This window comes from Marmota marmota, unplaced genomic scaffold, assembly GCF_001458135.2.
Source record: "Marmota marmota marmota unplaced genomic scaffold, marMar, whole genome shotgun sequence".
Classification (NCBI taxonomy): Eukaryota; Metazoa; Chordata; class Mammalia; order Rodentia; family Sciuridae; genus Marmota; species Marmota marmota.
Window position 1 is genome coordinate 26234738 of NW_026000101.1, and position 72089 is coordinate 26306826.

The window sequence follows — 72089 nt, forward strand, 5'->3', positions numbered from 1 at the left end:
GCCCTTTTTATTTTTCATTTTGAGACAATGTTTCTCTAAGTTGCTTAGGGCCTCACTAAGTTGCTGAGACTGGCTTTGAACTTGTGATCCTCTTGTCTTAGCCTCCTGAGTCAGTCACTGGGATTACAGGCATGCACCACCACAACTGGCTTGAATGTTGTATTTTAGAGTCTGTGTTCAATATATCCAATCAGAAGCAATGTTTTCTCTGTTGCTTCTACTCATTACTATTCAAGCTGTTCTTTCTAAGTGCTTTTGTTTTTCTTAGTATATTCTAGAAATTATGCTTGAAAATTATGTTTTGAAATAGTTTGAGCACTAGGAGGATATCTTCCTTTAGAGAGGACTTACATTTACAATTCTAGGCTCCTGGGGACAATGATAATCTGAGATCACCTTAGCTGAATATTCATCGTGGAATCTTTTGGCTCTGTAAGGGCTCACTTTCCTGTTGCTTAACCTCCTTCTGTGGTGTAGTTCATTGAAATTCCACCTCAAAAGACAGGGATATTGGTGTGAATACATTAGGCCCTGAATTTCATCTTTGTGTCTACATACCCATGAGTCTGTCAAAACTGTGGTTCAGAAGAAAGAATTACTGAACTATTTTGGGAGAATCTTGTATACCAAACTGAAGAAATGAAAGTTAGTCCTCTAGGGAGTTAGGAGGAGTCACTGCCATTATACTAATGTCTGTAATATAGGGGGCAATTTGAATGGAGAAGATATGTAGGAAAAAATGGTCTCAGTCAAGGACCAATGGTAGGAACTGTGTGTTGTAATCAATAACCATATGGGTAGTGGCTTTAACAGAGAGACTTGGGACCAATACTTTATAAGATACTAAAATGATACAAATTTTGAGTTGTTTGGAACCAGGAGAATGCAAAATCAAGGTACAGAACTAATAAAGAGGTGGAACATTGACAAAATTTGTAATTTTTAATAATATTGCCATAAAAAGCTCTAATGATGTTGACAACAATTAGAAAAGATAATGTTTGTAAGAGATTTTAGAACTGGATTCTCTTATCTTAGGAAAAAAAGGTAAATCCATGGAAGTGAATAAGAACCTAGTTTTAGCCACAGCTCTGCCACTTAACAGAACAAGTTATCCATAGTAATAGGAATCCAGCCATACTGAATCCATAAGAAAGTGTATTTCTAATTCCTATTGACTCACAAACAAGGCAGAAGTGCTGCAAGTTTAATCTGTAAATAACATGCTTTCCTTGGCACACTTAAGGAAATAAAACTAGTGTTGTTGTTACACAAGTCTAGAGATCTCCCACTTGGAGACTTTATTACTCATTAACCACCATGTTGTGTGATTGGGCATACTTGGCATCATGGATTCTGTGATGCCTTGTGTTGTCTTTTTCATCTATATCTGGCATTACAGAAACAGCATGCATCAAGCAAGACACTTCCCACCTCCAAGGAGATCCTACTTCTCATAAAATGGCAGCTAATTCTCAAAAACATCACTCAAGTTTAATTGAAATATCTGAGCATCACAAGGGTTAGGATACTCATTTTTAATGCTATTACTTGATGGAAATTTCAATGCTTTGGCCTATATATTAGTGTGCCTTTCATAATATCAAGTATATTATGAGAAGATAGTAAATCTTAATAAAAAACAATGAAATTTTGTTGGAAATTTTGTGAATCTCTTCTTTCTTACTTTTAAAATAACAAATTGAGGTAGGAATTATTATATCTTTAAACAAAGAAAATGAAACTCTGAAAACTTTACCAAAAGAGATGAAGCAATATACTTAAACTTATACATTAAAAAACAGGAAAATCAGCATTCAAATCATGATCTGAGTGATCAAAAACACTGACACATTTCAAATAATTTGTTATTAAAAAGCTAAACTCATAAACATGAAGAGAATTTAAAAGCCTATAAATTTTAAAAATGGTATCATTTTAAGCTTTTAAGAATTGAATATATTTATATGTATTAATGTTTTTCACATACATACAGAGTATATATCACATATATTTTATATATGGTGGCACAATGTACACTTCATAGAAGGCATACATATCCTTACATTAGTTGAGTGCTGTAGTAAAAAGAGCAAATACACAAAATCTCACCATTTATTGGCTGTAAAACTCAATATTCACTGTAAAAATTTTAGTCTGACTAGCAACTATTGAAAGATTTTCTTCATGCCTCATATTCTCCTAAGCAATGTTGAAATTACATATAGGCAACAGGGTATTAGCCTGGTGATCAGTACAATTTAAAGTGCTCTAGAATCACAGATACCCTGGGAAGAGCCATCTTCAGAGAGGACATGAAATTTGAGTTACATTTTAAAGCTGACAAGGGGTTTACAATATGGCATGTATGGAATGTTCTTCTCACCAGAAGAGAACACGTGAGCAAAGGAGGGAATACCTGCATGTGTACAGCATGTTCTTGTGGGTGCTCAAGAGTCTAGACCCTTCAAATAGGCAGGAAGGGAACTTAAAGGACTTCTTTACTGCCTGGCTCAATCCATGTGCTGCAGTCGAATAAACAAATAAGCTTAAGACAGCAGGAGAAAAATATGAAATGAAATCTACTCATATGTCTCATTTTATCAACTCCCTTAAGCTTAAATTCCATATTTGCCTCTATACTCAGTAAAAAAAGCAAGAACTGGACAAATCAATTACTCTAAAATCATCAGTTTTCATGTTATAAAATTAGCAGATTGGTATTCACAATTCCTATATTGTCTTCTTTTCCTGACATTTGAGAACCACTTATTGCAGTTTCTCAGAAGCCAATGACCTGTTAGAGTGGCCATCTGTTTACCTTAGACCTCCAGCTCTCACCTAAGTTGCACAATGACATCAGACAAAAACATTTTCCTTGGCCTTCATGCTCAGTTTCATGCTCAGGCCCCCCTCCCTACTGTTTTAGATGGATCTGAAATGACTTTGAGGCTGGTACCATTCTCTTTCCTTTATCCTCTTTCAGTTTACTTTGGAGGATAAATCACAGTTTCTCATGCCTTATGGCAGTGTGTCATTATAAAATATTTCATACCTGATGACCTTTGAGCATTTCTTATTCAAAGATTCATGAAAGCTTAGCATGAGGTACGTCTAATGATCCCTGTGTAAACACACTGAAAGCTCCCTCCTACAAAGGCACAGGCAGGTGGAAGACATATTTTCGACACTATGTCTTCAATCTAAGCGTCACTGGCAGTGCCTGACAGGTCTCATTTGCTAAATAAAGTACAATGTGTCAATTTGAAATAAATGTAAATTATCACCTTTCTTCCTTGTTAATTAAGGTCTGATTAATGCAATACAAAGCAGTTGTTGAGAGTAAAGTAAGAGAATGGCTTTTGTTGCAAAAACAAAACAAAAAAAATCTCAGATATAAATCATGTTTGGCCTCATCCATTGAACTTTGGGTTAGAAAGGTTATTTGGAATGATTTGTTCCACTGGAACATGGACAGATGTTCACATCCCTGCCTCTTAATAAATGAATCCCAAGGAATGGATAGTAAAGGTAGTGATGCTATAGAGTTAAGAGCAATGCTATGACCTAGACTCTCAATAAATCACAAATTCTAGGCTCAGGTTTATAAATAAATATACAAGAGTCTAACCACAAAAATATGCATCTTATTTACAGGTAGGATAAATATAAGGAATATCTTGGTAGGTTATAGAAGAATTTTTACTTGGGTACCTTTTTTCTAAAGGTTTACAAAATAAAATCTAGGTGGATTTGGAAGATTACCAAATAGAAATTAATAGAGGCTAATTTTAGGAATATTACTAAATGAGAAAACTTACTTCATTACATGCTTGAACTCCATTTGGTTAATTATATAATTCCAAAGTAGCTCTCAACATGGAAGACTGTGTGCTTTGAGTCATTGAATTTTTAAAACTAAAGAAGAATGTAGAAATCATCTAGTTGCATTATCTAAGGTTACTAAGGATAACATTTTCATAAAAAATATATCTAGTTCATGTCACAGGCATGTACAGGATACAAGTTTCCAGACTCAAGTAAAGTGTCCTTTTTAATTTTTTCTAACTTCACTATCTTCTGTGCAAGTTTTCTCCATATCTATTAATTTTTTAAGTTACAGTATTAGTCTCCCTTTCACCAAAATGTGTTCACATAAGAATATTTCAGACCATTTCTTTAATGATTTTAAATACAATAGTTAACAGTTTTTTTATTTGTTAATTTTTAAAAATAAAAATAGTTTCACACAAAAATATTATTACCTATAATTGATCAGGTTTGCTTGCTTATGTTTCTTTATATATTTTGTATAATTCCTGAGAGTTATGCTTATATAATTTTGATCACATAAGTAGTAAAAGCAGATTTATATCAATCAAATCTGGTAGAAAAAGTTTTAGTCATACTTTAATGACAAAATGATCATGCTTTTCTACAATGAGAAACTAAGAAATTCATTCATTCATTTATTTAACAAATAGGGCTCTAATATCAGATTGAAGTAAAACTTCTGACGCTCTAGAAAGTAACCAGTTGTAATGCTAAATTTCCTTAAACAACAAATGCTATTACCCTTCATATAAATATCAAACTGATTCTTACTACATTCCTTGTGTGCTTTTTCCTAAAGAAGTTACAGTTAGTGTACATAAGAAAAAGTTATCCTATATTATATGGAAAGGTATGTATACAATGATGATGACCCTATAATGAGTCTTCCATTTGATTTGGGTGCTTCTTTAAAAGTGGTCACCAATTTGAAATTTTGTAAACTTAAATGTTGGCTGTTATTCCATAATGGTACCAATGCAATAACTAAAAATGCTGATAGTGCTTTTCAAATTTTCATTAATAATAATTTTTAGAGGTAGCAGAGATTTCACCCAATGAACCCAAATGGAGTGACTACCAAAAAATATTAAATGACTCAGACACTAAGAGTTAAGAGAAATTGGCGTACGCCCAGTTCTCAAGAATCATCTGGTAACATAGCATGGTGCTTTGTGAGTGTAGGCTATGAAGTAAGAGGCATTTTTGAGGTATTGATTTAAAAACCATATTCAAACCATATGTGAACTGGGTCCTCAAAATTTTCCCTCCATATTGGCCAAATTATATTGTTATGTTGTATTCATGTAATAGTATGTAGCAACAAATCCCACCATTATGTACAACTATAATGCCCCAATAGAAAAGTATAGAGAAAAAAATTCCCTAAAAGGAGGAAACTAAAGTAATACATGCTTGTAAATTTTCAGTTATTGCAATGTTTAATTCTCTGATACAACCGGGAAGGCCGAAAGGGATATTCACATTTTAACAACAATACCACTACATTGAAATGAAACTTAAAATATCTATAGTTGAGGGGGTTGGGAAGGAAGGTTCTAACAGTTCAGGCCCAACATTTCCTAGAAAAACGATTCATTGTGATTGTCTTAGTGCATTCCAGGAATCACTTGACTTGGCAAGTGAAGAGTTGGTCTGTTCCTGAGGACAGATGTATAGACTGAAAAGTTATCTATGAGTCTTCCATTTAATTTGGGTGCGTCTTGTTAGGGGCATAGACATAAGATGTAAAAGTGGTCACCAATTTGAAATTTTGTAAACTTAAATGTTGGATGTTATTCCATAATGGTACCAACTCAATAGCAAAAAATACTGTTGTGCTTTTCAAATGGGGATAGTGGCACATGCCTGTAATCCCAACAGCTTAGGAGGCTGAGGCAGGATGCTCACAAGTCCAAAGCCAGCCAGCAACTTAGTTAGGCCCTGGACAACTTAACCAGACCCAGACCTGGCACAAAAGAACAACAACAACAAAAAAAAAACTAAACTAACAAACAAAAATAAAAAACAGGCTAGGGATGTGGCTCAATGGTTAATCATCCATGTACCCTCCCCCAAATAAAAAATGTAAGAAGAAATATATATTATGCCAGAAATTATCAAGATGTGAAGGCCAGAGGGAGAAATTATAAAATGACTTATGATTTATCTTGGATTTTTGTTTTGTTTTGTTGGCTGGGTATCAAACCCAGTGCTTTGTACATGTTAGACAAGTGTTCTACCACTGACCAACACCTCCAGTCTAAATAATTTATATTGTATTTTCATACTTGCCAATGTAAAAATATATAAAACACAAAATATACAAAACAACACTCTTCAGACATTTTACATCAGATTCAGTAAAAGAGTAGTCCTCGATAGACAATTAAAAAAAAAACACGAAAATAAAAGCAAACACTCATCATTTTTTTTTGTAACTCAGAATGTTCTATTACAAAGGAAGGTAGGATTCAAGAAGAATCATCTTTCTTGCACTAAAGAAGGCAATGTGGAACCTGCTGCAATTTGTGAACAAGATATTAGAGAAGGAAAGCTGACAAGGGTGAGGATCACAGAATACTTCACAGGGGCTAACAACACGTCTTTTCCCGCTGTTTGGGCTGCAAGTGCATAAGTCTAAATTCTAAAACTAGCAGAATAAAACTCTTAGAGATGGAAGCTTAAAAATGATAGCAATGGCCCTAGTGTTGGGAATTATTAGAGTTTCAACTTTGCAAGAGTAAAGAGAACCCCAAGAGCAGGACAATGTAAGAATTTCTGTTCTTGAGAGTTCTAATAACATCATCTTGGAAGGAAAGAAAGCATGATAAAGAAATGAGTAACAAGGAAATTTGAAAGAATGAACTAGAATAGTCTCTATGAACAAATAACATAGAATCTCTTTTGAGTCCACTAAACAACTACCAAACTCATGTTAATTTATTAGATTTTAGTGCATTGATTCAAAAATGTAAAAACATATATTTACTACCAGTAAGCAATTATATAACAAAATATATGACTTTTTTATTAAAGGATAACCAAATAGGGCCTTTACCTAAAACTTGCCAAGTAACTCAGACAAGAATTTTTTAAAAAATTAGAAGACATATCCTACTCAATGACTAGAAGATGGAACATCATTAAAATGTCAATTCTCTGACATTCTCCATATTATATGCTTTTCAATTTAAATGAATGTTTTACAGAAATGAACAGATTCTACAAATATGAATATGTAAAGAAACAAAAATGGCCAAATCACTCTTGAAAAGTCACAAAGTTGTAGGACATTATTATATTTTAGAACTCAATGTAAAACCTAATCTATCATATTGATTTCAAAACAGACAAATAGATCATTGGAGCATGACAGCAAATCCAGAAATTCACTCATATACTGTCAAATGACTTTCCTCATTTACAAAGGTAAAATACTAGAAATACAAATAATGTTGGAACACTGGGATAGATACACGAAAAGAAATTAATTTTGATCCCTACTTCACACCAAATCCAAGAGTTTATTAGATATTAGTCAGAAAACCAATCATAAAGCTAAGTCTATAACTTTTAGGAGAAAACCCAGAATAATAATTTACAACCTTGAAGGTAGAAAATATTTTTAAATAGGTTTAAAAATCATCTGGGTAATGATATGATATATTGGGTATCATAAACATTAGCAACTTATTAAGAGAATTAATTACTAATAATATATTAACATTAAGAAAATAGACATTATAAGGCACAGAATTGGAGAAAGTATTTTCCATAAATATATCTAACAAAGGCTTTTATCTAAAGAATCCTCAGAATTCAATAAAAATGAGACAATTCAATAAGAAAACAAATGAAGATTAACAGAAGACTACAGAGACACATGAAGGGCCAATGGATAATGGAAAAGATGATCATCATTGTGGCTTTTGAGAAATGCAAAAAATACAAAACTTAAAACACAGTGAAATGCTACTTCACTAAAAAGGTGAAAATTCAAACAGCATGCACTTCTATTGAGAGTGAAAAATTATACAAAAGTTTTGGAAAACACTTTGTGACAGTTTCACATACCTACCTTAAGAAATGACAATTTTCTCATCTTAATATTTATCCAAAAGGAATGAAAATAAAATGTCCACAAAAAGAGATATCCAATATTATATCAGCTTCTTAATAGTCACAAAGTAAAAAGCCATCCAAATGTTTAATGATAACACAAATGCTCAACTTCTGGTATATTTGCACAATTAAATACTTGTCAGACAAACTGGGTGCAGTGGCACATTCCTGTAATCTCAGTGGCTCAGGAGGGTGAGGCAGGAGGATTGTGAGTTCAAAGCCATCCTCAGCAACAGCGAGGCCCTAAGCAGCTCAGTGAGAGCATGTCTCTAAATACAAAAAATGGCTGGGGATGTAGCTCAGTGGTTGAGTGCCCCTGAGCTCAAATCCCAATACCAAAAAACAAAGCAAACAAAAAACCAAAAACTTGGGGCTGGGGATGTGGCTCAAGCGGTAGCGCACTTGCCTGGCATGTGTGCGGCCAGGGTTCGATCCTCAGCACCACATACAAACAAAGATGTTGTATCCGCCGAAAACTAAAAAATAAATATTAAAAAAATTCTCTCTCTCTCTCTCTTAAAAAAAAAAAACCAAAAAACTAAAAACTAAATAATTGTCAGACAAATAAAAAGAGAACTGACATATACAATAACAAGTATCAATCTCAAAAACATTATGCTCAGCAAAATAAACTAGATATAAAAGAACATGCAGTCCATGATTTAATTTAAATAAAATTCAGTAGCAGACAAAACTAACCTATGGTGACAGAAACCAGACAAGTGAATGCCTTGGTGTGGGAATGAGGCCTGGAAGGTGCACAGAGGAAATTCCTGAGAAAATAAAAATGTTCTATAGTCTACATGTTTCTTTACATTGAAGTATTATTACAAGTCTCCAAATATTTGTCAGAGATCATGAAATTGTACACTTAAGTCTGTTCTTTTCTATGTAAATTTTTTTCTAAATTTTTATAAAACATTAGCATACTAAAATAAGAAATGAGCATTTTAAGTTAAATAGAAATTCAATAGTAAGTGCTAATATATTTAGAAAGATTTAACAAGAGAGAAAGCAATTGTATTTTTTGAGGCATATTCATACAACCCTGAAACTTTGAAGAGCCACATTGAGGGAAGGATGAGAAGACCACAGAAAACAAACATTGGTATGCAACCCTCAATTTAATGGCAGGAGTATGCATTTAACTTTTTTTCCCTAAAAATACACTTCCCCAAAGAAGATGATGATGTAGAAACTCTAATGGATTAAAAATTATTTGAACCAAGCTAACTGAACCTCTGTTTTTTGCGGTACCTTTATTTTGCAACATTAAGGGCGCACACCTTTAGCCACATCTTCAACCTACTGCTGAGCTGCCTCTTCAGAAAATGTTTTACATCTGGACCCTGAACCAGACTATCCTAGTGGAGGGTCTTCAATAAGCTTTATCAATATTTTCCTGCTCATCTGTTACATATGGACTGATATAATATGGGCTATATCTGTATAGTTGAACTTTTATCTACATGTCGCCAACTTGCAGTCTTGTCAGCCTCTGGGAAATTTACTCAACTCAATCTCTGTTAGCTACTTAAGTTCCCACCAGCTTCATGAGTGAGATGCCAGAACATTTCATTCCGGCGTACACCTCCAATACGACAATCTGATTTTGGAATAGACAAACCCATTCATTTTATTTTGCTTTGCAACAAACTATATCAAATATAGTGAAATAAATTGATAGCCATTTAATTAAACTCACATATTTTATGAATTAGAAATTCACATAGGGCATAGGAGGAATTTCTTTTGGGGTTCCACAAAGTCTATGACCATAGCTAGGAAAATTCAAATGACTAAAAATAACACATAAAGAACTCATAGTGACAGCCATTTGGCATCTTCTTCACTCACATGCCTAGAATTTGGGCTGTGGGTAGAGGCTTGTAGTCAGGAACTCAGCTGGATTATTAACCAGAGTTGTAACTGACCTCTCTACATGCCTAGGAATTCCTCATCACATAGAAGTCTTGGGGTACCCAGTCTTCTTTATGTGATGCTTCAGGTTCAAGAATGAGTGTTTCGGCAGCACAAGGCAAAGGATGCATATAATTTATGATCTGTGCTCTAAGTTACACAGTGTCATTTCCACTAGATTCTATTGTTCTGATCAGGCACAGGCACATCTTAATTTCAAGACAGAATCTACTTTTTGGTGACAGCAGTTCAGTGAATTTCATGCCATGTTTGCAAAACCCCACAGATACTCTGGGAATAGAAAAAAGAGGAAGGAAATCTCAGATGACAAACGTATAATGGACAAATCACAAGACCTGGGAGGTAATCATTGTTTTGTATGTCCACCTAGAGTCCCTTCCAAGTCAGTCCTCAACCAACCCTGCCCAAGTCCAGGAATTAGCATGTTAACTTTTCTAAGAAGGTTAGCTTCTTTTTTGTATAAAAAAAGTTTACTCTTCAAACACATTTGGTCTAGGAGGGAAACAACCCTGAAACTTGGTGGGTTTATCTTTTACTAAAAATTCAATGGTGCACTGAAGCTAGCTCAGGGTGGCTCTGAAGAGAAGATTGCATGACTTATTTCCAGCTTCATGCTCAGAGATGCCATTTGGGGAATTTGAAATTGGCTACATTAGAAGTATTTCACATGGAAATGTGTAAAGGCCACTCACTAGTCAGGGCCTTTTTTCATCACTGACTCGGTCCACCTCTCTAGAGGTGTTAAAATTATAACAAATCTAAAGCTATTGCAATCTAGCAACCATAGAAACAAGGCAGGAGAAAAACTATCTACAGCATGTGAGAGAACAGGTACTGAAAGACAACTAGAGAGTGGAGAATGAACTAGATATCCAACAACAATGGGAGGACAGTAGCATTAATAGAAAGGGGTAGATCAGGGGATGGTTTATGATGTTGGCTGCCTCCTGCCTCTCTCTACTCAAGAAGTCTTTGAAACCCAATAAAAGATTAATGTCATAAGACTAAAAATTTCCTGGCAGAATCTTTTAAAAGTTATGAAATGCCATCAACTTTAAGACCAACAAACCTCATTTTATTTTGGTCATTTCTTTTCATAGCATCTTCTTATTATATACCTATGCAAAATATTATGTATTTTTTTCAGTGTATTGGTTGCCCCATTAGAATGAGGGCAAGAATTTTTGTCAGACTTATTCACTAACATAATCCCAGCATCTCAGCCATATCTAACACACTGTAGACCCATGATAAATATTAGTGAAACCCATGAATAAGTGAGAGAAAAATACATAATTGGCATGAGAGATGGGGTAATTGTTCTGCTATCCTAAAGCTCAGTTATTATATGAGAGAGAAGTTTTGTCATTGATAAAGGATTCAGTTTTGATTCTGTTGATTTCATGTCCTGAGGGTGATACACAGAAGACAGAATTTCCAGGAAATACCGAGAGATAAACATACAGATTTGAAGCATAAGTCTTAGCTGTTGGCTAAAAAAGGGATTGCGGCCAAAGTTTTTTGTTCATTATTACTTTATTTGTCCTTTTATCCCTAAAGAAAATTTGGGGAGCGCCATAGTCACACAAGCCAAGTTTTAACTTAATTAAGAGAGAAAAAAAATTTAAGCGTACAATGATATGAGAAAATAGTTATTGATGGATTGATCTAGTGAAGAAAACTTAAAAGAGCAAGCACACAAATTCATGAAATCACTTGCATTGGAGGAATTATGGAGAAAACAGACTACACTAGAATCTCCAGTGCTACAAATTTGACCTTATGCCAAAAGTCTTAAGATCCAGTTTTAAGGTAGCTTGGCATTTTCTTTGACCTCAAGTGAGATTGTTAACATTCACGGAAAGTATGCTTTAACTTCCTGACAAAGTAATCAAAATCTGAGAAAAAGTGATATCCTCAAATTTCCCATCAATGTCAAATAAGCCATTATTCAGTCTCTCCAGTCTCTTACTTTCTTATATAATCACTTCTATTGTATATTCCTCAGGAAAAATACTCTTCTATGAAAAAATGAAAAGATTAATTTCATGGACCCTGAGCTATGTTTCTGTTGTTTGATTTCAATAAAGATATTATCAATCTCTACCCGAATAAAAGCTATGTACAAAAAGCTTAGCATAGGATATTTTTAACTTGAATAAATAAATTATTTTCTTATATTGAAAATACCAGAACTTTACTGAGAAATATGTGTCCATTACTTTATTTATTGGTAGGCTTGTGTATGCATAAAAGCCCAACAGAGACAGGAAACAAAGTAAATCTGAGGGCTTATTTTCTCCCCAATATTCACAATAATGAAAAGGGAAAGGAAAGTTTACTATGTAGGACGTGAGGGACTCTGTATTCTTGCCCTTTATCTTGCTTTGTAGGCTAGGTCAGATGAATGGCTTTTACCAACCATGGCCAGGGCAGCTTCCTAACAGTTTCACATATGCTGGCTCATCCAGCCTTCACAGTAAGCCTGTGGAGGTTGTCAATCAGAGACCATGTCAAAATAGTAGTATCCATTAACATATTTTGTTGGGTGGGGAATGGCAGAGACCCAGGAGCTATGAAATAGAGTTTTTCACACATTCAGCTACTCCTGCTGCTGCCCCTGAGGAACCATAAGCATATAGTAGAGCAGACAATAAAAGAACATGTTGTTCCTATGTGGACTTTGGCTCTACACTCCAGGATATTCCCTGGAGTGAGCTAAACTAAACCCACAGAGGAATTTGCCTAGAGTAAATGCAAAGAAAGAATAGCGTGAAGGAAAGCACTCTATGGACCTGGATCATAGCTGGCTTTATACTCCTCAGGTTAATTAGAGCTGTATCAACCCCCCTGACCTACATATCTGGAAATGCATGAAAAAACACAAATAGGGGTACACTTCTACCCAGGAAGAATCTGTGACTCACTTTTCTACCCTTACAGAAGTGAGAAGAGCTTCTACAGAGAGGATAATATCTGTGCCATTTCTTACCTTTAGCTTCATTTAAAAAAAATAAAAATAAAAATAAAAAAGTAACTATTCCATATCAGCTGAACTTTAACTCATCCATTTAGCACAATGGAATGCAAAATGATTTCATACTTATTTGAGCTAAATATTTCGGATTGCTTTCATTTTAATTACAAAGAAACACTCACTGAATTGTTCAAATTAAAAAAAAAAGAATCTACATTAATTCATTGGAAGGTTACTGGCTTTACGCTTAGCTGTGACCCATGAAAAGAAGAAGGCTGGCTGGTTTCTCAGTACCCATACTGTCCCACACTTTAGTATTTTTAACCAAATACACAGTATTTCTTATAGCAATCCAAATGTTCTTAATGTACTTCCAGCCACTGCACTAACACTTGGTTTTTCCTCTCCTACTTTTTCTGCCTTTCCAAGTCTCCAGCCTTCTTTCAAGCATGAAGATGCAGACTGTGTCACTCTTTCACAAAGTGATTTGTCACTCTTTCACACAGTGATTATCAACATGCTATATTCTTTATCTATCCAGCATCACTATATTTATTAATCATAAACACCAACATTAAAAAAATGCAGGCTCACCTATGAAATTCCAAACACTTCTTTAAACAGTTAAATCATCTAAACTTTGCATCAGCTTTGCATCTCAGTTACTATTGGTATTCCCAGAGATGTTGAATGATTGCCCAAGGGTATAAAACTAAGTGTGAAGGAACTTAAATTCCTAACTCATTTGTGTTAGACCCTAGAATTTATACTAATATTTATGCTATATTCTCTTTTGTAACAATGTATTGTAATTTTCTGTTTCTGTATCCACAAAATTGCAATAAACTTTAATGCATGAGCTATGTCTTTGATATTTGAATCCAACATCTTAATAATTACCTTGCCCAATAGGTGATCACTAAAATGTGTGATGTTAAAGAGGAGATGAATTATTCATACTCTATTTCTTGAGATACTTATTGCTTCAACTATTCCATTATGAAGTGCCAAAGGGAAGTGGTAAGGACAAATGAGAAATAACTTGGGTAAAGGCAGTATATTAGTCAGAAGAACAGAGCCAACAGGATATGTATATGTTACTACAGAAGGGGATTTTTTTAGATTGATTTATATAATCAGAATCAATAGTCCCACAATGGTCATTGGCAAACCAGAAAGCTAGAAGAACCAATAGTTGCTTACCCCAAGAAACTGGAGCCTCAGAAGAAGAAGGGCAAATAATATAGCCCCAGTCCAAGTCAGAAAGCCTGGGAAATGCTTGGATAATCATTGATCAGAGTTCACATTAGAAAAATGAAAGAGCTGGAATCTGATGTCCTTGGGTGATAGCCATAGCAATGGGCAATGATACGCCTGTGCTCAAGAAGAATTGAGCTTGAAACTACCTCAGCTTTCTCTAAGCCTGAAATCCTTATCACTCTCTGGAGAAATGCTGGTCAGAGTCCACATTAGAAGAATAAAGAAGCTGGAGATGGATGTCTTTGGGCATGCCTAGAGCAAAGGACAGGCATGCTCAAGAAGAATTGAACTTCCTCCTTCTGCATTTTGTTTCATCCAGGGCCCCCCAGCCTATTGGACTGTGCATCCTGCATTCAGAACAGGTCTCTTGCCTCAGTTTTTTTGTTCCACATGTCAATCATCTCCGGGAACACCCTCATCAACACACCCAGAAATTTCTCAATCCTCAGTATCTCTTAATCCAATCGAGCTGACAGTCCAGATTAATCATTACAAATCCACCCCTGATCAGCCTGACACCCAACCATCTCTTTGAATCATACCTAATCATACTTAATGTCATATTTAATATTGTTATTATATTAATAGCAAGGTCATAATTTTACTTAACATGCAGGTATAACTACCCTGCATATAGCTGAAAACAGACTATTTCCTTTCCCAGAATAGGAGGCAAAGTTTTTGAGTGATCTTACTCATCTGACATTCCACAATTTAAATAATATAATGTAGATTTAACAATTATGTACTTACATTAAGAATATTATATGGAAAAGGAATAAAAGAGGACAGAAAACAAAATATATTTACTTAATACATATAGATGTATACACAAACATATTCTTAACAAAATGGGAAAGAAATACTTATGAAAATCATAATTCTCATTTTTGTAACTGGTCACATGACCATAGTTGCTACATATAACTGCTGCCTTCTACTACCCATTATATATTCCCTCTGCCTTTAGCAAGCATCTCAGCAGGTGTTAATTCTTTACTGAATGGGTTACTCACCTATTCCTTTTCAAAGTGCCTAAGACACTTGTCATTCTGCCTAGATTGGGTTGTTGTAATTTCCCAAATACCTTAATAATAGGTTATGGTAATACGAAGGATGACCTAAGGGATCTCCTGCACTCCCTGCATACTCTTCCTTACCTCTATTGTGAAGTAATAGTCCAATTTCCCCTTGGTAATCAGGATCAATCAGCTCAACCAACATCATAACTCATTCTTAGCCAGTTGACTTAAAGGCATAAGGAGCCCCAAATAGCCTTTGGGAAGTCTTAATTTCAAGTTCAATGGAATTATTGGTGTGCCCCCTGGTACCACTTCCCTCTTTGGATCTAATAATTTTATGCCAGCAGAGCATAAGTTTGCAGAGACAGAAAGCAAATATATAATCAGGTACACTGCCTGAATTTCTATCCACTAAAAAGATCTTCTTTCACCACTATTCTCAGGAATGTCCCAGAAAGGGGCTACAGTAGGTCAGCTGTCCACTTTTGGTTGGTAACCACATATCGTGTCTGTAAACCAGGCTCAGTCTTTCTTCCTCTGTCAACTGATCATAGGGCGTACCCTGTGAGGCCAGAGGTTCATGCTGGGATACAGAGGCATTATAGCAGGAGGAGGAACCATGGTCATTTGGGTCACTTCTTCATGCAATTTACTTGTACCTTCAGGACCTACTCAGCCCAATCATGTATATACCACTTCCATTTGATGGATGGCTTCTGGCACATTCAACTGGCTTGGTGGGTCAGATAATACCAAGTCCATGATGGGAAGATTAGGTCACATGGTAACTTCTTGGCCCATAGCCAAGCATTCATATTCTGCTAAAACCAGCAGCAGACCAAGAGCTCTTTCTCAAAAGGAAAGTATTTGTTTGCAGATGACAGCATGGCCAAGCTCTAAAATCCCAAGGGCCTCCTCTGTGATTCACTTTTAGGGTCTGCCAAAGGCTGCAAAAAGCATCCCTATCCGCCACTGATATCTCAAGAACAATTAGGTTTGCTGGATCAGGGGGCCCAAATGGCTGAACAGCTTGTCTAGCAGACTGAACCTGTTGCAGAGGTTTCTCTTGTTCAAAAATTAGCAGATTTTTTTTTTAGTTACTCAGTAGATTGTCTGGAGAACACAATCAAGTGAGGAATGTGCTATTTCCAAAATCCAACAGACCCACCAGGCACTATGCTTCTCTCTTGTTTGTAAGAGGAGCCAGATGGAACAGTATATCCTTTGTCTTACAAGGAATATCTTGGCATATCCCACTACACAAGACTTCTAGAAATATTACTGAGATAGATATTCCTTGATTTTTAGTTGAATTTATTTACCACCACCTGATGCAAATGCTTCACAAAGTCCAGAGTGATTGCTATCTCTCACTCACTGGGTCCAATCAACATAATGTCATCAATGTAATGAACCAGAATAATACCATTTGGAAGAGAAAGGTGATCAAGTTCTCTGTAAATCAAGTTATGACAGAGGACTGGAAAGTTGATACACCTCTAAGGAAGAACAATAAAGATATCACTGGCTTTGTGAGCTGAAAGCAAATTGGTTCTGTTCAGTCCTATGAATAGGTATGGAGAAAATGTACTTGCCAGATCAATAGACTTATACCAGGTACAAAGAGATATGTTAATCTGCTCAAGCAAAAAAACCACATCTGGTATAGCAGATGCAAATAGAGCACCTGATTAAGCTTATGATAATAAACCAGCATTCTCCAAGATCTGTCCTTCTCCACAGGCCAAGTAGTAGAGTTAAATGGGGTTTCAGTGGGAACCACCAACACAGCATCTTTCAAGTCCTTGATGGTGTCAATAATCTCTGCAGTTCCTACATGAATATTATATAGTTTTAATTAAATATTTTACCTAGTAGATGCAACTCTAAAGGCTTCTATTTGGCCTTTTCCACAATCCCCCTCACTCCACAGATTTGAGAACCAATGTGGGGGTTCTTAAAGGTTCTGAGTATATCTATCAGAATTATGCATTCTGAGACTGGGGAAATAACCACAGGATGAGTGTGGACCCACTCTGAGTTGAAGCTTAGCTGAAACTCCATTGATCACCTGACCTCTCTAATTCCCTACTTTAACTGAGGGATGACAATGATATTTTGGCTCTCCTGAAATTGATGTCAATTAAGATACAGTGTCCAGTAGTCCTCAAAATTTCTGATAATTGCCTTTTCCCCATTGTAGTTACCCTGGTAAAAGTTGTGTGTGTGTGTGTGTGTGTGTGTGTGTGTGTAGGGGGGGATCTCCTTCAGGAAGAATGGAAGAAAGATTAATAATAAAACTTTCTGGGTCCTTCCTCAAGGAGATCTGTCCTCCTCCTCTTCATTTGAGTGGGTATTTAAACTGGTTCAAATCTAGGAATTGGTTGAGGGGCCATGATCCTCTGTTGTTATGATTTAAGGCAGACTTTTATACCTTTGCCCTATAATTCTCCTGCTTATATAAATCCAATAAAAAAAATGTAGTCAGTTTCCAGTCTATTTCACTTCTGGGAACACCATGATTGATTAGCCAGTGTCATAGAGCTACACAAGTCAGAACTTCCTGTTCATTGCTTCTCCTTTGTTACCTATTATGTAAGTATGACCACCCTGCCTTTGATGGTTGAATGCCACAACTTGGCCCTTGCCACTTTCAAATATAATTAAACCCATCACATTTAAGTTCCCCAACTGAATGACTGTGGCTCCCAAAGTAAGTTTTGGCATACAGAAAATAACAATGACAGAGCTATTCAAGTATGCTGGTTCAATTTAGGCCATGCTTTGATCCATATTACAGGGACTCACTGGACCCATTTTTGAGTCAGAAGCAAAATCTCTCTAGTAAAAGGTCTCTTTCCAGAACTTACCATTATTTTATGGTCATAGGAAAATTGGTAAACACATACTGGTGAGGAAGTCAAACTACCTTAATGGAACTTATAGTATATAGCTTTGGAAGTAAAGTACATGATATAAGACAATCATAAATATGGTGCAACCACCATGCAAGACATTCTAATCCTACCATAAAAAAATAGATGTGAATTAGAAAAATCTGATGATTTTTCTATATAATTTTGAAAATTTCATGCATTCATGTTCAAAATAGAGGTATAATTGCTGCTAGGAAAATTATAGGTGAAATTCTTCTAAAGTTCCTAAAGGAATTGAAGTACAACCATTCTCAAGAGTACAAAAATTTGATCTACCTTGTCACCTTAAATAAATTACATGATTCATTCCATTATGTAAATAGGTGCACATATTTAGGTTTTTCTTCACAAGAAAGCAAGCTCCATGAATGTCTGACAATAGACTCCCTGCCTTTTGAGAAATGCTGAGGTATGAAACAGAAATAAATTGTCAGCTAAAGGACAGAAAATACTGAATGCCAAAAGAATAAAGGACAGTCAGTGAACAGTGGGGTGGAATGTTAAGACCCATCAATAGAGGAAGGATTAGAAGAAAGTGAAAACTTGGGGAGAAGGCAAGAAGTTAGTGTTGTTGTGAATATTTCTGTTCAGGAAATCAGAGTAATCTAATATATTTCTGGTGAATGACATATTGGCATATGTGAATGTTTGAACATGACAGACATATATGTGTGACTGGTTCTCCTGCTGAATATCTGGAAGGTCCAACATTCAAGCTGATCATATAAGACCAATATTAAGATTCTAATTTTTTTATATGGCTACTTCCTTTAACTATTAGTTGGTTTGATTAAAATTACAAAATGTGGTCCATTTTCTAACATAATCAATTTATTTTCCCATTGCCTTTAAAAAATCCTTGTTTTCTTCATTAATAATGTTCTTCTTCAGTCCCAATTAAATAATAATTTTTCTTCACTCTCCTTTTATTTAAACATTTTAAAGAATTACCTCTTTTTGTTTTCATTTATTTATCTCCAAATTTTAACATTGTCTTTATAATATTTCGCATTTTATAGATAGGTAAATTGAGATGCAAAAGCATATAAGTAAATTGTGCAAATCCATACAGTTCACAATTCTTAGACTCAAGAGTTGGACCTGGGCAGCCTGAGTCCAAAGATCAGTTTCTTAACAACTTTATTAGGCTACTTCGGAATCTTCCTGCCTGAATATATTCCAGTGTTACCCATCTCTGTGAAAGTCCCTTTTCTGGTACCTATCATAGCATACAATGAGAAACAATGTTATTCTTTCTCTGTCTTATTTGACTTCCAGTTAAATACACTCTGCAGAGACTTTTCTCCTTAGTGTTACAAAAATCTTCAGTATAATTCATATCTTAACTGCTCACTTAAGACACAAAAACAAGCTAATTCCACTAGTTAAAATACTAAGGACTTAGTAATAATTGAAAATCTAAAAATCCATCAATCCACTTCCATGGCTGCCATGTCCGCATCTCAGGTCCAGTATAATAGTCTCTTTCATCTTGACTATTAACCAAAGAGTTTACTGCTACCCCTACATACATTCTGGCACTTTTAAATGCTTTCCAAACTGAAGCTTGAGTACTCTTTTCATACATAAATCCGTTTCATATCAGCTGCTGCTTAAATTATTTCAATGGACTCTCCCTCTTCTTAAGCCAAAGATTAGAATCTGTAACCTGTCCTGTGTAGGCCAGCTCATGCCTCTTTCTACAGGTTCATAACACTGTTCTCCGCCATGATTCAATCAAACTTCTTTCAGGTCCTAAATTAATTATTCTCCTTTTTATTTCAAGGACTTTTCCTTCTCTTTCTGGAAAGTTCTATCAAAATTCTTTTCCTTTATAAACTCCTAGTCATTTTTTGTATCTCAACTGAAATTTGTTTCTATTATAGGAAGGAAGGAAGGAAGGAAGGAAGGAACCTTGCTTTCATACTCATGTGGAAGCCAGAATCCTGTGCTCTTCTAAAACCAGACTTTATCCTTTAGGGTCTTCTGTCTTTCTTTGAATCACTCATTTCCCTGTATAATTAGACTGTAAGCTCTATAAGAGTATGCTATGATAGGTTCCAGAAAAGGGACGTTCACAGAGATGGGTAACACTGGTATCACTATCTATTGTAATAAATATATCAATCATTGATTGATATATCCTTAGTACCTAGTTCAATGTCTACCATGTTATAAAAATTAAACAAATACATTACTACAGTTATTTCACTTACTGGACTAGTCTGATTTTTTCTATAAAGCCTATTAGTATGCTAATATTTATGAATAAAGTCTGTCCTTAAAATTATCATATTATTAAATATCTCAACATGGTACTAATTAGATAAGAAAAATATATTAAGTACGCATTTCAATTTTATCATGCTCATAAACATTGCTAAGGATGGACTGACAGATTCTTCTTTTAGGTCATAATATCTTCATAATGCCCACAAGGATCAATCAGCATTATTCTTCCATGACCTATGTTCATACCAACAGTCGCACAGACACGTGGCCTGGGCCATAGGGAAGACAGAGTGAGTCACTTTAAGTGGATTAGCATAAAACTAATTTTCATAACTCGAAAAAATCACTGGTTAGTGTTAAATCACGTCATATTATATAGAACGTTATAATAAGGTTGCTCTACTCTATGGAGAGTTAATAGGATGACAGTTTCTCAGAGTAGAAAGAACACAGGTTGGAGCTCAGATAGAGCTGCACTTGAACCATAGGTCTGCTAGAGACCAACTTTATGACATGGGCAAATGTCCTAATATTCACAAGCCTCATATTTTATCTATGAATATGAGAATTATAAATACCTTTTTCACAAAATTGTAAAGATTAAAAAATATAGAAGACATAATGCTATAACTATGGTTTCTAGCAGCAAAGAAATTATATGATTTATTAATCCTGAATCATCCAAAGATTAACTTTGATTTTGTTTTTATCGCAAAACCTCAGTTTTCCTCCACAATGATAATTTCAGTTATTTCTTCATCAATAAACTCATACTTTCTATCTCAAGTATTCCAAAGATTTTTTGATAATGTTTTGCCAGTAGATTATTTTTTTAAACAATCTTCCATTTTTCTCTCATTGCAATATACTGTGCATTGATAACACAAATTACAAGAAGTCTCTGTATAAAATTAAACCAAAAGCATATAGGAATACCGCCTATTTGTATTTGTTCAAGTGTTAGTGGGCATTCTCACTCATTTGCAATTCAAAATTTGAATAAATCAGGTGATTTGGTTTGTGTTCTTTTCTGTTTAAGGAGTTTTATTGCCTGAAGTGAGAGAAAACTGTAAACTACATTTCAATTCCTTAAATATATAAAGTGAACTACTGCCTAGTCATACAACAAAGATTGGTCAGTTATTAGTATTAAGTCTAAATTTATTTCTTTATATCATCTTACATAAAATCAGCAGCTTTTGAGTGATATTCATCTTCCAAAGAAGAAAACGGACAATTTAAAAGAAAATGTCTTTTTCAATGTTAGACTTACATACCATTTTTTACCTGATGTAGTTAATTTTTTAAAATTTTTCTTTCAGGTTGAGTTATAATTAGTTTAAGACTACTAACTGGAATATTAACAAAGGGATTCTTATTTCTCCAGTGTAATTCACACTAACCCAAAATCTAAAGCTAGTACAAGGAGTAGGCATTAATTTACAATGTGTGAAGCTAAAACTAGAAATAATCTTTCCATGCCCTATGATCTCCTCTCCTTATCCCTTCAAAAAACTTAGCATCTGCACACAATTAGTGTTGAATAAATATTTCATGAAGAAACAAGTGGATGAGGAGGAGGATGGCTTAAATTAAATGCCATAAGGTTCTTTACCATAACTGAACTAGGCTGACTTTGCTTAATTTCTCCTCTGATGCTACTTATTTCTTCCCAAAAGACTATAACCAAGAATTATGATAAATATCTCATTTTAATGATATCTGGTAGTACATACATTTCAGTTACTTCTATATCACTATTGATTGTAATAATGAGTTTGGATAAGGTTTTATAAAAAAAAATTCAATATATTTTGAGGAACACTAATCCTTTAGTCATTGTCAAGCTTCATTTGGTAAATTTCATTTTATGATGAGGATAGGTGCAGTACTAGGGCTATACTGTATAAATAGGGAATGAGAATTCAACATTATATGGCGGGGGGTAGCTGAAATTAAGCAGAATGAGATAAGACAAGGATTAAGAGGAGCCCTGGAGAAGGCCTGCGATTATGGGGTCAAAAAATAAACAGCATTCTGCAAAGAAAATGAAAAGAGTAGTAAGAAAAAAAAACTGTACATGAAGAAAATTGAGAAAAAAGAAAATTATATTATTTTGCAAATGATAGTGACCCTACCCTACACAATTAAGATTATAGCATTTTAGAACAATCTTTATAAATGAAGAAACTAAGGCTTACAGACACCCAAAAAATTATGCAACATCTGACAATTGTCAAATCAGAGTGGAAGAGAAATTATTTTGTACTACCAGTAAAATCAAGAACAACTGACATTTAATGAATTCTTACATTTCATAAATATCAGGTACAGTTGTTAATATATTATCATTGAATTTAACTCTCAGAGATATATTTTATTATTATCTCCAAATCACAGATATAAAACCTTAGGACCCTAAGGGATAATTAAATTCCCCAGGATGATAGAGCCTATACTTTCAAGCACTAGTTATATATATAAATATATATAGTTAGACACAATATCTTTATTTTATTTGTTTATTTTTTATGACCAGGGTGCTGGGGATCGAATCCAGTGCCTCATGCATACTAGGCAAGCACTCTACCACTGAGCCACAAACCCGGCCCCAGCACTAGTTATTTCAATGGGACAAATGATGTTCGAAATTCCTCTAAGTCACTTGTCTGGAAAATAGAGATATTAGTTATTTCAAGCTATTTTTTGTTAAATCTGTATTTTTACTATAGAATAAAGATCACAGGCATCTGAATTCAGGTTTGGGCTTTCCCTCTAGCCTACAAATATTTTCCAAGTACTAATTCAGATCAGTATAAAAAACTTCCAGATTCATGTTAGCAATCATCATCAAATGTTGCTTTATAATTCAAATTCATTATGCATGAGAATTGGTTCAACTATTCTAGTCATTTGCTTAAATTTTTGTCACTTTCTGTGTTATCTAAGCAAAACTAAAGGTATGGTGTCCCTCTTAATAGGACTAGGATGAAATATGCACTAAGTAATTGAAATGATGAGATTCAGCTAGTATGGACATTGGAGTGGCATCCAAAATCTTGCCCTCACAGACCACATAAGCTTTGACAAGTAATTTTGCCTTTTGGAAGTTTTGTTTTTTTAACCTATTAAATGGAGCAGATCTGACCTTTGTTTATGGGATTTGGATAAGAATAAAATGGCATAGTTTCTTGGAAAAGGCCTAATATATATTAGGAGTACATTAGATACTGAAGTTCTAACACCTTCATTAATTTTGTCAGTAAATTCAACAAGAAAGGTTTTGAATAAATATCAACTTTAAAAAGTGGACCAATGTTTCTCTATAAACAATTCATCTGTTGTATCATAATTTAAGTATAATTTTTCTATTTTTACATGGAATACATTAGTAAAAATGATGAATTTATTTTTCATTAAGAGTCACTAAAAATTTTATTTTAGCATTGGTAGAATTATGTGCATCCACTGCTTCCAACTCATATTAAAATAAAATTTTAATTTGACATATTGTTATTTGGAATTTCCTCTCTATTTATTCTCAACTCACTGACTGATTAGCTAGCCATCGATCAGGAATGATAGACGTGTCTTTACAAATTTTACCAGGGCAATACCTAAGCTCCTTTTACTGGAGTATACCTTACAGATTTTTCCAGAGTAAACTTATAATTGGAATCAGTGCATAGGTCAATACCACATTTTATTTAACCACTTAACCTTTACCTCTGCAGGCACCACATGCCTTCAACAATTAAATTGCCTTTTCCAAATTATCAACCCCCTGAGCACCTGCCACCAGATGTACCTTGAGAAGCAGTTACATGCTCAAATCTGTCAATCCCTCTCTTTAGAATCCCGAGACACATATTCCCTTTTTCTGTAACCCCAATTAGCACTTAAGAATGCACTTGGAGTCATGCTCATTTAGAATATTCTACCTTCAATGAATAATGTACATTGACCATGAAACTTTGTGATTTTGTGAGGAAGTTATACACGCACATTAAGTGAAAACTCCAGAGAGGGAGCAGGTTTCTACTAGAGCTGGATCTAGTAATTCAAAGCAGAGCATCAAACCTAGTCAGGTGTGGTGGCCCACATCTGTAATCCCAGCAACTTGGGAGGCTGAGGCAAAAGGATTGCAAGCCTCAGCAACCTACTGAGACACTGTCTCAAAATTAGAAAAAAAAAAAAAAAAAAGGCCCAGGGATGTAGCTCAGTGGTAAAGCAACCCTAGTTCCAATCCACAGTCCAGAAACAAACAAGCAAACAAACAAAAACTCTCGTTTCTTATGACTCTCCACTGGCTTCCTACTAAGTTTTCACATTGGGAACTCTTAACAGCTACTTGATGGTAATGAACAATACTGGTAAACTGTCAAAGAAAAAAAAAAGAAAGAAAAAAGATTTTATGAAGTCATCATTTATAGTACTCGTCTCTTCCGTGGTATAAACACCAGCCATGCCAATTTTAGGCTACTAGCATAATGTCACAAAGTGAAGTACTGAATCCCCTCTCATGATCCACAGTTAAGGGCTGGCTCCATATACTTCAGGCATCTGCAATCCTATGTTCACACTTCCACATCACCATATTCTAAGGAATAGTCAGAGTTTCCTCTGATAGTTCTTCAGGAAGAAGGAAAAAAATATCTTTTCCCAAATGTCTACTATTAATATCAACTGGCATCTCATAGAGTTAGCTACTTTAAATACCCACTCTAGATTCCTCAAGAGGAATGGGATGTGCTAATTGACTTATGCAATTCAGGGCTCACCCTTGTGTCCCTAGACTATACCAGCCAAAAGCCTCCTCCCTTGTTTAGAGCAAAACAAAATGCCCATTCAGGAACAAGATGATTGTTACTTTGTTTAAAAATAAATAAATAAAATAAACATACATATGTAAATGTCTGTCTATATCCATATCTATCTATGTAAGTTTGTGCATGCATGGGTAAGGGAAATAAATTCTGGGGAAGAAGCAAACACACAAAAAAAGCCACTAAATCACATAAGATAAAAAAAAAAAAGTTAGATTTAGAATATCATTTCTCCCTGAGATTGTATTCTCCGTCAGAGGCATTTTGTTCTATTGATACTGGTTAGCACGATTATGCAAATGATAAGTGCTCAATAAATAGTTCTTACTTATAAGTTAAATAGAAGGCATTTAAATATTTTGAGTGGATATCTGAATAAAGTCAAAAAGTTTAAGCAAATAACTAAATCATTGCTTCTTATCATTAAATTCTCCTTGGATTTTGACAACAATTTTGCAAACAGTCCTACTATTTATAGTAATTCATTCCCAAAAGTAACCCATCGCCATCATATTAAATTCTAGCCTCTGTTACATTATGCTGAAAGAGTAGTATATTTTTCTGGTTCATACTATTTGAATCAGCCTGTTATCATTGCACTCTGTAATGCTTCTGTTGTTAAAAAAAAAAAAAAACAAAACTGTTCTAACATTTTAATACATTTCTCACTGTACCATTCAATTAATATTTCATGAGATTGACTTGTGCAGTGGTCTGCCATATATGACACTGGGGAAAATAGAGACCAGCAAGGTAAAGCCCAATCTCTGTGTTCATGCACAGGCTTCAGCATCAGCAGGTTATTATTGACTAACTTGTAGGTTTTTTCCATCTTTGGGCAATTGGAAATAATATAGGAGTATCGCAATCAGACAAGCATCTTCTTTTTATTTCCTCTTTATAAAGCATTTTGTGAATGTTAAAATACTATCTCAATTGTTTTCTCCCTAGTGTCCTGTGGGTTTTTTTTTTTGTTTTGTTTTGTTTTGTTTTGTTTTTTTGTGGACTATGTGGAGATTAATAGCAGTCTGCAATAATCTGTTGTCCTTTGTGGGAAAAACTATGCTGCTGTTTCTGGAAAGAAATAATTGGTACGTATCTTATGGAGTCAACGTCTGAATTTAATGGAGCATAAAGGGGTGGTATTTCTCATGAAGGAGGCATATTATCCGTTTAAACAGCTTTCAGTCTTGTACATAAATTAGACCTTCGACAAGCTTTGGAAAAAGAGAAACCACACTGTACTGAATTAACATGCTTGCATATTCCTAACAAAGGAACTGTCTCTTTTGGAAAAAAAAAAAAAAGAGAAAGCACCAGTGTCTCTGTTACACTTGGAAATCTGAAATTAATTATTGACTTTTTCATATTCTTTGCAGCCACTTTGTTTGCTCATTTATTGTAAAATGTATATATGGTAATTGTTTTACGGGAGCTCATAAAACTCAGACTGCAAATGAGATAATGGATGACCAATTTATTACACATGCCCTTCAGACATAGAACTAAACTTGGCATAAATGAAACATGGTCAATGCACACTTTGTCAAGGTCTTTTCTTAAGGCATTAAGAGAAAGAACTTTATAGAGTATTTATGTTGAAATTCTAAAAAACTGCAATTGAAAGCTATTTTATATTTATATTTTTTTACTAAATTATTCCCCTTACCACTAAAAACAAAAAATGCTGATTTGGAATAGTTTCTATAATCCATCTTGTTGAATATGTTTATCCTAAGATGGACAATAATTTGTAGAATATGGAACTTGACAAAGTTCTTTCCCAGAAATTAATATAATGATTAATTAACATGATATCAGGATTCCTATTCTTCAAAAAATAAATTATATGTATGTTATTATACTTGCAATAAATTTTAGGATGAGTTAATATAGAGAAGACCCTTTTCCAGTTATCATTCTCTGAGCATTATAGCAGCTCTGTCAGCTAGAAGGGTCCCTAATTCAATTAAACCCAAACCCGAAGGTGGGACTGATGCACAGTGATGGAGCAATGGAGATTCCACATCTTCTTTTGTATCTCGTTCCAACAATTAAATTTAATGATCCATCCCACCAAGGTCATCTTTTCTCTACTGCATTGAAACCTGAAACCTTTCTGCCTCACTATTGGCCCATTCAGTTTCCTGATGTCATTTTATGGTGATAAATAGGTAAATAGCAAATTTGATTAAGGCTCTTTTTTCAGAAGACACTCCAAGACAAGCAGAATTTGATTAAATTTCCCATAACCTGATGGTTAACCCAATGCTTATAGTTGTATTGCTAAAAAAAAAAAATTAAAAGTTTGTATTTACACAGAAATTTTTACTTTGCATGTTAAAAAATCAAGAGGATACTATCTGACCAATATTTTAAGACAAGAAATGGAAATCTGCAAATAGAGAAAATTCCAAATATAAAATGTTGTACTGATAAAAGGTAATAAACTGCAAAAGAATTGTTGACAATAAAATTAGTTTTAAAGGGTGGTATTCATGAAGTTTAAATTAAACTGACTTTTTCCTCTGTACTTTGAAATCTGTCACTACAAGGACCAAAATTAGAATTGAATCTGGTACCATATAATAGGCCATAATGCTTCATCCACTAAGTGGTTTTTCAGAACTCTGTCATTTCATTAGGCATAGTGGCTGGGTGTTTTTTTTCCCCCACTTTTTCTTTATAATGTGGCCAATAATGAATGAAAATTTAGAGGTTAAAGTAACATAGTAGGGGATCTATCAAAACAGGGTAAGAATACAAGTTCTACCAATGGGTAGCTCTGCTCTGGTGCCAAATACTTAACTACACATTCTCAGTCCTCTCACCTCTAAGTGGGAATGACACTACCAGCTTAGCCTGGCAACTTTGTAAGATCATGCATGTAAAAAGACAAAACACCCACCCATACTGTGAGCTGCATGGTGCTGCATCTTGCTGGCTAGTTTTCTAAAGGCAGGAAAGCAGAAATACTATATTTACCTGGTGTTTATTTAAGGAAAATTAGATTAACATCTGTCTTTTTATACAAAATATTAAAGCAAAGAAAGAAGTTACAGTTGAATATAAATATTCTTGAAATCATTGCTATCAATAATTGTGAGGCAGGAAGAGAAAGAAGTGGGTATGGGAAAATATTAAAAAGATGGTTGGAATTATAGACTCCATTTATTTTTTTTTAATAGTGGGAAATTAGAACAAAGTATCTTTCTTCTCTCACCAAAAAAAAAAAAAAAAAAAAAAAAAAATCCTTGAGGGCCCCTCTTCTTACTAATTTGAGGCAGTCATCAGAATACATTCAGGAAACATTCTGGTACTCAGGAAAGAACATGGAACTGAGGGTAGACATGTCTGCATTACAACCCTAAATTTTGCCCTCACTAGGTGTGTGACCTTCCATAAGTCAATTAGTCTCTCTAAACATCATGTTCACATTTTACAAAATGGGAACAGCAGGCTTGACTTGAGCATGAAATATTCTGGGGTTAGATTTGCAAAGTCATACATTTATTTACACAATTCACAGATAAACAAAGGAGTCGTAGACTCTTCATATACTATAATTTGAGTTTTTTCTGAACACCTCACTGGGAAGAAAGTAAAAGCAATATTAGCACAATCTCACCAAATAATTTAATTGTTTAGGTAGCTACATTTCTTTTGAAAGAATCATTTTTCCCATAATTCCTTACCCTTCTTTGCTTCTTTACAAAATAATATCTACTTGATCTACTCTATAGCACTCATACAGGGTTCCTTTACCTAGATGATAAATAATGGCAAGTTCCCAGTTGACTGTGGAGTTGTTGTGCATCTTTCCAGTAGTCAATATAAGCATCTTAATTCTTCCACACCACATGGAATTGACATTATTTTAGAAGCACCTACTATTAATCAATCCTGTCATGCTAACACTTTCTCTCCTGTGTGGGTACTTAGTATAGCCTTCAAAGCCCTAAAGGAAGCAAGAAAATGGTTCATATTCATTCAGCATTTCCCTTAGCCTATCTAATATATTTTCCCCTCTGGGATCCTAGCCTAGAGAGAAATTGTAAGACATACTTCTACCTATGTTGTCTCTTTCCACACTGTCTCCTAAAGGAATTGACTTTCCTTTGAGTCAATTTCCCATCAGAAAAATGAGCCTTCTGAGTCTTACAGGCTACCTAATAGTTTGCTAAATCTTACAACTTTTCCTAATGGATGAATAGAAGAGAAAGAGAGAAGGCTTAATGATAATAGTATATAATTAGGAGGTGCACAGAAGATATTAAACCTACTTGACATGTGATATGCCTGGTATGTAGGAACTATTTCAGCACTTATAATATTGCCTAGAAAGACATCTTGTAACATAATCAAATACGAACCAATGGCTTCCTAATCTCAGATTACAGTTCGAAATGTGATACAAAAGGAATTTTCTCACCTGACAACAAAAGAAACTTTGGTTATTTGGTAGTCTTTTAAGGAATCTTGTGAAGTGGTACTGATAAAAAACAATATAGCAGGTCTCAATGAGGGCAAATAATTCATAATTCCTCAAAGAGGCAATAAGAAGCTTGTGCTATGTTTTACTAAGCTTTTTCACCACTGTGCCCTAAAAGATCTGACCAGAACAATTGTAGAGGAGGAAAAGTTTATGTGATGACTCACAGAGTTCTCAGTCCATAGAAACCAGGATCCATTCTTCAGGGCCCACGGTAAGGCAGAACATCATGGAGGACGAATGTGGTACAGCAAGGTGGCTCACATGATGATCAGAAAGCAGAGAGAGACTCCACTTGCCAGATACAAATATATACCCCAAATCCATGCCCCAACTCCTCCAGGAACATTCTACCTGCCTTCAATTACAATTCAATCAATTAATTAATGGATTAAGATCCTGGTAACCCAATCATTTCTTCTCTGAACCTTTTTGCATTGCCTTTCACATGTGAGCTTTTGGGGAACACCTCACATCCAAACTACAACATTCCACCCCTGGTCCCCAAAAGCTTACACTCATCTAACAATGCAAAATACATTAAGTTCATAACCAAGAGTCCCCATAGCCTCAATAGATAAAATCACAGGTTGCTGGCCTTTCTTAATCTCTAGGATCTCCACTGCAGCTTTGGCTTCTTCTTCACATCTTTACACTTTACACAGTCAAAGGGTGCCTGCAGGGACTCTGACCCTGCTGCATTTTGCCTGGCCTCCCATGCCTTCCTCTGAAATCTTGGTGGAAGCCTAAATGAGCCCTTAACTCCAGAGTCCTGCATTCTTGAAGAACCAGCACCATGTGGTTGACATCAAGGTCTGCCTCCATCTCCAGCAGTAGCCAGGCCTCTAGGGACCCTGGCTGCAACCTCTGAGTGCCCGGATAGCTGAGCATGTCAAAAAAACTTCCTAGGCCCGCTTGTGCAAGAAGGGTACCCCACTAGTCTCTTCTAATGAGATAGATATGATCTTGCTAATTCTTTAGATGCCCTCAGGCCATCTTACTGTCTCTGTGCAAAGTCTTTAGTATTTCTTTAGTAGTAATAATGTCCTTAACAAATACAACTTCCTGAGCCCCAGTTTTACTCTCACCTTTCAAGCCCAAGTTTTTCAACTCTTTAGGCTCTGCCTTCTGCTCCTGAATATCACAATAAACTTGGCAAAAAGCCACCAGCAATACCCATGCCACTTCCTAAATGATATGCTGCCTAAAAATTTCTTCCTCCAGCTTAAGAGATCCTTCACTTTAAAAATTGGCCACAGAGTCTCTTTTTTAAAATTTTTTGTACCAGGGATTGAACTCAGGGGAGCTTAACTATTGAACAACATCCCTATCCTTTATTTAATTTTTAAAAGTTTTTTAAATTTTGAGACAGGGTCTTGCTAAATTGTTAGGGCCTCCATAAGATTCTGAGGATGGTCTTGAATTTACAATCTTCCTGCCTCCTGAGACACTGAGATTACAGGCATGCACCACCACACCTGGCAAGAGTCTTATTTTTATTTATGGATCTGTATGGAAATCAGTATGCCAGGGGATGAAAGCAAATTTAAGAAGCTGCTTGCTCTTTTTTAGGAAACTGGTACTTCAAATTTTGAACCTCAGTGCATTATATGATTCGTAATAAAGTCAAAATGCTGCAAACAAATTTATGAATTAGGTACACTGGTACCCCACTATTATATCAGTGTTAGTATTATAAAAAGAACTCCCCAGTAATATTTTATAAGTGCCACACATAAATAAATACATATTTGGTATAATATAGATAAAATATCACTTTGTACTTGATATACTATTTTAAGCAAATAGAGTTCAGCTACCAATTGTAAGATTTGTTCAGACTCTAAATCATACCCTTTCATGCAACACTAGCATAATCAATCCATGATTTGGGTTTTAGTATTTTTGTCTTCTAGACACAACTATTGTTATTTAAACAAAGTGATCATTTACAGACACTCCTTCTTTCTTGTAGTTCAAATATTCTATACTTATGAAACTAAAGACTATCCTGATAATTGTGAATATTTTCTGATATGTTATGCATTCTATCATCAGTACTTTCAGAGTGTTCCCCCTAAGGATTCTTGAGTATTGCTGGATTCTCACTCATCAGCACATATTTTACCACTAGTAACTGTTCATTCCATGTGCAAGAATCACCCCCCATTGTTATCCCTTTTACATGTTCCCTTTATTTATAAGCCCTCCTTGTCTTATTAGGAAGTGACTTGCCTTTTCAAACCATGGAAAAGCTAAATGACTTTTTTTTCTCACATCGCAAAATCTTAGACTGAAAATTTAACTAGAAAAATGAGGCAGAGATAAAAATAGTAGATGGGCCACTGGGTCTGGTTTCAGATAATGTGCCATTGGAATAAGTTTTAATTATTCAGTAATGTTGCAGAGAACTACCTGTAATCTGTCCAAAAGTTTCTCTGTTGACTGAAAAACACCTGTAACATAAATTTGTCTTGAGGATCAGTTAATTCTCATATGTGGCCAACTGCCTGCCAGGCTTCTTAGCCTGCTTAGTCTCCAACTTTGGTTCTAGAGATCATTTTATCCAATTGGCTAACTTGCCTTCAGACCTGGGCATGTGAAACCCCTTAAAAGGATACTTTAAAGATGAGACAACATACTTAAAAGAATATAAAATCAGAGAAGAGACATGCTAATTTTAAGCAATGATTCATAGATTGGCAACAGGAAGCTGGCCCCTATCTCCTGATTTTTCAAATTGTAAGAGATCATTTTCTGTATTATTCTGGAAAATGGTTGTTGAGAGATATATTGGAGTCAGATGGACTCGAGTTTGAATCCTGGGTCCATAACTATTAATTTTATTGCCATAAGGATTTCTTCACATTTCTGAGCCTCCGTTTCTTATTGGATAAACTGAAGATGACAATCTCTCAAAGCATTGACATGCCATGAGATTTGTGATAGATGATTGATTTGAAACACAGGCACAAAATCTGTTCACATGATAGGCATACAGGTAATGATAGCTCTTTTCACTTCTCTCACTATTTTCCACTCCATGACTAATCCCATATCTAGATTTAAATTCTGCTACTATATAACCACTATGGATATCAGTACAGAAGTTCCTGAAAAGGCATGGAACTACCATATTACCAGCTACATCACTCCTTGATGTGTCTCCTAAAGAAATAAAGTCTTCATACTAATAGTTATATATGCATATGCAGGTTTACAGCAGCAAAATTCACAATAGACAAATTATGGAACCAGCCTAGGTGTCCGTCAATAGATGAATAGATAAAGAAAATTTGGTATATATACACAATGGAGTTTTACTCAGCCATAAAGAAAAGTAGATACACTTATAACATTTGCAGGAAAACGGATGCAACTTGAGATGATCATGTCAAGTGAAATAAGCCAATCACCAAAGGATGAGGGTCATGTTTTCTCATAGATGGAAGTTAAAGAGGAAAAGGGAAAAGGAAGGCAGAGGTCAGGAGTTTCGTGAAAATCAAAAGGAGATAAGAAGAGGAAAAGAACCAGGGACCGGATGGTAGGAAACAGAGGAGAGAAGTGCTGGGAGTGATATTGGCCAAATTACATTATTATATTGGGTATATGTACACATCTCATCATATGTACAACTTTAGTGCACCAATAAAAATAATGTAGAAAGAAAAAAATCTACTACTAACACTTTAGAGTGCCAGGGATTCCTGGCTTCAAGGAGATATAACCACACATGGAATATTTTAGCAAATAGGTAACTGCTACTCTTACAAGTCTGCAAAGCAGCCTTTATTCCTTAAACAACAAATAAGATTCTTATTCGAAGAGCCACAAACTGAAGGAAAAAGATGCTTATTTGGCCACCTTTCATGAAAGTGGCTTGAGAGGGCAGCACATAATAACTATAATTATGTTATAAACTTCATCAGTATTTCAGGATGTATCTGTTAAGGCACCCTGAACATTACTGAATTCCCATTGACCAATGTCTATCACTCAACTGTTGTTTCCAGTCTTTGGCTACAAATTCTCTTTTAGAATGCTATAAAAATGTTACAAAGATTGGCTGAAGGAATCATACCACAGACCAATGTAGACTGAAATTTCTGATAAATTATCAGTTATATTTATATCATCAATTATTGTCTATATAAATGTCCACTCCTTAATTCTCAACAATTACCACTACCACTAGGGACTGGGCACCCAGCAACTCAGTATTCTTGGCTTTTCTTACCTCCTCTGTAGATGTAGAGCTTGGGTTAAACCATCCATCTTTGCTGACACATCATTCAAACAGGCAGAAGCAGTACGGGAATCTACCAGCACACAAGATGAAGAGAGAGGGAGCTAAAGAAACTTATTTCTGAGAATCTCCCTGCACAGAATTCCACTTGTATGAGCTCAAGGCTTCTCTCTCGTGGTGTTCTACACTCAGAACTCAGGTAACTCTCCCCAGCTGGCAGTTCCCTCTCTCTGGAATGAAAGATAAAAGTCAGAAAACAACAGAAGATCCTTAGGGGAATGAGATTTAAGTGAGATGGAAAAGGAAGGAGAGGTGGACTCGGAATATCCTGGACAAGGCTCTCATTCCTGGGATTTTGAAGGAAAAGGAACTAAGTGAACTAGTTTCCAGGACAACCTGCTGTTGGGGAGAGGGGGGGTTGGGGCAAGGAAATGGGTGACCTGTGGTTACTCCTGCTCCTGCCACTGTCCCTGGAAGCCCTCCATGGGGTCAAAGGCTGTTTGGAGTGTGACCCCAAATTCATAGAGGATATTAGGACCGTGCTGACAAATCTGGTACCCTCAGAAGTCCCTGGCCGAAATCAACTGCTTGAACGGCAGTTTAAGGAGACGATCCATTTAAGCTCCAAGGTCTCCCACGGGAACAAGATGCTTCGGGTATTGGGTGAGGGAAGCATGAGTCCCTGAGAGTTTTGGGGGGTTAATGGGAGAAGGGAGGCAGGGGAGAGAACACCTGGGGCCACACAATTTCCTCCACAGATGTAATTATTCCCACGCATGTATCTTCTCTCTTCCCCTCCAGCTGTTCAAAAGGTTGTCAAGTTGAGAACATGGCTGAAGAACGAATTTTATAGACTGGGCAATGAAACGTGGAAAGGTGAGGTACTAATTCATTGTCAAAAGTTCATACTGCTCAAGTAAGTCTGAGGAAATTGGGGCAAACAAGGCAACAGTGAGAATTAAATTATGACAAGAAGAACCATTGGAATTTCTGATACCTCCCCCATTCCCTCTTAGGTGTCTTTATCTTTCAAGGCAAGCTTCTTGAGATCCGCCAAAAACTGGAATCCAAAGTGAAAGAAACATTAACGGCCTTCTCTGAAGTTGGTAATGAAACACTTCCATTCAACCACACTGCGATTATGTGAAGGAAGTGGAAAGGAGGGGTGAGAAGAGCCAAGAGGGTTCAGATGGCAGCCATGAGAATGGTTGGAGGGCAGCCAGAACTTAATGGGTAAACAAAGACTACGTGGGTATAAGTAAACTCTAAGTTGATGATAAACTCATTAGAACTTTCTGATTCTCTTTTAGCTTGTTCTGAAGATTGCAGTGAGTACAGTACATGTGACACCGTGAGATTTCTGCCCTTGTTCTGTATGGCTCTGTCTCTCCCATCTGTTAACACTAAGAACCTAGTTCCTGGAGCTTTTGTTACAAGGGGGAATGTCAATAGTATCTGATAATAAAAATCTAGCTTAGGAAATCAAGGACACTTCACAGATTAAGGATGTACCCAGAAGCTTCCTAAAGCTATAGTTTACAACCCAGTACCCCATTATAAGCGAAGGCATTATTTTCCCTATTGCTTCCCCAGAGATATAACTTAATTTATAGGTTTCAATGCTTTAAGAAACTTGATTATAAGGGAAAGAAAGAATTCAGAGCAATGAAACCTAATTGTCCTGGGAATGCCTGAGATCTAATCCATACTTGATGTTTGACCGAAGAAATCTCTTGTTGACATCCTGCTTCTGATTATTTTTTTTCTTTTTATCAGTTGTGACTGAAGGTCCTGTCCTTGATTGTTGGACTTGTCTTCGCATCACCACCCGGTGCTTCAGAGGAGAATATTGTAGAGGTGACATAAACTGTGGTGTGGTAATACGAGGTGCTAGGGATCAAGGAATTGGGTTTTCCATTGATTTATTCAAAGTTTGTTGAGTACTTTCTCCATGGAAAATGTTACGAAATAAGAGCTAAAATAAATTTGCACCCATATGACTAACAGTTCTGAGCCAATTAAAGGGCTGGAAAATGAAAGGCTAGAAGAGAGGTGGAGAAATTAGTCTAGGGACATCATCTAGGGGACATCAAGGGCAAAAATTTTGTAAAACCTAGGCATCTAAAATCAAGTCAGAAAGATCAAGAATGGTGACAAAGTAGCGATCAGGGCAAACTGAGTTAAGACTCAATTCTGGGTAAAGGTCCCTGGTTACAATTTCTTCTTGTCCAAAACTTACTTTATTTTTTTTCCCTTTCTCCTTCCAGAAGAGGATCCTAGGAAGGCTGAACAGCGAGAGATTACATTATTTCTTGTATTGCTGGCAGAAGCTGGAATATTGGCAAGTGCTGTGTTACTGTGAGTTTTCCTCCCTCCAAATAAACATGGGTCAAGCCTTCCTTTGCCAGAGAGTTCACCCAAACTTCCTCCTTCCCCAGTGGAAAAAGGGGAAAGAAGTCATTTCAAAATCTGGGAAATGATACTGGCAGGAATGAAATGGATGGAAGTTTGATGGGATAATAGTTGGAACATAAGGAAATGGAAGAGAAGTATCCAGAAAAGAAGAAAACACTATCTAATTGTTTTAAAGAGTGGGGCTACTGACATTGAAGTTGGGATATCTCCTTTATCTAGATTCTATATGTGTGTCTCTCATCGGAGGAAAATGCAGACAATACGAAAGACGCTAAAAAAATATTTGGAGAAGAAACTTGAAGAATTAGTGGGGTCTGCAGATGAGGAAGAGAGAAAAGATTCTGGACCTAGAAAATAAATGCACAGACTCAAACAGGAGCTCTTTCATGATTCTCTTGAGTGTTGACTCAGAGTAGAAAACTGGAACTTGAGCTGCTTTGTGTTCATAAAGTCATAGTATATTTTAAAACTGAAATAGAACTTAGGGTTTCTCTAGCGAAGACCCTAACTGATATTATGAGGCAATGGACACAGTGAGAGGACAAGTGATTTACCTGGAGTTGTACAGAAGTAACACTGATATGTTGCAATGCACACAAAAGATAAAATGCTGCATGATAATAAAGAATGCATTGTTGGTAACTCTCATTGATGGCATTAATTAGAGCAACTGATCTTTGAAAGGCTGGTTTCCATTTCTTTCTTTGTTTTGTTGTTACTGTTTCCAGTTACTGAACCTGATATTTATCAGTAGGTTCAATGTGAATGACTTCCTTAATTATAATATTTAATCTTTAACAGGATATCAAACACACACACACACACACACAAAATCAGTTCAAATATTAGTCCTGAGTAGCTAAAGTTTGTCCCAATCATTTTCTCCTGAATCTGTGTTGCAAGAAGTTGGATATTAGTTTTGTGTTCTTTTAGATGTTTCCACTGAACACTTTTTATATGCATAGCACCCTAATGAAAGCTTTACATGAGTTATGTGATGGAATTCTCCCAAAGACCTTGTGAGTCATATCACTGCCATCTCCATTTTAGGGCTGAGGAAACAGAAATATCTCAGACTGCTCAACTCTAAAATGCATGACTTTCTACTCTATTTTGTTTCATTGTACTCTGGAAGCTTATTTCAGAAGGTAAACCCCACAGATTGCCAGTGGGATACATTTTCAGGAGTCCTGAATCTGTGGCAAATCTTTCACACAAGGTAGACTTGAGTAATTGCCTATTGCCATTGTATTTTATTGAGATATTGAATGCATGACAACTTGCTGGGGGAGAATTTGAACATTGATCTCTTTTAGGTGATACATTTGAAATCCTTGATACAAATTCCCCAATGAAAGAGTTGTGTGACAACTATTATTTCCCAAAGACTTACGGTTCTTCTTCCCCAAAACCTTATTGTGATATATTAATTTTATTCATGGACTTAACTATCTTTATACAACTTTTTATTATAGATAATTATATAAATGGGCAACAAACTTGTTAGGTTTTGTGACATTTTGAGTTTTAGTGCAGCATTTAATTTTATTTTCAATGTATATTTTATTTTATATTTTTAAGTTTTATGACATGCTTTGATATAAACTGAAATGATTACTGCAGTTAGGTCAGCTAATCTACTGGTCTGGTGGCCTCTTGCCTCTCCTGTGCTGTTCCACTCTTACCACTTCAGTCTAGGAATCCTTGACTAACAATTTAGGATGTAGCTTTCATTAGTTTGATTTAAGTCTAAACAAAAGTGAATGGGTAGACAAAAATGTGCACACAAACATTTATACTTGAAATTTTTGGAATCAAAAAAATCGTGCAAACTTTTCTACATGTCTATTTTTACACTTAAATACTTTGTGAAGTTTAAAAATCTAGTCTTCCGGAGGCAATTTTGATGTGCAATGTTTTTAGACAGTAGTGTTGCCTTGAGAACATTAAATCTCAAATGCCTAAATGAATTTTCTATAATATTTCAAAATAAGTTAGATGGATCTTCATCATTAATGTGGTCTACTTACACTCTTGGCCCCAGAAAATATTAGGCTGTCCACAAAAAAGAGTATAAAACATATTAGAAAAATAGCCAGGCAAATATCACAAGAAAGCAAAACTACTCCTCATTGAAAACTTACTCAACCCTATTAATGATCTCATTGTATCACCTTCTGGCATGAAGTCTTATGTAATGGAGGCAAGAAAAGGATAGTGTAAGTAGAATTAAAGAAAGAAATTAAACATATAATTAAATATTAAACATAAAACATGTTTTGTGTCAAGAAGTAAAAGGGAATTAAAGAATTAAAAAATGAAAGGGAATAATGGATTTAAATTAAAGCAATAGTCACCAAGGTCACACACACACACACATGTCACCTTTCATTATAAAATATTGAGGTGTGACCCTGTGACCCTTAAGGAATGAAAATAGAATATATAGCATGTACATTTTGAAAGGGAGAAAGAGTTTCAATAAAATTCTACTGTCAAATGGAAGCAAGTAAGGAGGAAAAATAAAGTAAAGCACAAGTCAAAAGAACACACAATCATAAACAAATATCAGCAAAGTAGATGCATTGGTCAGAAGATAAGCTGTTAGGTTGGATATTTGTTAACCTAATTATGAGCTTTCTATAAGAGACAAACCTAAAATAAGACAGGCTCACCATGAAAATAAAAGAACTGAATATCTAGCAAATCCTAGTCAAAAGAAAGCAGGTATTGCCTTATTGATAGAATTCATAAATTAAGCCGAAAACACTGAACAAGAATTAAGAAGGGTATGATGATAAAAGTAGCAAGTAGACCAGAAAATATAACAAAAATAAAATTTTATGAGTCTAACAATTGTTCTGAGATTTTAAAAAGGGAAACATTTTATATAATTTCCACAATCATGATAGGACAGTTTAATGTACCTCTCTTAGAATCTGATGAATCCAAAGAAAAAATGTTACATGGTTAAGATCTGAAGAACACAATAAATGACCTTAAACATGAGGTATTAAACCTCAGAACTAGCTTATAGATTTTCTTCTTACTAATGTATTTGGAACATTTATAAAAATTGACGAGGACATAGGTTGGCCAACACTAGCTAGCTTCTTCCTGAACTAGGTCCCTGTCTTCCCAGTCACATGATAAGACTATATTTCCAGTCTCCCCTGCATTCATGTGGGCAATGTAAGTGAATTCCAACCACAGAAAAGTAGTGCAACTGATGAAAATATTTCCAAGCTTGGCACATACAAATATATGGAACAATTCTCCAGCCCCTCACCTGTCAGTGGGTTAGCACTATACAGAAATATCTTACAATATTAAATGCACTTCTTATTTGGAGCATTTTCATGTGATTAAAGAATAAAAGTTTATTTCATTAGACGTTTGAGGTTTTAGAGCAAGTATTAACTTATCTAATACATAGGCCAAAAAGAAAATGTCAACAAATACTGAAGAATTAATATTATGGAGAGCAATTATTCAGACTATGGGCAATAAAATTAAAAATTAACAACAAAGAATAAAAAATATTTCACATGTTGAGAAAATAAAAATCTTATTTCTAAATAATTCATGAAATAAAGATGAAACTACAAATTATTAAATACTTAAAAATAAACTGCAATGAAAATATTGCCTAAAAAATCTTGTGAAGTGTGGCTAGTACATGCATTTCAAAATATAGCTTTCTAATCATATATCAAAAAGAGAAAAAATATATTTAAAAATTCAAACAGGGAATTCAACTAAGCAGCTAGGATAAGAACAAAGTAAACTCAAAAATACACAAAGAGGGAACATTCGATTACATCATAAATAAAGTATAAAGCAAAAAATACAAAGATAATACCAACTGCTAATTTAAAAATGTTTTTGTTCACACTAATCAATTTTTTGAAAAATATGCATAAATATAAATGGAACTAAACTACAGATATATAGAAATATATTTTAAGCAAATGTAGGGCTATAATGTTTAAAATTTGAATATAAGGGATACTTTTAATACAATATATATTATCAATATTGACATAGAAAAAGCAAAAATGTCAACATTATTTAAAACAGTATAAAAATAGTATAAACATAAATATTGAGAACAAATGCATGCTTAAGGAAAGTTCTAGATTTCAGTTCAATGTGTTGACATTGATTTTATCCCAGTGCTTAAACTGGTTTCTTCCTAACTTGTCTCTAGAGCTTGTATACCTAAGTAAATAATACAGAAAAACAAGTGAATTTAATAAAAATTGTCAGGTTTAGTTTTGAAAACACTTAGTATGGGTTCTTTAAAGATAGCAAGAGTGATGTGTTTTGGCTTACATATATGAACATATAGCAAGACTATCAAGCTAAAGTATTCTACAGAAGCTGAAATAAAATAAGTAGCAAAGTTGAGAATAGAAGTGGGATTGCCCAAGCAGAGAATAGAGAAGTAATAAAGACCAAGGACTAGAAGATACTATAGAGCTTCACATTATAATAACAATGTAAAATATAACTCTAGGCAGGCTAGAGAGAGAGTAGCCAACATATGCTAGGAAGATACCTGTAGTATTTATGAACTCAGAAATTGAGGCTGTACTATATTAACTTACTACTTTGAAAGCCTTTATTTGAGTTGCTGATTTTCAGTTGAATTCCTATCACTATTGAGTAGTGTTTTTCAATTGGGTGGCTTTCTATGTGCTCAATTTATTATAACTGCTTTATATTGTAGATCCAAAAGACAATCTTTATTCTTCATAAAGTCATCACTAGGAAAATAGGCTTGTTTTCTGTGTTTATGTGTTTCTAATATAATACAGAGAAGATGATCTAATTAGACAATGTGTTCATCTACCAGGAAAGGTCTTATGATACTTCTGTTTTTCAAATGTAAACATGATAAAAATTAGTTGCTTACAATTCTAAATTTAAGCTTAAGCTAATAGTTAACATAACAAAACAAGGATATGTAAAAATATCCTCCCAACAAGCAAATGCTCAACCAAAATTTCATTTAGAGCAATAAACAATACAAATCATTTCATTACTGGAGCAATTACATTTTAAGAGCCAACACATACTCCAATGTCCTGATGTCAACCCTGCAGGAAACTAGTTAATAACATTTCTCTAGAATATACAAATCAGTAGGGGAAGATATTTCTCTAATAGCCTTGGATCTTGGCACTGATGGTACAATTTTTGACACTCCATCATTCTTGGAGACAATTTATTATGAATGAATATTCTCAGTGTTTTGCTTAGTTCAGGAGACAATGAACAGAGATGAGTTTTCACTCAGCTCTCCTGAGTGAAATTTTAATAATTTATTTATTGTAGAGATGCTATAGAAGGCATCAGTCAATTGAATGAAGGTACTCAATTATAAGTTATAAGAACATAAAAAAATAAAGCCTGACTCTTAAAACAATAGCTCATTCAACACTGGAAGTTTATTCATTTCCAATTAATACTTTCTAATCTTATTCCCATGGTTGTATCTTCTTCCATCTTGGGTTAATACTGTATCCTGAGATTCTATGATCTGATGATCTGAAGCGTTTTCTAGATCATGGCTTCTTCATTTCTCTCCCTCTTTGCTTCAATACAAGGTCTTAGAGAAGCATTACATTTCCTGCAACTATTTCCCATTGTTTCTCCTCCCAGTTCAGCACAATGTGCATTCTCTCCTGCACCATCACCTGGAAATCACTCCCTCCGAGGATTTCAGTGATTTCTTAGCTGTTATAGTCAAAGAATACTCTTTATTCCTCGATTTATTTGTCAATTCAAAAATTTCCAGAATGCTGATGGTTTCCTTCTTAAAGCTCCCCTTTTGTGAAACACTAAGCAGGTTTTATTCTTATTTTTGAGATTTTTCTATAATTTAAGGCATGTTTTTGGTGCTTTGGAAGCTCTCTCTCTCCTTCTGCCTACCTGTTAGTTACTAGGGACCAGAGAAGGGACTTCAAAGTTTCCTCCCTTCACACCTACAGGAATGTCATGTAATTTTAACTACCACCTACTAATCATATGTCCAAATTCTTAAGCTTAGATTTCTAACCCATTTCTCAATTTCTACCTTTAAATACCTGCTAGATATATCCATCTAGACAGACAACTCCTCATGCCTATAAATGAACTCATTGTCTTAAACCATTTCTGATCCCACACATTTTTATCCATATTCAGGGTGTTTTTCAGTTCCCATGAAGAAAATGAATATAGATTGTGGACAAGATACTTTGATAAATGTTTTCATAATTATCTTCCCTATAGGCCCACAAAATTATTTTAAGCCATTTTGGTACCAATGAGAAAACTGTAGCTCAGCGAGTTTTCACAAGTTCTTCCAAATCCCTTAAGTTGCAAAGTCTGGAGCCAGAATTCAAACCCCAAATCTTAAGTCTTTCCACTAGCTGGCACTAGCCCCCTGGATACCATAAATAATCCAGAAGGTAGAAATCTCAATATATTCTAAGTCCTCTCTCCTTCATCTATCCTATCCAGTCACTCTTCAATTGGCATTGATTTTTTTTTACTCCTAAATATATCTTAAATCTGTGTTCAGTTGCTTCTCTCTCAGGGCCTGTTACTAAGGCCTCCTCTTCAGTCTCTTCAGCTACCAAATTTATCCTTCCTTTGGCACTCTGAATGATCAGTCTTAAAACACTAATCCACATCAAAACCCTGATTAAATTAGTCCATTGCCTCTGACACTCAGAAAGGATAAGTGTAAACTCCTTCATACAGTACTGCACATGCGTTGCACTTTACCAACATGTTCTCTGTACAATCTCCCCTTGGGTCAATTACTTCCCAGGCTTTTCTCTCGACTTAATTCTGCCAAACATACCAGGCAACGTATTTCTTACTCCAAAACATTACTTGCCACATTCTCTTCTGTCTCAATTGCCTGATAATCTTCATCAGCGTTCAAAACTAATGTTCTTCAGAACTTAACATCTAAAGTTATCTCGTCTCATAAATCCTTTCTTGAGATATGCAAGGTAGAATTAATCACTCATAATCTTTATGATCCACTACAATTCATATGCTTCTATGCACTCATTTTTATAGATGACTGTTATTGGTTTGCGTGTCACTTTCCTAGACATGAATTCCTCAGGGACAGGGACTATGCCATGTTTATCATCAGTTTCACAGCATACAGCAATGTATCACAGGACTTAGTATCCACTTAAATGTCACTTAAGGAAGATTTTTCTGAATCACCATACAGTGTTAGCCCTTCAAAAGAAACTATAGCATTATCTATTCTTTTTTTGTTTTATAGGAATTCAAGGAAATTATGTAACTATAAATTAATATCGGACTATAAGAGGTCAGAAATCATGTCTACTGCTTGTCCATAAATATACCTATTTCCAGAGCTCATTACAATGTTTCACACAGTAAACATGAATGGAAGTATGAATATATGTGACAGCATTGTAAGGATAGGGTAAGAGTTGGGTAAAGGGAAGTAGAGATGCTGGTACTGAGGCACCTAATGGTATTGACATCAATAAATACAGGAGGTTCTAGAACATTACACTGAGACTTTGTTATTCCTAACTTCAAGGCATATATTTTTATTTTTCACCTGACCTAAAAATAGGTTTAATAGCAAGACTGAGTGAAAGGATAATAATAGCTAGAGAGAAAACCAGGGAGAATGGAAGCAACTCTCTGAAGAATCAATGCCACTTTGCACTCCACTTCATCTCAAGGAGTCAGCCCGACTTCAGGTCCTCAGGTTTGTATTTCCAGATCCAGTACTGCTAAATTTGCAGGGTAATTTTACACTTGGGTGCACATCTTCCTCTTCAAGAGGAAACAAATACAAACTCTCTCCAATCAAAGGGCAACGTTGACAGGTAGGCATGTTTGTCTAGTATCCACTTTAGACTGTTACAGGGCTTTCTGTGAGGGATTACTCTCAAAACACTTAAAGTCTGTACCTAATGAGGCTTCATCAATCTCCTGATGAGGTGGCCCTTCATGATTTCTGCCGAAAGTACTAATAAGCGTAGGCTCTTCAGGATTCAGAATTCATGCTTCTTCTTTTATCCACATTCTCTTTATCTTCCTAATGGTGTCAGAAAGCATCCAACAAGGTTTTCTAGTGAATAAGACACTTCCTGGTTTTATGTTTGGCACTGTGGAAATCTCTCTGAATAATACTTTCAAACCAAGGAGACCTCATTTATTAAGTTGTTGTTTCTATAACAAATAACCTCTGTCTGAGCTATGAAAACAGTCCAAAGAGAGTTTTTTTTTAAAAAGGGTGAAAAGCATTAAACATGGGGTTTGTGATACAGTGCTTATTAAAACATACAAAATCCTGCCTAAATTCCAGCAATATCTCTCTGAAAGAAATGTAGGAAAAAGTTACAGTTATTATCTCTAAGTGGGATAGGGTAAAAGTGATTTTTATTTCCTCGTTTTTACTCGTTGGTATTTCTGATTTTTTTTTTTATAGTGAGCTTGCCTTTTACTGGTGCAGGGATAAAGGCTATTTTAATTAACATGAGAGCAATAAGATTTCCATGGCAAATACAATGTAACACAATTTGCTCCAAACTGTCCAGTGGATTAATTTAGTCCAATATTTAGCTGTGGAATCCATCTTATGTACCAAAGTGCTTCCAAGTTAATGTTTCATTAGATTTCCACCCTGGGAAATGAAATTGCATTTAACATTCTCACTTCTATCTTACAATTCTGGGGAAGATTTTTTGTTTTAAAAGTTATTACGATAAAATCATTTCTCTGACTCTATGAGATGCACTTAGCACCATGTAGGAGTCTAAAACGAGCTTGAAATACAATAATACTTTTTTAAAAAAAATCAAACTAGTAATAATTAAAATAATTATTAGAAAAATAGCATGTTTGTCACTTGTCATATGACACAAAGAGCTCAAGTCTCATGTTCTTCACCCTGAGCCCTTAAATCTCAGTTCAGACATCCTAAGCTACTGATCTGACAACTCAGCAGGTAAGTCCCTACTTCTCTTTTGGTCCATTTGCTACCCACATCCCACTCTTGTCACTAATTCTTCCCTCTTGTCATCACATCCTATTTAAAATCTTGGTACTTCAAAGTTATTTACCTGTGTTTTCTTCTGTGGTTTAAACAGCATTGACCATTCTGACTGGAGTGAGATGAAATCTTAGAGTGGTTTTGATTTGCATTTCTCTAATTGCTAGAGATGTTGAACATTTTTTCGTATATTTGTTGATTGATTGTACATCATCTTCTGAGAAGTGTCTCTTCAGGTCCTTGGCCCATTTATTGATTGAATTATTTTGGGGTTTTTTTGGTGTCTAGTTTTTTGAGTTCTTTATATACCCTAGTATTAGTGCTCTATCTGATGTGTGAGGGGTAAAGATTTGCTCCCAGGATATAGGCTCTCTGTTCACCTCACAGATTGTTTCTTTTGTGGAGAAGAAACTTTTTAGTTTGAGTCCATCCCATTTATTGATATTAATTTTAATCCTTGTAACACAGGAGTCTGATTAAGGAAGTTGGGGCCTAATCCCACATGATGAAGATTAGGGCCTACTTTTTCTTCTATTAGACACAGGGTCTCTGGGTGTATTCCTAAGTCCTTGATCCACTTTGAGTTGAGTTTTGTGCATGGTGAGAGATAGGGGTTTAATTTCATTTTGTTGCTTATGGATTTCCAGTTTTCCCAGCACCATTTATTGAGGAGGCTATCTTCTCTCCAATGCTTGTTCTTGGCACCTTTGTCTAATATAAAATAATTGTAGTTTTGTGGGTTAATATCTGTTTCCTCTATTCTGTACCTTTGGTCTACCAGTCTGTTTTGGTGCAATAAGTGTTGGCGAGGATGTGGGGGAAAAAGGTACACTCATACAATGCTGGTGGGACTGCAAATTGGTGCAGCCATTATGGAAAGCAGTATGGAGATTTCTTAGAAAATTGGGAATGGGACCACCATTTGATCCAGCAGTCCCTCCAAGTGGTCTATACCCAAAAAACTTAAAAACAGAATATTACAGGGACACAGTCACATCAATGTTTATAGCAACACAATTCACAATAGCTAAATTGTGGAACCAACCTAGATGCCCTTCAATAGATGAATGGATAAAAAAAAATTGGCATATATACACAATGGAATATTACTCAGCAATAAAAGAGAATAAAACCATGGCATTTGCATGTAAATGGATGGAGTTAGAGAAGATAATGCTAAGTGAAGTTAGCCAGTCCCAAAACAACAAATGCCAAATATTTTATTTGATTTAAGGAAGCTGATTCATAGTAGTATAGGGAGGGGAGCATGGGAGGAATAGACAAACTCTAGATAGGGCAGAGGGGTGGGAGGGAAAGGGAGGGGGCATGGGGTAATTAATGATGGTTGAATGTGATGATCATTATTATCCAAAGTACATGTATGAAGACACGAATTGTTGTGAGTATATTATGTATAAAGCCAGAGATATGAAAAATTGAGCTCTATATATGTAATATAGATTATATATATTTCTAGTTGTAATGCATTCCACTGTCATATATAAATTATATAATACATTATAAATATAAAATAATATAAATAATAAAAATATAAACATAAAATAATATATAAAAAATAAAATAAATAGAATTGACCAATAAAAATATAATGCAAGCTCATATATAAATTTTAAATTTTTCAGTAGCCACATTGGTAAAGCAAAAAGTGGTAGGCATAGTGGTATGCCTCTCTTCCCAGCTACTTAGGAGGCTGACAGGAGGATAACTTCAGCTCATGAGTTTGAGACCAACCCAGGTAACACAGCCATATCTCTATCTTGAAATGGAGAAGGCAGGCAGGTAACATCAATTTCAACACTTTGACCCAAATACCTAAACTGAGAATATATTCAATGTGTAATCTACATAAAATTGATAAACTATTTTAGTATTAAAACTTTAAAATCTGTTTTGTATTTTTTTCATACTTTCAACCCATCTCAATTTGTTATTTGTGGTTGAAAATACATTATCTTTCTTTAGATATCATCAAAAGTACAGATTAAAAAAAAATCTGAAGTTGTTCCATAATTAAAGGGCTTCAAATCACTGAATCCAGCATTTGCTTTTAAACTTAAATTTACCTTTTAGGGGATATAGATCAGTGGTAAAGCACTTGCTTCACATGTGTGAGACCCTGTATTCAACCCCCAGCACCACACACAAAGTTTAAACTTATCATTTTTAAAAAATTAAGCTTATTATTAAAATACTAAAATTTTAAAATAAAATATTATAGCTACATTTCAAGTGCTCAGTAGCCTCAAGTAGCTGGTGGCTTACTGCACTGAAAAGCAGAAGTTTAAAATCCTCAAGCAGTTTTTGTTTCAGACCTTTAAATGTTAGATACCCTACCCCCCCTGCCCCCCTCATCAGGTCCTTAAAGATTACCCACACACTCAAGCCCAGCAGTGTCTCTGAAAGACAGATAGATACCTGCTGCTTCTGCACAGATCATATTAAGAGAATAGCTTCTGAAATACACACACAAAAAAAAAAGAAGAAAAAAAGAAAAAAGAGAAAGAAAAAGAAAATAAGAAAAGAAAAAAAAAAGAAATGCCTCAAGGAACAACTGTTGTTCTCTAACTTCATATGGAGATAATTCCTGAAAAAAAAATGCATGGTATTTTAAAATATAAATGGAAATATAAATATAAATGGAAGACAAATCTTAGCCAATGCAATTTAAAGCATAAATGACTCACTTTGAAATATCTATGCTCTACTAGGAAGTAAAGATTTATTTATTAAGTTATCAATCCAAAGCCAGTTCATTGCAGTAACCCAAAGCAATAAATCCTCAGTTACCTATTGTGTTGCTTGTGATCACATTTGGGGCTTTTTTCCCTCTTTTATTGATCCCCTTGTTAATAAATGTATACCTTGAAAAAGAAAACATGTTTTGTATGATCGTTCTGGGAAGGGGGAAGTACTGTTTTGTTTTTTCAGTGACAGATGAGAAAGGTATGGACAAAAATTCTTGTATAATTGATTTGTATTGATTTCTGCATTTAAAATTCTTCATTGGAAAAATAAATTATCCATGAATTTGTAGAATATATTCGGGGCAATTTCCTTTGTAATAACAATATGCCTATTAATATGGTTACAGGAATCATAGGTGGGACCCAGTCTTCACGTTGAAATAGTTAACAAATGAATATTTTGTGTTTTAGTTTGTGCAATGTTATCTTTACATAAACACATATGTAATTCACACTTAATATGTAATTGTAACTACTTTGTGCCCCTTTTAAATGCATAATGTAATTGTTTATATACAGCCATTTATACATAGCCTAAAACACACAAGTTTTATAATCAGAATGTGAGTCATTTTATGTGGTTCTGAGGAAGTAAGGATTCTTCACTCAGAATGTTATTTCCTTATCAGTAGTTTATTTATTAATTACATAAAACTGTGCAATCTTAAAAATAATGCAAGCCACAAATGCAAATCACATAAATAATTTTAAATTTTTCACCCCAATATTTTAAAATTTAAAAATTGATAACCTATTTTATTTATTTTAGTACCAAATCATTAAATCTGTTTTGTATTTTTTTCATACAGTTAATAAAAGAGATTAAATTGATACATTATTAAGCTTTTTGTTCAAATGAGACTGCCTTTTTAAAATTGAGACTGAAATCTAGAGTGTATTTTGCACTTATAGCCCATTTCAATTCATAGGAGCCCCATTCCCCATATCAAGTAGGGAAACACTCAAGACTCAGCTGCCATATTGGACAGCACAGGCAGAAATAACACTCACAGGAAAACTTTGCTATATTTTACAGAATATATATTACTTTGTCAAGCAAACTAGAACAGAGGGCCAGATAAAAATTATTTTTAACCACCTCTTAAATGTTAATAGTGTATATTTTCTAAAACAAAATTAAAAGAAATCTATATTTCTTTTCTGAAAACAGCATTAGCTGGTCTATAGAATGTAGCACCTTCATTTTCTTTCCTATTTGTGATATCAGCATATTTTCAGGTCAGGCTCACTAGATCCATACAGTACAGACAGTTAAATATCCTTGATCATAGCTTAGTCCTTGAAATTAGTTCACATAAATACCTGTCAGTGGAATGTGTCATTGGTTTCTTTTTTTGAACAATTTTTTAAAAATCTAACATCTTCAGAGCTCCCTTAGAAAACGGAATGAAACGTTAGACCTGAGTGAAAAATGTTCATTTCTATCTCACCCTTTCTTCTATTCAAAGGTATGAATTTTTTCTCAGTGTTGAAAAATCTGCAGCATTAATCTCTGTGACTTAAAGAATAACCTTATTTTATAGCACAATTCAGTAATACACTGGATATACTTACAGTCATATTTACAAAAAGAATATATCCACAAGCTATTACATTGTCATACACTGGTGCACTTGTCTGCCTATGTGATATTTCTGTCCATGTTCAATGGTGCATATCAAGTTAACAACCACAGTTTATTATCTAATGCATTGTGTGATTAATGGGATAGCTCATATTTTAATCAGTCATAGATTTCTTCTCAATGAGTCTTCTTGCCTTAAGCATAGAATAGTCATAGAGTCTTAACTTTTTTATAATACTTTCTCATCTATTTTTCTTCTATTTATTTTTAACAAAAGAGAGTTCATGTGAATACTGTTAATAGATCTAATAAATCATTCCATGATACCTTTGTATTTTAAAAGATCTATTTGTTTAGCTCTGCAAGAATGCTTTGAATTTGGAATTAGCAATAATAATTATAAAATAATAACTGTGCTTTGCTGCTTACTGTCCAGTATTTCAAAAGGGATTTCCCTTTTCTTCTTACCATCAGAGAATGTTTTTCTACTTCCTTTTACCTATCACAATTTTACCTTATATTGGTAAATTGTATAGCCATTTTATCTCCTGCTTGGTTATAAGTGAGTTAATTAAAAGGATGATGTCATATTCATTTTCATATTTTATAAAGACTAGCAAAGTAATCTATATATATACTAGATGTTTTATAAAAATATGTGGACTTTACATATGAATTACTGTAAAATTTTGACTGCATTATTAGTCTAACAAATGAGTTCACCAGTTGAACCGAGAATCATAATTGTTCTATAAGCTATTTTATGTTATGCTATAGTAGGACTATGCTATGGTTACTTGGTTCTAGATATTACATACATTAGCTGCAGTACTTTATAAAAGAATTAAATGATATGTTGTAAGTACCATGAATAGCCCCACTGTATGAATAAGAAAACTATGGTTCTCAAAGGAAAGCACCTGTTTCATGTCAGAGAGTCACAAGTAGGTTCAAGCACACATGTGTCTGGAGTCCTTAACTAGTGAGCAAGGACATTCCCAGCAGCCCTTGGTCATGGGAATCTTAGACAAAAAGTCTGTTAAGTATCAGGGTTCTCAATTCTGGGGACACCTCCACTAAACAACATGCATTAGACAATTAGGCAAATGTGAGGTAGAATACATTATTCATAAGAATAAAAATGTTCATACCAAATCACTGAAATTTTATGTTCAGCAGTGCAGTAACCTTATTGTCAGCAGTAACCTTACTGCTAGTATTTGGTAATATTATCGTTATTTTTTCTGGTAGCCTTTATGTCCTTATTGTGAAACATCCTAATTTTCTTTGGGTCTTGATTCATTTCTTTCTTTCCATTTCTGACATATTTGCTTTTGACTAACAGAATTTCTGATCTTTGAGAACATGTTTAACTCTGTTGGGTTTTACCTATAGTCAAATTTGAAGAGGCCACTATTGACTTTTAAACTTGACTAGACAATTGAATTTTCTCACTGACCAGAGGCCATTAAGAGTTTATTTGATTACAGTTACTTGGATTCATTTTTGTTCTGAGTTGAAATATCATGATGTATTCCACCTCCCATTTGCCTAAGATCAACCTGCTATAACATCGGTTGGAACACGTTCCTAAGGAACACAGCAAATCAACCCATTAAATAAACACACATGAACACATGGACACACACACACATACAGAGAGAGAGAGAGAGACAGAGACAGTAATTCTCCTATACTTTTCTTTACTTATTTTTAAGTGTGCCTCTCTAAGAAATTATAATATGCCCTCCTTTATTTATTGAGGGGTATTTGTGTGTGCATATGTGTGTGCATGCAAAATTTGCATTGCCTGAGCACCAGACAGTTCATACCACAAAAGCGTTGTCAGAATATAGATTAAAAGTCAAGGATCATAGCAAAAGTATTTCTTATATTATATAGTAATATGTGGTCTTCATATTACAAGCTCCACTGGTTTGTTCTAGGGCCCCTAAAAGCATGATTCTTTTAAATGCCTCCATCTGGAGTAGAAGGAAAATTAGAACATCCATTTTCCACATCCATTTTCTGCTTTTTCCCTCTGCATCTCTTGCCAGTTCCAAATTGAGCAATGAACTTGAATTCTGTGTTCAGAGGTTTTTAGTTCCCAAGTACTCCGGTTTCTTTTCCACAATGTAGAGCAGGGATTGAATTTGGAAACATGTTAGCAGTTCTCTGGCATAATCTGCTCCAACAAACAGAATGGACAAGTGGCTGTGGGTGAATAAGTGTTTTCAAGTGAGTATCAAGTGATTTGCCTGCCAAAGTTCAAATTTCTGTCAAATGGGGCTCATACCAGTTATTACCTACACTCTTGATTAGGCCTCCAAACAAGAAAGAATAAGAAATGTGTATGATTTGTGTTTCTAGTCAGAAAATCAGATATTTCCCCTTAAGTAATAGTGGTTTTTGCATGCAACATCGATGAGAAATGGAGGATGGAAGTCCAGGGGAAATACCAGTGCTTCCTGAGAATAATTATTTTACCAAAAATGTCATTGTGTGCTCAGAAGTCTTGCAGCTAGGCCCATGATTAGTCCAGCTGCATAACCCCCTTATTTCCTATCTAATGCACAATGATCTTAATTCAACTGCATTGCTAAGCACTTGAAAATCCCTAATTGTTTCCTGTACATTCTGTTTTCCTTTCCTAAGTTCATCCTTTAATCAGACCTATTAGCAACTTATCAGCATGTTTAACTATAAAGAATTCATTACAAAAATTTACACCATCTATATTCACGTCAGCCCTCTTCAGGAAGGTGTTCTGTTCCGCTGACCCTCACATGCACTGCCTTGAATCTCCTCCACAAATCTGTACCATGAAATTTATTATAACATTAATGCTACAGAGAACAAAGGTCCATACAGTTTTGAAGCTCATATGTGAACAAGTTACAGTCAAGTTAGACATGCCACTAAATGTCCATAGAGGTACATCTTCTCATCTTCTACCGGTGTTTATATAACAAGAAAGAAAAAGGGAGTTGAACATTCCAGCCTCTAGAGACTCCTCATTGTATGAGACCAAATCCCTGCATACTACTTGGAATGTCACACTACTTGAGACACAATCCAGAATCATTCTTTCAAAAGTTATCTCAGAAACATAAAACCCACCCATTCGGTTTATGCTGCCCCATCTCCTATGCCAGATGACACAATGGATCACCAAAACAATGGAAGATGAAAAATTCATCCTGTTTCCTAAAGATGAGATTAATCTGAATAGAGAAAAAGGAATTCCAAAGGTGAAAAAATAATAACCACCAAAACAAACCAAGCCACTTAATCTAAATTCAGAGGTTCTGGCTAGTTCAAACAACTAATAAAGAAAATGGGAAGAATATAATTTGCAGCAATTTTGCAAAAGAGGAAAAAAAGCCTTACTTTACAAATAGCCCTGGCTTCATATCTAGCCAAGCAAGCAGCAAGGCAGAGGCAGATAATAATGTGATTACTCTGGTAATGATATGCATTAGATACATTATGGGAAACAATCATGCTCCCTACTGAATGCAGTCAATCCAGTTATTGATTTTTCTTAATGTTAAAAGCGCTACTCTAAAACTGAAAAGAGATATCCTTTATTTATTCTCTTTCCCTTTCAGTTTCCAAGTCCATAGATCCTTTGATGCAGAGTAGTATACCAAGATAATGGAGTAATGTATATCTAATCTGACACCTACTGGGCCAGGCTAATGTTTCAGATAAAAACTGCTAGGATACTGCAGCTCATGGGAAAAAAGGCAGTGTATGAGCAGAAAAAAAAATATGAATTTGCCTTCTGTTTTTGTTTGGTTTGGTTTTCTAAAGCATCCTTACAGACCAAGCATGTTTTCCTTTTAAATCAGGATGGTAACATATTGATTAGTCCACAAACCAGGCCCAGCAGATGAATCTATATTAAAATATTTTTCTTCCCAGAATGTTTCATCTATTTAGGCTTTTAATACATTATCATTGTAAAATGATCATTGTATACATATAGCACACAAGAGCCTAGATAGAGAACCCTTCTGTTTTCTACACTGGCTGTTTAAATCATGTTCCCCTATACACACACATACACAAACACACACACACACACACACCATTTTAGCTCGCCCTCAATCTACACTTTCTTCTTCTTAACACTCAGTGATATCTGAAAACAAATATTTCTACTGAACATCAGAGAAAATATTTCAATAAATACAAGGCAATATGACAATTCCTGACTTTCTTTTTTCATTTTATACCACATAGGAGGATTATTAAATCTCATTTAATGTTATTTCATGCTATCTTTGTCAAGTGAGTAATTAAGTAAAATAATAGATTAATGTCAAAAGTTCCCTGTAAGACTGATCTGTTCCATCAGAAAAATCAAACAATGTATTTGTACCAACTTTTGGCTGATGTCTGATACTCATTTCCTTTATTCATCTGTGTCTCTACCACTTTTTTATTTTTGTTTTAACTCCAGAGGAGAATAAAAAGCATTTCTTCTTGTCATTTTCACTTGGCCAATTTCATTTAAACTGCCCCCAGAGGATTTGAAACAGCATGTCCAGGGCCGCAGACCTAGGATCAGTAACACAGAAACTGAAAAGTGTCTCAATTGCTTCCTCTGTTTAACCAAAGAAAATCACACAGACATTTCTGATGAAGCTTTCGATACATTTTAAGAGAGAACAATCAAAATTAAAAAAATAATAATTTGATTTTACCAATGTGCCTAAATGAGATATCATCTGAATGTTTTAAAATTAATTATTAAGCATGAGAATATTACTTAATGTTTAAAGATCTTTCCACATGACAAACTTTTCATTTGGCATATTGCCTTCTTGGACTAAAACTATGTAGGTAAATAAAATATCTTTACCTGATATAGAAAAACAAACAGCAATAGGGATTAATTATTCAGTCTTTCTAAATGGCTCTAGGCCCACTTAAGATTATTTCTCCAAATTTTATGATGTAGAGTAAAGAACATTATGATAAAAAGTAGCTCCCTTTTTGTCAGTCCACTAAGAACACTATTTTCTCCTTCCTACTCACAGGTCTTTTTGAGTAAAAGACATTTGGTTATTTTGTCATTTAAATGGTTTTCTATGGAGAATCTTTTTCATATTTTTCCCCATTTACAATTTTAAAATATCTTCAAGAGGACTTTCTTCAACCTCTCCTTTGACCAAAAAAGAATTTTGAGACCTGTTATTTATATACCTCAATTTAATGAAAAGGCTTAGGCATAAGCAGCATTTTCTATCTCGTTTCTCCAAAATTTGCTGAAGTTTATACTATAAACATTATAGACTTTTTGTACTAGCTTAAGGATCTAACTCAATATGCTTATCAAGCATAAAAGATAGAAATTAGTTTCAAAGTACTGTCAAAATAATAGTGGTAATTGTTCCTAATTTCTCTTTTACCAAAGGGGAAAAAAGTGGATCTATGACAACTTGTGCTACAAAAGGGCTAAAATATTTAGAGAATTAATGCTTTCAGGTTTTTGCAGATCTTAAGGAACCATAAACTTTTCAGAAATCTGAAGGTATCAATGGTGATATATCTGAATTATTCATTTTCATTTTATTTACTTCTTGTTGATGCCTGAAGTTAACACAATATGAAGAAATTGACCTAACTTTATGGTATGTCTAGCAAATTACAGATTTTATTAAAAATAGCTTAACATGAATTTAATTGCTAGTATGATGATTACAAAAAATGCATATTATGTTTAAGAGTCTGATATTTTTATTATTTCACATAATGTCATAACACTGTTTTACAAGAGTCACAAACTCTCTTAACCAATATCTTAACCTATGAAATGGGAGTACTAATATCCATTTATCAGATTGACATGGGGGCTTAGATAGTATGTGCAAAGAATTTGCAGCAATGCAAAGCTAGTAGATGTTCATAAATAATAATCTCATCCCTCTTCCATTAATCCTCATGACTACTAAAAGAAAATACTCAATATCCTTTACTTAAATGTGAGAAAAGTAAATGCAAAAATAATTGAGTTCTCTTTGTTAATATAGTGAGGAAGGACTGGAATCCATGTACCCTACTCCAAGCCTAATTTGCTCACTTATTCAATCCATATCTATAACTTCTCGGGAAGTGGCAATAAACCAGAGACAACATTTTTGTTCTCATGAGATTTGTGTTGCAATGAGAAGAAAGTAAGCAATTCAATATATTCTGTGGCAGTAAATCAAAATAAAGCACATTAAAGAATGAAAACTGACACAAGAATAGTCGGGCATTTTACATAGGACCAGCATAGGTTAGTTATTGTGACCAGCGGAGGGTAGCTATTGTGATGAGGTCTTATGGGAGCAAGTCATGCTGGTTCTCAGGATTTTGTCCTGAGCAACATCAGTGTGTTCTAGAGACCACATGGAGGCCAGGAGACCTGGAGCAGGGCAATATAGGAAGATGCCATCAGAACAAAGAGGTCTGAGATCTTATCCTGCCATGCCCCATGTCCCTTCTCCTTACATCACTATTCTGCTCCTTAGAGAATTAATGCAGTTTTTCTTTGTGTTACAGGGACTCTTTCCTAGTTCTCATCTCCACTTCCATCCCACCATTACTTAGTGAGCTTCATCAGTGATCCAAAATAATGATGTGAAATGTGAAGATTAAGCATTCCTCCAAATATTACTTTTCCATGCTCATAGAGAAGGTGTGGTCAATAATAATTTCTAGCTGTGGAAATGGAGACACTGAAGCACTGACTGGTTTATCCAGAGACATAACACCAGAAAACAATAGTTTGGAAATTCTAATCTCATTGTATCCTGCAGCCTCTATCGCACTGTCCTACTCTTCAATATAATCTTTTAATTTAAAAAAATCGATTTAGAGTCATCTATAATACTGAGAATGCTAGATTCAGATAGATGTCACCTCCAGAAGACACCAAATGCAGTTAAATGTAATGTATGTGAAGCTCTATGTATGAAGATGCTGAGAATAGGATTTATGAAGAAAACAAAAACTAGAATAGGATTTATGCAGAAGAAAACTAGAGCTAAGTTTTCAATAGAAAACACTTGAGTATTAATATCTTAAAAAATTTATCTCATTATATAAATTGGATCTGGCTCTTTTTAAAATATACTTTAGGAAATTCTTAATTTTATACACAGAGAAGAAAGAAATACTATTAAAAATAAACACAATCTCTTTCTACTTTTTATATATCAAGTTTGCTTCAATATGTGTATTGGTACATTTTATAACACATCTTTAGTCACCTTGGCTATGTGGTATTACCACACCTTTTTTGATTTACCATCAATAGATATAAAAAAGTGCATAATAGCAAAGCAACAAATATAATTTGTGCCTTAACTCTAACATCTAATCTTAGAAAAGTTGGGTAAGTGACATACATTAGCAGGAACTTCCACAAATATTTTGTTCATAGACAGAAAACATTCAAATTTTATCTACAGCAGGAATAATCTACATGCTGGCCAGCTATCATACTTAATTAAATTTGTAAGGGTCACATCAGAGGTAAAAATATTATCCACACAAGTAATGCAGTAGGAATACTAATTCACTCAAGGGGCTTCAGTTGCCCTTTCAGCTTCACCCTTTCTTATAGACATTCTTATTATTTTCCAGAATAAAAATATCAGCTAAGCAGATCTACTAACTCATAACCCTTGTTTAAGCTCAATTTGAATGTCTCATAAAACCATTCATTACTATGGGCAATGAGTATTTATATTGAGCTTTCATCCATCTGTTCTCATTCAAATAGAAAAGGATATTGTTTATATAGAGAGGGAAAAATGTATCCCAAGGAAATGTGTCTTTGCCATTTGTTCACCACAATTAATACTCAGAGTATAGTCATTTTAGTGTACTAGATAGCCACAGGGCTGGAGATACTGATTTGAATACTACAATTAGCAACTGTAAAAACCTTATCAAAATTCACCTCCATACTCTGGTAATTCCTGGTTGCCCTTTTATGATCCCTTCTTCCTGTCAACCTGTTATTGCAGACAAGTTGGTCCTTGATGCTTACAGCCCATGTTCTACCATGGACTAAAGCTTACTGCGATTTTCTAATGAGTAGATTAAGCTCCTTTATATCTTGAAACCATCAACATTTGCCAGTAGATTATTAATGTGCTACAACACCTCTGCACTGGTTGATTTCTGAAGTACAAAGTCAATGAGAAAGAGCAAGGGACTTTTAAAATGTGCAGACTTAGGTTAAAACTCTGGATTCTACAAACTGCTTAATCTTACTGAGCCTCAGTTTCCTCAATGGTAGCATGCTGATAATATGCTCTACCTTATAGTATTATTATAGATTCAAATGAGACAATGTACATAAATGGATTGGCATTTGTTGTGTGTATATATAAATATAAATTATAATTAATAAGAAAAACACACACATATATTATATATATATTATTATATTTCCCTTGTATAAATACCCCATATAGACATTACATAAAATAATCTTGGGCTCATAAATTCCAAATGAATTTATTTAGTGTAATCCTCAATCATTAAGCCCAAGCCCGAGTAAAGAGTTGGCTGCAAAAGATATTGTATCCACCAATTACTTTGACATTAAATACTATATGCATTGGAAAATTTGGTTAAATTTGGCTCTTTATTTTCAAGTTATATCATTCATGATACTGATTTGCATCCATACTACACCATCCATAAAATATTTCCTATGTTCAATTTGTTTTGATTCAACAGATAGAAATTAAGAATCAATTTTATGTAAAATAGTGCTAAGTATAGAAAATGGAGAGAAATTAGAAAAATATTAATGCTAAAAGATAAGTAATTCTTTTGGAATTTCACATTACTAATACTAAAGATTCTGCATATAGACTCAAGCTTATCAAAATTCATCACCTAATCCCCTCCATATTGATCTCAGAGCATTGCTTCAATAATGACACAATACATAGTATAATCAGTCCAGTCTCAGGGAATAAACAATGTCCTGACACAAATGAATCCTAGTCATTTTTATTGCTCTTGACTTCAATTCACCCATTTGAAAAATGATGTTTGGAATATTCAATTTATATTCTTATTCTTATATTTAAACTGTTTTCCCTAATTTTCAACTATTTCTCCAATTAAAATGTAAACTTGTTAGCTCTTGCCTACTTAAGTGTTAAAGTATATAAATAAAATATATTGACTGGTGGTGATGTTTAGGGTCTGAGAGCATTTTTTTCCTGAATGTAATCTTCTACCAAGTTTTGTTATAAAATTAATGAAGACTCATTAAAAATATAAGGAGGTCCATTAAAACTGTAATGTAGGACAATAGATTTTTTTCCAGTAAAATATTCACTTTAACTTTGTTGAAGTATACATCTAGGGTTGATGGGGAACGTTTTTCTAATTGTAACTGCTTTATATGAAAGACTTCTTGAAATTCACTTTGTGATTCTCTTAACACTGGAAGATAGAAAAGGAAAGGTAGGCTGGGAGTTTTCTGAGTCAGAATATATGCAGGATAAAAAATATTTAACATATTCTAAAGGTTAATTAATAAATTTACTGCAATTTATGCTGCCATTCAAATAAAATATGGGCTAGATTTTCTTTTAGCACTCATAACTCTTTCTTAGAAAAGATAATGCAAAATCTCACAAACTACTTGCCAGAATTGACTTCTATTTAAATTACACTGTTCTCCAAATGCTACATGTATACACAAACACACAAATAGATGCCACATAATCGTAAGTGGGAGCACAGTGTATGTGTGTGGAGGGAAGTGGGGAGAAGGAGAGGGTGAAAGAGGGAGAGAGGGAGAGAGAGAGATACTGCAACTGACTCTTGGTTGATAAAAGAAAAGATAAAACTGCCAGGGAAAGTCTTCACTCATAAGCTTTGGGTAAAGAGAGCAACTATTTCATTATACTTGCAATTGTCATTTCAAAGCCCTGTCTCTGGTTTCTTAAGGCTCTGCTAGCTCTGTGATATAACTAGATGGAGATCATTCTGCTGTGACCAAGTTACATCTCAATATAGAACCCTCATTTTTCATGTCTCCTGCTTAAAAACAAACAGTGAGCTCCAGAGAAAGACATGCAGTTAGCTGATATGAACCTAGACTAGAAGAGTGGCATTTTCAGAAATGAAATCAACAATTCTCCAAGGAGTCACATCTTAAATTTTCATCTGCAGAAAGCTTTCTAAAAAATCTTGCTCTTTGAGATATGAACTGTTTTTTTTTTTTTTAATCTCCCAAGGAAGTCAACAGTAAGATGTTTGTGATACTGGTTTTAATAACTATTTGTGGGGGCAACAATTATTTTCTTCTTGGTTTCTTACATAATGGCTGAATTTCTTACTTTTCACACAAACACTTGTGCTTAAGATTTTTATATACAGCGTGTGAAATTTCAAAAGCAGTGTATTATATGAGCTGACAAGTAATCAGAAGGTTGTGTAAGACTGACACCTGGGATATAGGCAAATTGCAACTTCATTTTTGCCCCCTAGTATCCCCTTAAAATTTATCAAGTGGGGAAAGCAATTCCCCTGATATTTTGGTAATAGTTCTACATTGACTTTACAAAACAAAACCCCATCATGATTTAGTAATTAGATGCATATAATCAATATTTCAATTTTTTTCAATGATTTTCTTCTTCTGGAGCTATGATAACCCATTGGCTTTCTGGGAGAAGGTGTAGTTTGACTCCTGATCTCTTTCCTGCTCAGCTTTTTCATGAGTTTCCTCAACTAGTTTTCTATTTCCTTAAAAATCTCAAGTAGGACAGGGTGTATGGAAAGAGAAGCCAGGCAGAGAAGTCTGCTTGTTCCTGGGCCAGGCAAATATTAGAGCAGTCTTCAGCCATCAAGGAGTTCCACCAGTGACCTCCTGCTCAGCCTCTATCATTGCAGCCTCTGGCCTCTCCTTCCCCAGCTTTGATTCTTCAGCGGTCCACAATATATACTTGCTATTGGAGCCCTCTGACATTCCCAGAAGGGTCTCCTGGTTAAGACTAAACTCCATTTCAGATCACGATCATGTTCAGTATAACAATCATGACTTTCTCAAGCAGGCTCCTACTTCCACACTTATCCCAACCAAATTCAGTTTTAGTGTTCTCAATTGCAGTCAGGCCTTATTGCAGGGTCCCTAGGGAATGTACATCAAGCCCACCAAGAAACTCTGTCTTTCAAGGTAAAGGACAATATGCTCTCAACCTCTCTACCTAAGGTCTTGGAAATAGTTCTCCCATATCTAATTTTGTAATCTCGCCAGTATGGTCTTACTTACACTCACTTAACAATCTGACAAATTTATTTTAGTGATGAGGCTGAAATCTTAATTTTATCTATTTATAAGCTTACATGTAAAATATATCAGGCATACAGGGCATACTACAATGTCTGACACACAGCAGACAGTCAATGTTAGTTGCAATTATTATCATTATCACCTCCATCAATATAATACATATTATTTTGGGATAAATATGTCTTTTATACTAGATCTTTTATACTTACCTGTACATAACTATTCATAAAACTTTATTTGGAATAATCCAGATCTGAATACAATCCACATAGTATGAATAAGGAAATGAATAACAAAGTGTGGCATATTCCTACAATAGACTACTACTCAACAATAATGAGTGACTTAATACACACAACATAGATGAGTCTTGAAATAATTAAAAAGAGTCCATCATATATGATCTGACTTATAAAACAATGTTAGAAAATTTACACAAATCTGTAATAACAGAAAACAAATGATTAGCTGCTTGGGAATAGAAAGTGGTTTTTTTCTTGTTTTTTTTTTTTTTTCAGTACTATTAATTGAACTCAGGACTTCACACATGCTAGATAAGTTGTCTATTATTGAACTACATCCCTGGACCTTTCTAAAATTTTATTTCTAGACATGATCTCACTATGTTAGTCTAGGTAAATTGTCTAATCTGACCTTCAACTCGCCATCACCCTGCCTTAGTCTCCTGAGGACCGCATTACAGGTATAAACCACTACACCACACTACAGGGAAACTTTTGAGGATGATGGATATATTTATTATCTTGACTATGATTATCAAACTATTGGAGTAAACATATGTCTTAGAAAATGTACAATTACACACATTAAATTTATATAATCTATTACATGTCAGTTATATGTCAAGGTAGTTGCTATAAAGTTTAAATAATATCACCAGAGTAGTGAACTCATTAGAAGATACCAAAATATTATTGTTTTCATTGTACGATTATAGTCATATTTAATTTCATTATTTTCTATTTATTAATTTTACTTAATATTTTATTTGTATTTAATATCAATCTTATGTCTCCATGAATTCAAATTTCATACTATATAAAAGATTTGACCCCTTTTTATCTTTTGGTACCAGGGATTGTATGTAGGGGAGTTTAACCACTGAGCCACATCCCCAAACATTTTTTAATGTTTTGAGACAGGTTCTTGCTACGTTGCTCAGGGCCTTGCCAAGTTGCTGAGGATGGCTTTGAACTCTTAATCCTTTGAATGCTGAGTCATGATTCTGAGCATGTTCTCAGCCCCCAGCCTGGATCATGGCATGTGCTCAGTAATTATTAGATATTTTACTATCGTATTTTAATGTATGGATTATAATAATTATTTTGTTGGTCCTGAGTAAAAGAGGAATGTAATGATACATGCATTCATTTACTGTCCAGATATGATTATGGTCTCTTTTATTCTGGTCATCTTTAGCAGCAATTATGTGATTTTAAAATGGAATCATTTGAATTTTTCAATAAATTTATTACAAGATAAAGATTGATGGTATGAAATAGAATTTTATTGCATGTTGCATAAAACTTCTTATTTTCTTTCATAAGTTATTCAGCATTTCAGTGATACTACAACATATCATTTGAATGGCAAAATTCCGCCATTTCAACAAGAACTTTAAAAATTGAAAGACATTGCAGTGTAGTACTAGAGGCTATCACTGCTGCCCCAAAAAGTTGGTGCAATCATTCAAATAATTATGACCCACAGACATGCATATTCACTTCCCCCCACATACACAAGGAAATCTCTGTAAGTGAATGAAAGTAAATTCATATGCTTGATGTTTTGAGAGTGAGTAACTCAGATGATCCATCAGGATGCTACCTTAGGAGACAGACTGAACAAATTGACCTCAATTCCTTCATCTGAGAAATAAGGAAAACATCATCTCCTTAAGGGTTTTCTGTGAGATTTGGAAAATAATTGCTGTTGGCACATGCATGTAGACTCCTCCATCCCACATAGTTGAAGGCTCTAGAGCCATGCCTTCCTGCCCATCAAGTGTAAGCAATTACTATAACACTACACAGCATGTTCCTGGCCAAAGATCAAATTCCTACAACACTTGAAACCATTCAGAAGATTATGTATTTCTTCTTTAGGCAGATAAAGAAAAGTGATCCTAGGGTTTGATGTTAGAGAACCTAGACAAAAAACTTGGAGGTAAAAGTGCAGAATACTAATGTAGTAACTCTACAACTAGGCGTACATTTTGAAACAATAATCCATACCATGACTTGACAGATCTTGCTGGGTAGTACTGGGCTGAAATCAGATGACCTTGGATGTGAGACAGTATGACAGAGGGAGAATGAAACTTCTGTCCCATTTTATTAAACCCTCACATATAAAACCTCCTAACAGGAAGATCAACTTGACCCAGAAGTTACCTGCTCAATGATACTCTAACACCCTACCTAAGATTATATTTCTCTTCTCACCCTGATATATCTTTATCCTTATCATTATTGATATTAATTATGTAGATTATTTTCAGATTACCCCTTACTAAAATGTGAGTTGTACTGGAAGTATGAATCTCCATGCTATTGTTCTCCCAGCATGTCTGGCAAATGGAAGCACCTCAGTATTTGTTGAGTGCTGAGTCATGATACTGAGCATGGCCTTGGGGTTGGTGAGAGAGGAGCAATGAGACTAGACATGTGTTCACTCAGCTTTCTGGGTGTAGCTGATCAATGAAATAGGAAATTCAAACCCTGGCATTTTTAGCAAAACTGATCTCTGAGACAAAATACCAAGAGAAATATTCATTTTCTCATGCATTTCACTAAATCTTAATCCTAACTCCAGCCCTCTCTTTAGCAAATCTTGAACTAATGCTAGGAGCTTCCCAACTGGTTGACTTCTGACAGTTGCCTACATAGCAGACTGTTGGAAATTTCACATTGTACTGGTTCAACACCAAGGCAGTTTTTCAGAAACATCACTTTCGATTCCTTCTAAAAAGATACTTATGGCTTCAGATGCTTTAAAACATCTAAGTTCTGAGTCCAGTGTCTTATCTCCATGGCTGAATGCAGGCCTTGGAGTTGGGTTTTCACTTTTTTCCTCACTAAACACTGACAATGGTGGTTTATTGCTGTGAGTTTCTGTAGGCCCCAGACTTGGGCTGCCTCCTTCATCCTAGATCTGGCATTTACTGGCCTCATACCTCTAGGCAAGTTACTTAATATTTCCAAGCCTTACTTATCTTACCTCTAACATGGACATAATAATCATATTTCTTTCACAGAAGTACAAAATCATGTAATGCAATGTGATTCTCTTAGCATTGTGATTGGTTATTGTTTGTGGTTGATAAATATTATGTATTTTATTGTCAAGTTTGAAATGTCTAAAAGGATATAACTTAGCTTTCCTTAAGATTAGGTAAATAATAAGAAGAATGGCATGATAAGGTATACATTAACTCTCCCACTGAAAGTGCTGGCATTTCTCTGACAAACTTGGTTAACAAGACTGACTTAAAAGAAGTAACTTGAACTAATAGTGACTATGTAACTTCAGGGTGTATTGTGAAGTTTACCCTTAAAGCCTTTTCTTGAAATGTCTATATATAAACTAAATTCTTTTCTTTTTCATCTTCTCTGAGTATGAAAAAAATAAGGAAGACAAAACCAGAGACTAACCAGGGAAAGATGGAGCTGGTCAGGGGAGACAGAGGAGGAAAGGCAGACCATGCTGTATTCTACAGAATTCTACAACCATCATTATGGTTGCATTAACCTTAGAGAAAAAGAGGGAGAGGAGGAGAAGGTATAGAGAATGGACAAAGGGACAGAAACTAAAGTTCCTCACATTCCAGACACAATGTTGCTCCTGCTCTCAATGGGGTGGCAGTAAAGTCCTCACATCCCTCTTTCAGTCGTGTGAATTTTTCTAAAGCTCAACCTTCCAAGGTGTTGCCTTTGTCTCATGACAAGGAACCCATGACAGATTTTCCTGCTCAGGACTCCATCTTTCAAAGTCATGTCATATGGATAGATGAGAAGAAATTGTCAGATGACACCACTTTGTAGAATATCACTCCAGTCTTTAAAAGAAATAGAGGCTACCTATTTTAATATTCTTCAAGTTTGGGTCTCCCCATAAGCCATGGTAGACATTTAGCATCCCCTTTACTACCATCTGACTGCTCACCCACATCTCTGTCTTCACTACTCTACTTGATATTCCCTTGTGGCATGTATCATGGGTGCCACTATATAAGACTTTAATCATGTTTATTTTCTATAATTCACACTAGAAGGAAGGGCTCATAGAGCATAACCTAGCTCGTTTCGTTGACCATGCTTCTCCATGCCTACAAGTACAGCCAGTGCTCAGGCAATAGACACCTGGAAATGGATTAACACTTTCATGAAAGTAGAGAAACTTTCCCTAACCTTTGTACCTGTGAGAAAACATTCCTTATTTCTGCCTCAATTTTTTATCTAAATCTACACAATTCTACCATACAATAATTATAGTTTAAAGTAGAATAAGGCTAAAAGCAATGATACTTAGTAAAAGCTTTCAAAGAATCAAAACAGCAAAAACTATATGTATGACTCCTTACTAGAACCCTCACTCAACGCATCCATGGATAAAATGAATTCAAATTTTCAGAAGGGAATATTTTTAAAATGTATCTATCCTATTTTATTTTTTCACAAAAATTTGGTATGCTCCAATATTCAGAAACATTTGGTGCTTATGGAATCCTTCATTTTTTCCTAAATAAATTTGATCATGCAGAGACAATGACTAGGACCCTTCTTACTAATATCTTTGCATTTTGAAAAATGAATTTTTCTAAAATTGGCTATAGCAGTAAATCACCAACAAAACACTTATTCTTTTTTCTCCTTTTTTCCTTTCCCATCAAACACTAGGGGGGAAAAGTCCAATTTGTCTTGTGAAAGACCATGGATTTGCAAGAAAAGCAGTTCCAACTTGTACATTACAGAAGTCTCAGGCTCAACACTCTAACCCTTCCTTGGGCTGGTACAGTGGGATTTAACCTGTGAGGCTCCATTGGCATTAATGTTTTTTGTACACACATCAACCTCTAGGCTGTGATGGAGCAGACCTAATAGCACATACCTGTTAAACAGCTGAGAGAACTGTAGCCATTTTGTCCTCCCCTGTGAGACTGATATCCTCTTCATTGTCCCCACACTTGTGGCAAGAAAGTCAGTGACCGGAATAGTTTTAGTGCCACAGAGAAAGCGGTGGGATCTTAGCCCACGTGTCCTCCCAAGACGCATCCAAAACATTTGACAAAGCTCTGTAAATACTTCTACAAATAATATGTTCTCAAATTGTGTCAGCATTCAGCTCCTTGGAGGTTAGTAATGGATTTTCTCTAAGGCCAAGGCTTTATTCTTGATATCCTCTTGTTTTAAAAAATGTTAACTATTTATATTGCAGATCTTATTTCAGTTATTTTTTTTTCCAATGAAATAAGGGGAAAAAAAAGTGCTACCTGCCATTCAGGAGAGCTACACTATGTGAAGGTGCTATATAGAAAAAAACTAATTCCTATTTTCAACAGCTATTAACAAAAGGAAAACAAAATACAGCCTTAAAATTATGTCTCTAATTTTGATATTTTGAGAGTAAGCTACAAAGAAACAAAACATGAATGTGAAGCAACGAGGCCAACTCTAGAAAACATATACTAGAGAAGAAGGTTGAGATCAGACATATCTTCTTTAGAAAGAAATCCAGATTTTAATGAACAAGCTCTACATCAGGTCTGTCAGAAAAAAAAAAAAAAACTTCTTCATTAGAGAAATGTTTAGCCTCCAAATTTTGAGCATATGTACATGTAATATTCATTTTGTAGCACATATTGAAACATGTTTCAAGCATTTTCATAGAGTATATATTCAACAAGAGAATGTAGTTGGCAGAATTAAAAGGCATAAGACATAAGTTTAGAAATCTTCTGACCTTAGGAAATACTCTAACGTCTCTGTGTCAGCTTTCTCACTTATAAAATGAAGATATGGTATTATCAAAAATTCGTTTCAATGTTTGTCACAGAAGATTGGATGGAAGAGGTTTCAGCATTCATTGTTTAGTGTCCATTAAAGGAATTACAGATACAGTTGAAGAGTTTTACACATACACTCACAAATGTGTGTGTGTGTGTGGGTGTGTGTCTGCTCGCACATGCGCACATGTTTATGTACACATATGGGCATGTAGCATGAGAAACCCATTTTTAAAATCTTTTCCACTTTCATTGTATGATAGAACTTGGAGTATTGAATAAGAAAAAATCAACAGCTATTAACAATAACTAAAAAATAAGAAAAAATCTCAGTTGCTCTTTCAAAAACTAAAAAGCCAAAATATTGAAAATTTTAAAAATGTTTTTGCAACAATTAGAAATATTCATTCCACAGCTACAAAAAACCCTAGGGAGTCATTAAATACATATTTTTATCCATATTTCTTTCCTTCCAACCATTCTGGGAGACCTCAAAATTGCTTTTCAGCAGTAAGTTTCAAGAGGAAAAGTTTACACTAAAACACCATGCCAAGTAATTTCTCACATTGTAAGTCAGCTGTTGAGCTCTATTCTTTGTCCTAAAACTATTTTTCCTTCTCCATCTGCATCCTGGTAAGCATTGCATTAAAAACAAATGTGCTCCCAGCTACACTGATATCTCAGGGACCAGTCACAGAAAACTCATGAATCCCCAATGTGACTTGAACACTGAGCACCAAAGTGCAAAATAGGCTCCTGAACTTCATCCTCCTGACAGAAGCCTGCAATCTTAACACTGGTACTGGCCACCCTTCTGTAATTAACTCAGTGTTCGTTGATTTCCTGTGTTTGTCTTTCAACAGAAGGGATATAATGCAATAGCTTGAAAAATGAAAGGCCTTCTCATTTACACATGAAAAACTATCTTCTGTGGTAGCTCCACAGGGCTGTCTGCAGAGCTCTGTGTCTACATTGCATTTAAGGGCTTAGATCTCTCTGCACCTGCTGTGTCACTACAGACCCCTACTAGTTTGAAGCCTGTTAGAGCAGGAGACTTTTCAGGCTATGTCTACAGGACGCCAATACAGCTGGTCAATTCAATTCATTTCATGAGGTGGGGGGGAAAGAGTCACTCCAGTAGGGGGAAAATTCATCAAGCTATTTATTTGTTGTGTAGATAAATAAACTGGTTACCATCATTTTCCATTTTGCCACCTGTTCTGTGGGGTTGTATAGACCCAGCTCCAGGCTCATCATTTGTTTTAATCACTCCAAATGCAGCACTGAATCAAGTTTCCAATCAGAAAGCTGCCATCTGCTCAACTCCGGAGAAGAGATTTAGAAGATGCTACCCAGTTGCTACCCAGGGGCCTCAGGCAGTTTTTCCATGAAAAATGTAGTGCTAGTTACTGTTTCTGTGAGAATGCCCTTAAGAGACAAAGTATTTTGTGCATTACTATATAAAGAGATTTATGTCACTGACCAGTTGTTTATAATGGGAATGTAGTGTAACTGAGCTGATAAAAGGACAGTAACCATTATCCAGTTAATAGAGTTATTAACTAGAGCTAAATTGGTTCAATAATCTGAAGGCAACAGGGAGTAGCTTAGAAATTCTTTGACCACCCACACCCTGCCAAGGACTTTAAGGGTAATCCCCTAAGTGGTCTATAGAAAGCAGAAAGCATCAATAATACAGCATATAGTCTATTTACATTTTATGTGTTGCCTGCTCGTGATTCACTTGGAGCATACAGCTCTTGGAAGGGTTCTCAGTAGCCTCCGTACTGGTACCAGCTCCTGGGAACAGGGAACTCATCCCCAGAGAATAGCACATGAATAAAAGGGTGATATTATTTAATACAAAGGTACATGTGTATTACTACCTGTGCCTCATACAATCTTGTACTACACAGAGCAATGTAAAATTTACATAAAGAAAGTATTTTACTATATCTAAACTTTATATTAATCATATCTTCTATGAGAACCCATGTTCAAGATGTAACCATTTTGCTTTCAGTAAACTAGATTTTACCTATATAAGCTATGGTATATATATATATATATATATATATATATATGAGGAAAGAAGTTAATATCAAATATCATTAAGTTTTTAAAACAGTATTAAATTTATAGTTTGGTTAGAGAGATAATAAAGTAGTTCTATGGTCCTAGCAATGAGCCCAAATAGGAATTGCCAGGAAAGCAGTGCATTACAAGAGGGTAGGAGACTAAATTAGTAAGAGTGCCAAGGGTAGGTAAATGGCCAAACTCTCTTCATGTGTTCAAGATGCAAAGGAACATTATGGGGCAGAATTTCCACATCAGAAGACTACAATTTTCAAAAGCCATAAGCAGCCTCAAATTAGCCTTAAAACTATATAATCTTCTTTATTGTATTTTAATGACTCCATACCATGTTAAGACAAAATTTTGTTTTTGCCCTCAATGTGAAGCAAAGACAAAAGAGAAGAGAGAGAGAGAGATAAAGCAGGAAGAGAGAAAAAGAGCTGCACAAGGATTCTTCATGCACTGTTATGGCCAGCTGGTATCCCTAACAAAGCACCAAAAAGGAAAAAAATAAACGGACTTAAATAGCAATTTGAGAGATTTAACTGAGACATAAAGAAGAAATTCTTTAGCTGTGGGGAATTGTTAAGTGTTAGAATGGGTCACATAGGGAAGAATGAATTTTCTTGTAAAAAGCAGACTTTAATTTGTGTAGAACATTTAAGTGTAATCCTGCCAGCGGTAAGTAAGAGGCTGAATTCTCAGGGTCTTGCTGGCTAATTAAAACTTTACATTAGCAAAACTGGCAAATATAGCTCAGTGCTAAAAACACCTAGTATTTATTAAATATGAGATATCCTAGATATTTGGGATAGAGACAAAGTCCCTGCTCTCAATTGCATGTGTTCTTTCAAATACAGGGGACAAGATGATGTTCTAGTGCCAGTGTTCTGGGATATTCTAAAGCAAACAATTGCTTAACAAAATGAGTGAATGCTCTATGCAATGAAATGAAAACTTTCCAAAAATTTGGTAGGTGCCAAGATTGGGGCTAAATGCTAAATAGAGATGAAATCTGCAAAGTAAAGAACTAAAGGATGATAACCAAATACAGGAAATCGAGACTTTAACACTGACCTGAGTCATACAGGTTGATTCCAATTGATTCCTACAATTGCAGCACAGAAATGAAGGGAGGAAGTAAGACTGAGGAATGTTACTAAATATCAGCCTTCACTTTTTCTGAATGCTTATTAATCTTTTCCAACTCCTTTAGTAGAACTGGACATCCCTCTATAATATTATACTTCAAGGGATAAATTCCTTGATCAGTTCTTTTGTTTTTGCCTCCGTGCTCCTTCCCAAACCCCCTCTTCAGTGGTCTGAACTGAATCCTCTCTCTGAGCTTTCCTGTCCCCTTTCTCTTGTGTGTGCTGTGTAACTCCCATTTTAACTGTCTAATCTACTGTTCTTATTTACTCCCCATTTGTGATAGAGCTTATCCATAGCAGCTAAGGGAATGTAAAAAGTATTTTTTTTCCTTATTAGTTAAGTCTAGAAATATTCTTATCTGATCCTCAGATTTATTGAAAGTTTGATTCATGGAACATATTTTATTCCAAACTTTGAAGATCTTTCAGTTTCCAGTATTGCCACAGAGAAGTTCTATGCCAGGTCCTTTTTAATTTTGACATAAGGTCATGGTATATTTCCTAGATGAAGAGCTTTTCTCTGCCATTTTGCTGAGTGTTTTGTGGGCCCTTCTATCGTAAGAACCCATAATTCTACCTTTCTGAAAAATCTTCTCATTTTTTTGATATTGCAATCACCTTATCCTGCCCCCACCCTTTTGAAACTCTTATTGGAAGGTACTTAATTTCATCTCTTTGTCATTTTGTTCTGTACTCCATATTATACTTTTTCTTTTCTTTTTTTATGCTTTTTCTTTTAATTTTTCAATTTTTTTCACTATTACATTTTTAATTTCAAAGAAATATTCCTCACTTCCTGAACTTGTCTTTGATTAATAGTATACTGTTTCAGTTTGATTAAGAGCAACATTTTCTCTTATGTGAGAATATTAATTATAGTTTTATGATGCTTTCTCCCATTTTATGGCATAGTCTATATGTTTTCCCTGAGTTTCTTTTTGGTTTTCTCTTATTCTTTCATGTTGACATTGTTAATCAAATTTCTAGTGATCCTTGACTTTTCACTCATATTAAAGAGTGAGGAATTTAAACTCTAAGGTAGAACTGTGTGCATGGTCTGAGTTCATAAATTCAGGGGCTGCTCTATAATAAGCTAATGGTGCTCCAAGTTATGTTTTCATAGGGAGACAAAAAAAATGTCAGAACGGAGCAATGAAATTCTGCCATGATGGGAGTCAAAGTAAAAGGATGGACATTCTCATCTTTAGATGTGCTATCATGTAAGAACTCTACCTTCAGAAAGGAAGGTTATTCCACCTCTGATTTGCCTGAATCCCTGATTCAAAATCCCTTCCAGATTAGCCTTCTTGGAAAATAGACTTAAATTTTCCTTCAGGCTGGTAAATTAGCTGCTTTGCTGTGAGAGGTGGGAGAGGGCTTCTAAAGTTTGCAACTTCATCTTTTACAAAAATAAACTCATCTTCCTTATCTCTTTTTCCTCCCCTAAATTTTGACTTTCACAAAAACTGATACCTCTAAACTAATCCTTTGGAGCCTGAGGGACTTTCCAAGACCCAGTGGGGACAAAGTGACCTTCTTTCTGGTCTCCTTCTCTGTAGGCACACAGGGTTCCACTTCTGCTCTGCCAACTCATTCATTACACACCCATCTGCCTTCCACCTGAAGTTTTGTGTCATCTCTCTGCTGCTCTTGTCTTCAATACTGTTTGTCCCTGTAGACTTTTATCTTATTCCCTTTCTGTTATTGTAGTTGGGTTTCAAGAGGAAGGGCATACTTTGAATGTACCCAATTTAACCAGAAACTTCAACTATGTTTCTTCAACTGTGAAAACAAGAGGAATAATATGTA

The 72089-nt window shown here is 34.8% G+C and overlaps 1 protein-coding gene across 2 annotated transcripts; it reads left to right on the forward strand.

Annotated features, from left to right (window-relative positions):
• The first annotated feature begins 34319 nt into the window (after window positions 1-34319).
• Izumo3 (IZUMO family member 3) lies at window positions 34320-36661 on the forward strand. 2 transcript variants are annotated; one of them, XM_015492143.1, is made up of 7 exons: window positions 34320-34551; window positions 34690-34764; window positions 34905-34994; window positions 35199-35216; window positions 35665-35745; window positions 36156-36246; window positions 36523-36661. In XM_015492143.1, the coding sequence occupies exons 1-7, from the start codon at window positions 34320-34322 to the stop codon at window positions 36659-36661; spliced, it is 726 nt and encodes a 241-aa protein (XP_015347629.1). The 2 variants fall into 2 exon arrangements, with proteins under 2 accessions (XP_015347629.1, XP_048639082.1); XM_048783125.1 differs by lacking the exon at window positions 35199-35216.
• Window positions 36662-72089: the final 35428 nt, after the last annotated feature.

What these genes read in the sequence shown, in the direction of transcription:
- Izumo3 (XM_015492143.1), top strand. Translation starts at nt 34,320, where the DNA reads ATGGGTGACCTGTGGTTACTCCTGCTCCTGCCACTGTCCCTGGAAGCC. An exon ending in GGGCAATGAAACGTGGAAAG is followed by an intron (nt 34,765 to 34,904) that starts GTGAGGTACTAA and finishes ATTCCCTCTTAG; the next exon opens with GTGTCTTTATCTTTCAAGGC. An exon ending in TTGGCAAGTGCTGTGTTACT is followed by an intron (nt 36,247 to 36,522) that starts GTGAGTTTTCCT and finishes TCCTTTATCTAG; the next exon opens with ATTCTATATGTGTGTCTCTC.